Source organism: Capsicum annuum, chromosome 8 (genome assembly GCF_002878395.1).
Source record: "Capsicum annuum cultivar UCD-10X-F1 chromosome 8, UCD10Xv1.1, whole genome shotgun sequence".
In the NCBI taxonomy this organism is placed as follows: Eukaryota; Viridiplantae; Streptophyta; class Magnoliopsida; order Solanales; family Solanaceae; genus Capsicum; species Capsicum annuum.
Genome location: NC_061118.1, coordinates 99,243,946 through 99,316,034, shown reverse-complemented (window position 1 = coordinate 99,316,034; position 72,089 = coordinate 99,243,946).

Below are 72,089 nucleotides of genomic sequence, written 5' to 3'. Positions count from 1 at the left end.
AAAAACATCTTTGATATCATATTCAGCTACTTGATTAGCTTGTGTGAGCTTCATAAGTATTTTCAAAATTGAGTCAAGCTAAGGTTTATTTAGCTTCAATTAATATCAGTTCTCACTAAAATTGATATTAATTGAATAAGAATTAGGCTAGACATTACATAAGCTGGGCAATTTGAATTGACTTAGATTGCTATTTAACAAATGTAGGAAAGACGTAATAATAATAATAATAATAATAATAATAATAATAATAATAATAATAATACTAATACTAATAATAATAAATTAATAATAATAATAATAATAATAATAATAATAGACAATGTTTGTAAATTATGGGGAGGTATAATTGCGAAAATGATTTAATAAATATTAGCAAAATTATTTAAAATATTAGATAATGTAAAAAATAATAATATAAAAATAAATTGTATATTTTCAAATCATGATTGCAACATGTTAATATTTATTTGATATCAAAATAATGCGTATAAAATATCAACATTTAAAATTAATAATTTTGCTAAAATAACAGCCTACGGTCAAAATTGGGTGTCACCATAAGTAACCCAATTTATTCCGACAGATTGACGTTCGTGGAGAGTACAGTGTATCCAGACCTTACTGCTAAGGTAGATAGATTGTTTCCAATATACTCTCTATTCAAGAAAAATAGTCTGAAGCTGTTCAATTTCAAGAAAAATATTAGGCAAAATTGATTTAATATTAGCCACTGATCAAATATGATGAGTGATTGAGATTAGACTTGAGGTGATGAGTTAAATTGGGATTAGATATTGGGTTAAATAAATTGAATTGATGATTTCGATTGTGTCAAATTAAACTCAATTGACACACATCAAAGAATTCGAAATAAAAATTGCAAATATGATTTCTAAAAAAAAAATCATAAATTTTAAATGTCCGGTCATGACAAAGAAAGACTCACTACTTTAATCTTCAAAATCAAAATAAAAATTTGAAATAACTGAACCGAATTTATAGAAATTTAATCAAATCGAATTTAGTTTGGTTTGATTATGGCTGTCATTTTCGTCAATCCGAAAATCGAAAAAATAAAATCATATTAAACAAGAAAATCAAACAAACAGGATGTCCACCCCTAATGATATATGATATATGATTTGAATGATTATACGATTTTTCTTTTGTTTCAATTTATATGACATTCAGCTAATTTGATCTATCTTCAATATTTTAAAATTATAATTAGTATATACAATTTTTAATTGAATAATATCTTTTGTTTCAAATTCTAATTTCTTTTGAATTTTGTATATTTATATGATATATGATTTGAATGAGTATACAATATTTCTTTTGTTTCAATTTATATGACATTCAGTTAATTTGATATATCTTCAATATTTTAATATTATAATTAGTATATTCAAATTTTATCCGAAAAATATCATAAATTGTCATTCGTATCATGTCAATGATTATAAAAATATACATGTATATTAAAATATTTTCCAAAATTCGTATAGTTTGATCATTAAAAGCAAAAAAATATCACATAAATTAGAAGATTCATCGATTAATAGTTTTGCAACAAAGTGAAATAATTGATAGTATAATTAATTTGTAAATGAAATAAAGAGGCTTACAAAATAAATTGTTTTATTCACTTAATTTTTTTCCCCTAAAAATAATGTATATTTATTTTAATTAGTGTAGAAATTTGAAGCAAAATAACATACTTTCACTGTTCAATTTATACGATTTACGTTTATTAAGCATAAAGTTTAAGAAAAAAATAATACTTTAGAATATGACAAGTCGTGATATTTATGCGACTGTAAAATCTTGTCAATAAGATAAAATGAAAAATTTTAATTAAATTATTTATAAATCCATCATTTACTTAAGTCAGAGGAAAAAACATTTTCTCTTTGAGAGATTCAAAAGTGGAGAATACATAACATTCTATTGGTACATAAGGATCAAATGTAAAATAGCGATCATGCAATTTTTCACTAAAGAGAACTCGGATTAATCCCTAAGATCCTATCTGACTCCGTGCCCCTGCTTACACTATAAAAGAAATTTTATAAAATCAAGATTATTTTACCTCAGTTTTTTTATGAATTTTATATATATATATATATATATATATATATATATATATATATTTGTCCATATACCTGCGGATTTACCTAGAGATAAAATACTCACAGATATATTTCTCCAGGAAATATCGCAAGTAATAATTTCGCAGGTAAATCCTCAAGAATAAATTTCCAACAAAATTCGCAGCATACAATCCCCAAATAATTTTCCAGATAATAAAATCTATACATAAATTTCCACCAAAATATCTCTAAATAAATCCGTAGGATAAATTACCTAGGGATTTTTTTATGGATTTAAAAAATATATATATTTGTTCATATACCTGCGGATTTACCTAGAGATAAAATATTTGTTGATATATTTCCCCAGGTAATGTTGTAAATAATAATTTCGCAGATAAATCCCCAAGAATAAATCTCCAGCAAAATTCACAGCACAAAATCCCTAAATAATTTCGTAGGTAATACTATTCATTACATAAATTTCGACCAAAATATCTCTACGTAAATTCAAAGGATAAATTACCTAGGAGTTTTTCTATGGATTTAATGTATATATATATATATATATATATATATATATATTTGTGCATATACCTGCGAATTTACCTAGAGATAAAATACCCACCGATATATTTCCCCAGGAAATATCGCAAGTAATAATTTTGTAGGTAAAATCCTCAAGAATAAATTTCCAACAAAATTCCCAGCACACAATCCCCAAATAATTTCCCAGATAATAAAACCTATTACACAAATTTCCACCAAAATATCTCTAAGTAAATCCGTAGGATAAATTACCTGGGGATTTTTTTATGGATTTAAAAAACATATATATATTTGTTCATATACCTGCGGATTTACCTAGAGATAAAATATTTGTCGATATATTTCACTAGGTAATGTCGTAAATAATAATTTCGCAGATAAATCCCCAAGAATAAATCTCCATCAAAATTCACAGCACAAAATCCCTAAATAATTTCCTAGGTAATACTATTCATTACATAAATTTCGACCAAAATATCTCTACGTATATCCGTAGAATAAATTACCTAGGAATTTTTTTATGGATTTAATATATATATATATATATTTGTCCATATACCTGCGAATTTACCTAGAGATAAAATACCCACCGATATGTTTCCCCAGATGATGTCGCAAGTAATAATTTCGCAGGTAAATCTCCAAGAATAAATCCCCAGCAAAATTCGCAGCACAAAATCCCCAAATAATTTCTCATGTAATAAAATCCATTACATAAATTTTCACTAAAATATCTCTAAGTAAATCCGTAGGATAGATTACCTAGGGATTTTTCTATGGATTTAAAATATATATATATTTATTCATATACCTGCGGATCTACCTAGTGATAAAATATTTGTCGATATATGTCCCCAGGTAATGTCGCAAGTAATAATTTTATAGGTAAATCCCCAAGAATAAATTCCCAGCAAAATTCGCAGCACAAAATCCCCAAATAATTTTCCAGGTAATAAAATCCATTACATAAATTTTCACCAAAATATCTCTAAGCAAATCCGTAGGATAAATTTACCTGGGGATTTTTCTATGGATTTAAATAATATATATATTTATTCATATACCTGCGGATTTAACTAGAGATAAAATATCTGCTGATATATTTCCCTAGGTAAAGTTCGCAAGTAATAATTTCACAGGTAAATCCCCAAGAATAAATTTTCAGCAAAATTCATAGCACAAAATTCCCAAATAATTTCTCAGGTAATAAAATCCATTACATAAATTTCCACCAAAATATCTCTAAGTAAATTCGTAAAATAAATTACCTGGGAATTTTTCTACGGATTTAATATATATATATATATAAATTTGCTCATATACCCGCGGATTTACCTAGAGATAAAATACCATCTGATATATTTTCTCAGGTAATGTCGCAAGTATGAAATTTAAGCAACATGACGCCAAATTTACCTGCGGAATTTGTTGCAAATATATAGTTCGCAGATAATATATTTAAATATTGACAAATTTAATAATTTCGTAGGTAAATCTGCATGTATTTCCTGCGATATTATTCCCTAGGTAAAATCCCCAGGTAATAAGCAGTTTTTTAGTAGTGGTATAAATAATTGATATCATTATCATTATTATAACCATCCTCCAGACTTCTATCGGGTATAAATAATAGATATCATCTTCACTATGCAAACTTGAACCGGTATTTGGATAGTTCATAGAATACATAATATCCAGACTTGAATCTGTAATTGGATAGTTCATAGCATAAGTGATATCCGTACTTGAACCGGTACTTATATCATCATTATCATGGACAATAGCATAATCATTAGAGTATGCCATAGCATATCCATTAACATAGCATATTAATATGATCAATAATCATAATCAAAATCGTGAGCTCTAGCATAATCAATAGCATGATTGTCGATAAGGTAAATAAGCTTGATGGTTAGCTTAATCAATAGCATAATTTCTAATATAATCAATAAGCGTGCTCTTTAGCATAATCCATATCATATTCGCCAGTATAGTCAATAAACATGATTTCAAACATAATCTATGTACTATCAAGCATCAGTAATAACTTATTAATAGTTTAATTAATGGCTTACCATTAGCATAAGAAATAACTTATCATTTGCATAGTCGATAGCTTACCAATAGCTTGATTAATAGCTAACCCATGGCATAATCTATAATTTATTCATAACATAATCAATAACTTAATCGTCAATATAGTCATTAAGCATGACCTCTAGAATAAATAATAGCGTAAATGTTAATATCAATATACATGATCACTATCATAGTTAATATCTCATTTTTTGTCTTAATCAATAGCCTAATTAATGTTTTAGTCAATATTTTAATCAAGGGCTTATTCAATAGTATATTTGATAGCCTAATCAATAGCCAATTCAATTGCATATAAAATAGATCATCAATAACATAAGCTTAATCAATAACTCATTTATGACATATTCGTTAAGCATTACTTCCTACGTCATCCATTATAACCACCAAGTACCAAGGAATCTAAACGTCACCGAAATAACCATGTTCTTAAATGTACACAAGCATATCAAAGTGTCTTTAATAACTATCACAAGTCTTGGCCTAAGGTGGGTCGAAGAATCCACTCTAAATTTCCAAAATTATTTACCAAGAAATGTCTACCACGGACTAGGCTAAGGTATCTAAATCCACTACTAGATGTCGAAAAATCCACAACTAACCCTAGGATAGCAATTTCTCCCTATGGAGAGCAACTAAGACAAATCCACCTAAGGTGATGAAAACTAATGCAAGTTTTTCCTATAATCAAGTGACTACGAAAATCTCCTCATTATTTTAGTAACTAAAGGAATTCCAATCTAGACCTAAGGTAGTGTTTAACTAGGCTAATTATTTCCAAAAATGATATCCAACATAGCGTAAACGGTCCAACTGACCCAACGATTGCAATTTATCACACCAACACCTAAAAGTCATCCCAAATCTAGCACAATATCATGAACATACTATGAATTAGATCAATATAACAAGGGGTAAAACCTAGCCTACTTGGATGAAACATACTATGAATTAGCTCAATATAACAAAGGGTATAACCTAGCCTACCTGCATGCCGAAGAAAGCTCACAAGATTCGCTAAATCACTTCTTTTCCCTTTTGAAAAGCTTCCGCAAGATGTCAAGAAATTAAAATCACATTCTACTCATCAATACGAGAATAATTATACCCTTATTGCACTATTTTGCTTTAAATTTAAAAATCACCAAAAAATCCCATATGGGTCCCTTTTATGAAAAATCATATTTTCGAAACCAACCTAATATTCCTTCATGCTCAAGGAGTTATTACCCTTAAAAATGGGTGAAATCCAGCTAATTAGGGGCTAAAATCAAGCCTCTAAGATTTTGAGATTTTTGAACAAGAAATGGAAAAATTCTGCTATGAAAAAGGTGAAATCTTACCACAAATCAAAGGAGAATCACGAAAATAGATGTTATCCAAGATCCTAAATCACTCACAAGACTCTATTTCAATTTATTTCACTATTTTTAACTCTCGTAGAATGCATGAAGGAATGGAAAAAAGGGGGCTAAAATAGGGCATGTTGCTATCACGACCTGATCACATTGATCGCCACATATGGTATGAGGGGTAGATACTGCATTCATAATATTTTCCCACCACGATCATTGCTCTGGTCAACCACCAGATGAGTCGTATCTATGACTAAAAGTGTCGCAATCGTGGTACTTAATGATGCTGCTAGATCGCTATTACAATCCATGGGTTGCACCCGAACCAAGAGTCCTCCTACCCTAAAATGATATTTCAAAGCTGCTAAATAGTTAGAATATGCATTCAAGGCTATTTGACTGAAGTTTTCACCTGCTGGCTATTTGGAACCAATGAAGACTTGAAAATAGGGAATTGGCTCTAAAAGCCAAATAGACTGCCCGGTAACCGAACTTTCAGTTCTAGCAAAGCTATAGAGAAGCTCTAACAGTAAAAATAAGCAAAAATATGGAAAACAACCTGAAGGGTTCATTACAACATCCACTACTAAAGGAACTTTCATCCACGAAAGTTAAGGATTAGAATATACTTGAAATCTTGAATAGGTGAGGATACACGGTACATATCTCGCTCTCAATCTCCCAAGTAGCCTCCTCTACTAGGCAGTTCCTCACTGAACCTTAACTACAAGAATCTCCCTAGTGCGTAACCGTCCTACATCACTAGCTAAAATAAGTACAGGATCCTCCACGAAAGTCAAACGCTCATACAAATGGACTGAGTACCATCTAAGCACATGAGATGGATTAAAAGTATATTATCGCAACATAGAAACATGGAATACCAAATGGACAAAAAAATTTGGAGGTAAAGCTAACTCATAAGCCATCTCACCAACTGTGTAAAGAATCTCGAAAGGTCCAGTATATCTAAGTCTTAGTTTGCCCTTCCTCCCAAATCTCATCACACCCTTCATGGGCGATACTAAAAGGAATACTCAATCACAAACTCTAAATGTCAAGTCACGAAGCCTACGGTTTGCATAGGTCTTCAGCCTACTATGAGCTTCTCTCAACCTATCCTTAATCACCCTGAATCTATCTAAAAACTCTTGAAGCAAATTAGTTCCATGAGGTCAAACCTCAGAAGTCTGAAACCATTTAATCAGAGAACGACATCTCCTACTATACAAATCCTCAAAATCCACATCTTAATACATGAATGATAATTGTTATTATAAGAAAACTCTGCCAAGGCTAAGTTATCCTTCCACTAGATCCAAAATCCATAACATAGGCTAAGCATATTCTCAAGCACCTGAATTGTCCACTTGGACTGACCATCGGTCTGAGGATGGAATATTGTACTAAGATCCACCTGAGTACCCAAATCCTCCAGAAAATCTCTCCAAAATATAGAAGTAACAAAACCTCAGTCCAAAATGATAGATATGAGCACACCATGCAAACAAACTATCTCACGTACATAGGTACGAGTTAATCTCTTGGAACTGAAAAACATTTGAATAAGAAGGAAATGTACGAACTTGGTCAACCAGTATTCAATGAACCAAATGCCATCTAAATCATGAGAAGTACGAGGCAAACCACTAACAAAATCCATGTTAATTTTCTCCTATTTCCACTCGGGAATGCACAACCTTTGAGTTAATCTACCTGGCCCCTGATGCCCAACTTTTACCTGTTGACAACATAAGCAAGGAGCTATAAAATCTGCCATATCTGCCTTTATGACACTCCACAAATAATGCTGTCTAAAATATCTATACATCTTAGTTATGCCAAAATGAATAAAATATCTAGAGCTATGAGCCTCATGTAGAATCAATTCGGTCAAGTCATCAATCCTCAAAACATAAATTTGACTATCAAATATCAAAACTCCCTCAGAATCTATGGTGATCCTCTAAGACTCACCTCTCAACACCTGATCATGAAGGAATCAAAGCTTACTATCCTCAAACTGGTCATCCCAAATATTCTCCAAAAGTAAAGACCTCATCTCAACCTATCAAGAATCCTCTTAGGGTCTAAAATATCAAGACAAACTATCAAGTTGGCTAAGGACTGAATGTCCCATGCCAAGGGCCTCTGAGAAACTAAAATACAAGCCAAGATTCCCATAATTTCTTCCTTTTGACTTAAGGTATCTGCTACAATATTCACCTTACCCGAATGATATAAGATAAAACTATCATAGTCCTTAATAAACTCCATCCATCTATGTTGTATACATAAAATCTCTCTACGTCATAAGATGCTGAAAACTGTGATGATCGGTAAAAATCTCACAAAGTACACCATAAAGATAATGCCTACAAATCTTAAGCATGAAAACTATAGTCGCTAACTCTAAATCATGAGTGGGTAGTTGTGCCCATAAACCTTAGTATATCTCAAAGCATAAGAAATAACATGACCTTACTGCATCAACACACAACCAAGGCTAACACCAGAAGTATCGCAATACATGGTGAATCCCTCACCCTCTACAGGAAGAGGTAGAATAAAAGATAAAGTAAGGAAATCCTTGATCTTTACAAAGCTTAACTCACACTCCTTGGACCATCAGAAAGGAACCTCCTTCTGTGTCAATCTAGCAAAATCCTCGATGAAGCATCTATAAAAACTAGCCAAATCAATAAAGCTACAAAGATCAGTCGGAGATGTAGGTCTAGCCAAATCATAATTCTCCTCAATCTTAGATGGGTCTACCATAATAGAATCTTTAGACACCATATGTCCAAGAAATGTCAATAACTCAAGCCAAAAATTGCACTTAGAAAATATGGAAAAGCACATGATCTCTCAAAGTTAGGAGCATAATTCTCAAATATTGTGCATGCTCCTCTTTACTCCTCGAATACACAAGGATGTCGTTGATGAATACAATCACAAAGGAATCCAAATAAGGTCTGAACACTTAATTCATCAGATTCATAAATCCAACTGGGGCATTAGTTAAGCCAAATGGAATCACCAAGAACTCATAATGGCTATAACGGGGCCTAAAAGATGTCTTCGAGATATCCTCAGCCTGAATCCTCAACTGATGGTAACCAGATCTCAAATCAACCTTAGAAATAACTATTGCTCCTTGAAGCTGGTCAAGCAAATCATTAATATGAGGATTAGGATAGCAGTTCTTCACCGTCACCTTATTAAGCTACCTATAATCAATACACATACATATGGAGACATGTTTATTCTTCACAAATAACACAAGACCTCCCCAAGGAGACACATTCGATATAATAAAACTCTTTGGAAAAGATCCTAAAGCTGAGAATTCAGCTCCTTAAGCTTGACAGAAGCCATATAGTAAGGTGCCATACAAATAAGTCGAGTGCCAAACTTGAGATCAACAACAAACATAATCTCACAGATAAGGGGAAGACCAGGTAGGTCGATAGGGAACACATTAAGAAACTCACAAACTATAGGAACAAAGTCAAGCGATAGACTCTCCATACTAGTATTATAAATATAAGCAAGATAAGATTTGCAATCCCTTGAAATTAGCCTTCTTGCATGATCATAAGAAATAATACCTATTGGCTTACGTCTAACCGCTCCCTGCCACACTACTGGGGGTATACTAGGCATGGCTAAGATAACGATCTTGGCAAAACTATCCATTACCATATGATAGTGGGGTAACCAATCCATGCTCAGAATCATATCAAAATCCATAATATCCAGAATAATAAGATCAGCATGAGTATCAATATTTCTAACAGTCATAACACAGGATCTAAAAATTTGATCCACTACTAAAGAATTACCCATGGGAGTAGATACACGTAATAACACATATAATAAATCCCAAGATAACTCTAATAAAGAAGCATAATAAGCAGATACATAAGAATAAGTAGATCCAATATTAAATAAAACAAGGGCCGACTGACGGCACACCAAAATCATACCTGTAATAACATCATCCAAAGACTCAGCCTTGATCTTAGCAAGTATTGTATATAAATGACCATGCCCTCCACCTAAAAGGGCTTTTAACTAACCTATTGTCCTGACTTCCTGATAACCTCCTCTAGTACCCTAGAAACCACCCTTATGACCCTAAGAACCTCCTTTAGATGAGGGATGAGCTACTCTAATAGGGAGAATATTCTATGATGAAGCAACAATCACACCACAACAAAGGCAATCTCATGAACAGTGGCCATGAGCTCCAAAACTATAACATGTACTAGATGTTGAACTAGAATTAACAAATTTGACTGACTTAGATTAACTACCACGTCTAGAATGAACAGAAGATGGACTTCTCAAAGACTAACCACTTCCCTGACCAGGGCGATCACTAGCACTAGACTGATTTCTATCAGTAATCTGAAGAGCTTCCTGAATAGGTCGACTAGGCTAATCTGAGACTGATAGGATGGGCATGGAGGATATCTACTATAAAAAATGACTACCTCTGAATTAGGAACTACTACGGCTCCCACTAAAACTCCCTTGATGTTTAGGCCTCTTATTACTGGCCTCACCAGCCTCATGATGTATCTCTTTTATTACCTGAGCGTGATAAAAAACCTCAGCAAAAGACCTACCCATAACAACTAAACTTTGAGTAGATATATGAAAGAATGTCTCAACCCTCTAACAAAGAACAAACTTTCTTATACTCAGTTCCCAGAATAGTAGTAGCATGCTTAGCCAACTACTGAAAATGAGCCTCATACTCTATAAATGTCATAGAGACCTTATCTAATATAAAAAACAGATCTCTTAAATGATCCCTAAATCAGATAGGCATGTACTTCTCCAAGAACATCTCAGAGAACTGAGTCCATGTCAAAGGATAAGATCCAGCTGATCTAGAATCCATATAACCACTTCACCAATGTCGAGTAGCCAAGTCCAACTAAAGTATGGTGTAATCCATACCACGAGTATCAATAAGGCCTAAATTATGGAGCATATCCTCATAAGCAGTCAAAATCTCATATGCATCCTCGCCCGGAGCACTAAAAAATCTAGGTGAAGCCAATCTCAAGATTCTACCTAATATCATTTGCTCCTTAGCAGATATAGAAAGCTAGGAAACCACTGGCTAAGAAACATCGGTGAAGAAAGGACCTTAATTCTGGGAGCCACAGCTATAGGCTGCGTCTCTACCTCAATACCATTCTGATGATGCGCCACCAACTAACCCCAAAAACTTAACTAACATATCTCTAAGCGTTAAAGAAGAAATAAACCCTTGTGGATCCTAGGCTGGAACTTGGGCCACTATTAGCTGGGGCAAAAGAATCTTTAGCACAGGAGCGGGAATAGGGTCTTATAAAGGCCCCCTCTCCTGAACCCTAGTTAGGGACACATCATTAAGGTGTCCACAATCTATGGGTCATCCATGAGTATGAGTAGGATCCCAAGGCTCAATCTTGGGACCCTTATCTTGTGTAGTAGTAGCACATGTCCTATCCATTTATGGATGAGTGAAATCAAAGAAATGTTCTATAAACCAACTCAGACTCTTAGAATGAAATAAGTGAAAGAAGTGAAGAACTCCTAAGAATGTCCCACAGCCTCTTGAATATAGGAAACAAATGTCATCATTCTGATCTGTAAGACTCTACTAGACGCTTTCTCTTGTACTAACAATACAGGTTAGCCTAGGCTCTGATACAAATTTGTCATAACCTAAATTATGAGTCATGATGACACCTACTCGATAACGCTAGTAGGTAAACAAAACAATAACCCAGAGTTAAACACAATAGGTTAACTTGGTGAAAAGTTCTAAATATAGGCAAAAATCAACAATACAACTTATAATAAGCATAATATTTGAAATAGGTAAAGATAGTCAATGTAGATACCATCCCACGACCTAGTAGATCCAGTACAAGAGAATCTAGTAATAATAACATAACCCAAGTATCTAGAATAGTCAATAATATCTGTCTCAAAACAAAAGATAGAACATAGAAAGATAGAAGGAAATAGTTGACTCCTACTCTAAGAGCTTACCCTATCTCCAGATATCAACATAACATGAACGTCGATTAACGATGGCAACTAGTACTCAAATTTGCACAAAAATGGTATAGAAATATAGTATAAGTACCAAAACCATGGGTACTCAGTAGGCATCATCAGCTAAGTGAGCTAAATCGTGATATAAGAATGATAAAATGCGAGATAACTTAATTAAGTCAAGGTATAGACAAGCCTGAAGTAACTCTAACCTAGTTGTACATAATTAAGTAAATAAACCAGAATAATAGCATAACATAACATAAATCATCAACACATGAAATTATGATAATAAAATTGGCTCTCCTATGCCAATTAGTTTGGAAAAGTAAACAACCTATCACAAACCTCCAAAAGCCTAGAAGTTACAAACAAGATAGAATAAGCCATCACCATTATTTTATCAACTCTTATAACACAATTGAAATTCATCCATCATGCCACACTATAACCATCATTTGTCCATATTCATCACTTGTCAAATAATCAAAACTTATCAACTAACCATCATGTAACAACCAATCCTCATGTACTGTAATACCCCACAAGATCCTAGACTAGTTTCTAGCTTCGTCACATGTTTAGAAGTTTCAAAGTCATTATTTCACACTAAGTACAAGTGATATGTCTATTTTAACACCCCAAGATTTTGAGAATTTTATTTTTGGCCTTTTCGAGTTCCAAATAGTTATTTATAAGTTAAAATATGTTTAGAATGTTAAAAAGGTCATCCAAGAGGGTTTTAAAATTATTGAAAGAGGTTTGGCGTATTTTTAGACCACGGAGGCAGTATGCCATTATGATTATGATGTACCACAAATACTAGCCCTCTGTGATACGCAACATGTCACAGAGGTTAGTCTCCATGATACATCGTGTGTCATAAAGGCTAGCCTCCGTGATAACCTCTGTGCCACGTTGTAGTATAAATTCTATAGTTTTCATTAAAGAGGTAAGGGGAATTTTGGTGTTTTTCCCTCTATTTTAAAAACCTAATTCACTACCAAGAGCCCCAAATTAAAGTAATTTACTCCTTCCTCATTCAGTTAACACCGTTCATCCCTCTCCCACTTTCAAGAACAAAAACAAAGTCCTTTTCAAGAATTCAACCATCCAAGGTCTCAATTCTAAGTTTTCTTTTAGAATTCAAGAAAACAAAGGTATGTGGGGTATTCATCAATGGTTTCCTTTCACCCATTAAGTCCCAAAATCCCTTATTTTTAAAGCATAAACCCTTTTTTCTCTTTTTATGATATTTCAATGTCAAGTATGAAGTTACTCAATTTTCTCTTATTAGTTTTGAAAAAAAGTCATGATAATATGCTTTACATGTGAATTATGTCCTTACATTATCTATAATTTTAGTCACCCATATCATGTTCAATTGAAACTATGTTAATCTATAAATTTATGAATTGAATCATTTGAGCATGGTGTCCTCATTAGTTTAACATATTCCCAAACTCATAATTATGGATTTCATCAACATAATGATACATTCAATGTTTTGGGTCTCTGAATCGTGAATTTCCTTATAGTGCCTTAAATGATGTTCTTATATTTAAAGTATTATTCATAGTCAGAGGATTATGAACACCCAATACCAATATATTGATGGATATTCCTGATTTCTCACAACAAGTCAGTCAGATCATGATTTTATCACCATATTTAGATTATCATATTCATGCTGAGCAGTTACCAGTTGTGATTCCTGTTAAATTTAATAAATACTAGTGTCAGTTTAGTTGGGAGTAAGATGTAGCACTGAGAAAATTTAGAGATGAAAGATTTCCTATTAGTCGAGGGTGAGACCTTTAGTAGCAGTCCCTAAGTTCTAGAACTATATATCCAACGTAAGTATTGTTCGGTCTTCTTGCAAATTGAGGGTTGATACTCTCGTAGAGGAACCTGTTAGTCGAGGGTGACACCCTAGTCTTTTAGGATATCAGCTTTGTTGGATCCACATAAATAACCATGTGTTGGTACCCTTAGAAAGGTACAAACACCATTCCAACTAGGGTAACAGGTTAGACCTCGATCAAGTCAAATTGAGGTATGTCAGTTACATGATATCTCCCATAGTTTTAGTTCAATATTCAGGCTATATCATTTTAGGTTTGCATGACAGTGTTTAGTTTACAAACTTTTCATTCAATCAGTCTTACAAATTACTTCAATAGATGCTTCACTTAGTATTTTATTTATTTTACATGTCCATATATTCATGCTTGGTATTTACATGCACTTCAGTTAGTTCTTATATCATGTACCAGTACATTCTAAGTACTGATATCATACTTTCTTTTGTGCTATATTGATTTCATAATATAGGTTCAGAGGCTTAGTACCTCAATCACCCTTAGTCAGTTCAGTTCCATTCAGCAACAGTTGTGGCGAGTCTTCATCCTTCAAGGATAAGTTATTAGTAGTTATTTTTAGTACTGCTCTTATTTCAATTAGTCGGAGATAGTTGGGGGCTTGTCCTATCAACTCCCCATGTTTTAGAGGCTTTCAAATAGTCAGACTTGTTTTAAATTTTTATCAGAAGTTCATACATGTTAAGTATAATTTTAGTACTATTTTTATTAGAGTTTTTATCAATTTAACTTTTGTATATGATAGATATTATTATTTTATTCAATACTTGCAGAAAATATAAGACCATGGGTTAGCTTGGGGTCACTAGTGACCTTAAACATCATGTTACAACTAAGGGGTAGTATTGAGTCGTGACAAACTTGGTATCAGATCCTAGGGCTATAAAGTTTCCTATGGTGTCTAAAAGTCATGTTGAGTAGAGTCTTATTCATGAGTGTGAAGTGTGCTACACTTATGGGCAAGAGGCTATGAGATATTTTAGGAAAGTTTCCCTTCTTTTAGTATTCATGTCACATGAAAGACCATGAGCTCTTTTGAATTGCCTTTCTAACTATTTATCTATTTATAGAAATATGCCTCCCAAAAGAAATAACAGGTGAAGGAATGGGTATCAGCTTAAACCACCTGTTCAGTATGACTCTCACGAACATGTTTCTCATGTTGAATTCAGAACTGCTTTTACTATTTTGGCCAACCTATGGCTTTTGAGAATAACCAATAGGCTATTTCTTTATCCAATCCAGTAGTAAGCACGACAGCTAAAATCTAAGACTTTACTCTGATAAATACTCTAAAATTTTCTAGATCTAAGTCTGAGGAGGATTCACAAGAGTTTTTGGATAGTGTGCAGAAAGTGACGGACATCATGGGTGTTACTTCTACTAAGAGTACTGACTTAGCTGCTTAATAATTGTAAGGAGTGGATCATATTTGGTTAAAGTTATGAAAGGAGGACAGAGGTGTTGAGGTAGGACCTATAGAGTGGGAGGAGTTTCCTACTTCCTTCTTAGATGAGTTCTTCCCACTCGAATTGAGGGAGGCCAAAGTGCAAGAGTTGATAAATCTAAATAAGGGTAACATGAGTGTGAAGGAGTGATCACTTAAGTTTACCCAGTTAGCGAGGTATACTCTGACAATTGTGGCTGATTCTAGGGATAGAATAAGTAAGTTTGTGTTTGGTGTGTTAGATGGTATAGTCAAGGAGTGTAGAACAACTTTGTTGATTAAGGAGATGAAATTTCATAGGTTGATAGTTCATGATCATAAAATTGAAGAGGAGAAGCTCAAGAAAAAAATAGAGAATAAGAGGGCAAAAATTGGTAGCTTCAACTTCTCATAGAAAAGGACTGATGGTGGGAATTCTTCTTAATTTTGCTAGAAATTTTCAACTCCAGCCCCATCTTCAGCTAGTGTGACAGTGCCTAAGTTCAGAAAGGACAATCAGGATAAAGCACCAGGCTCTAAATATAAGGGTAGCATGAATAGTGGTCTCACCAATCTACTTTGCAAAAGATATAGTAAGAATTATCAGGGAGAGTACAAGGCAGATAGTGATATGTGTTTTGGATTTGTCTAGCCAGGATAGAGGATGAGGGATTGCTCAAGGGGATACCCAGAAGGAAAAGGATTTTCATTAACCAGGTTAGTCCAACTTTTCATCGACCCCATCAAGTCACCCTACTTAGTAGGGCGCCATCTCTAGTGCCACCAATGGACCACGTAAAAATTGACTTTATGCTCTACTTACTCAATATGATTAGGAAAGTTCCCCTGATATGGTTATGGGTATGTTACAAGTCTTCCAACTTCATGTTTATGCATTGTTGGACCCTGGAGATTCATTTTATTTTGTGACTCCTTATATAGATATAGAATTCAATGTCAGTCCCGACATATTGGCAGAGCTCTTTTAGTGTCAACCTTAGTGCATGTTCTATTATAGCCAGACTGGTATACAAAAATCACTCGGTCATAGTGTCTCAAAAAGTCACTTTAGTTGACCTTGTGGAGTTAGAGATGACTGATTTTATGCCATTATCAACATGGATTATCTCTACTCATGCTATGCCTCAGTTGACTATAGAAATAGAATAGTCCAATTCTAGTTTACTAATGAACCTGTTATTGAATGGAGAGGTCGTACTTCAATGCCTATAGGTCAATTTGTGTCCTATCTTAAGGCAAGAAAGATTATATCCAAGGTATGTATTTACCATATCGTCTAAGTCAAGGACTCAAATTCTAAAACTCCGAGTCTTGAGTCAGTTCCTGTAGTAAATGAGTTTCCAGGAGTGTTCCCTGAAGATATTTCCAAAGTTCCTCCCAGAAGTGAAATTAACTTTAGAATAGATCCCCTCAAAGATAACTAACCTATCTCGATTCAACCTTACAGAATGGCTCTAGATGAGCTTACGAAATTGAAGGAACAATTGAAAGACCTTTTAGATAAGGGTTTTATCAGACCCAGTATTCTCTATAGGGTGCTCCAGTTCTCTTTGTGTACAAGAAAAATAGTTTCTTCAGAATGTGTATCGACTACCTCCTGTTGAACAAAGTCACAATCAAGAATAAGTATTCTCTCGCCAGGATTGATGACTAGTTCAACCAACTTTAGGGTGCAAGTTATTTCTCTAAGACAGACCTCAGATCCAAATATCATTAGCTTAAAGTCATAGAATGTTATATCCCAATGACAGCCTTTAGAACTCGTTATGGTCATTTTAACTTCCTATTTATGTCTTTTGGACTAACTAATTCTCTATAACTTTTATGGACTTAATGAATAGGGTGTTCAAGCAGTACATGAACATGCTCGTCACAGTCTTCATAGATGACATCCTTTTCTATTCTCGTAGCAAAGGTGTTCATGCAGACTATTTTAGGATTGTATTTCAAACCTTTAAAGATCATCATTTATTTACTAAATTTGGCAAGTGTGAATTCTAGTTGAGATCAGTAACTTTCCTTAGTCACATCATTTTTGGTGATGGTACTTGAGTTGATCCTTAAAAAACTGAAGTCTGTCCTAGACCCATTTCTCTATCAGATATCAAGAGTTTATCCCCAGTATTGACTCTACTAGAGGGTTCAGATTGGTTTGTAGTTTATTATGATGCTTATTAAGTTGGTCTTGGTTATGTGCTGATGCAGCAGGGTAAGGTCATAGCCTATGGCTCTAGACATCTTAAACCTTTTGAGAAGAATTACCCAACCCATGACATTTAGTTACCAACAGTTGTCTTTGCTTTACAAATTTAGAGGCATTACCTTTATGGGATTAATGTTGATGTGTTCATGAATCATAAGAAATTACAGTATGTGTTCAATCAGAAGGATCGAAATCTTTGTTAGATAAGGTGGTTTGAATTATTGAAAAAACTATAATATGGGTGTGTTGTATCATCATGATAAGTCTAATATAGTGGATGATGCCCTTAGTAGATTGTCTATGAGAAGTGTTGCGCATGTTGAGGAGGATAAGAAGGAGTTAGTTCATTAGGTTCATCAACTTTCTAGATCAGGTGTTCAGTTAGTTGATTTGGCTGAAGGTACAATATGGGTTCAGAATGGTTTGAAGTCTTTATTGGCGGCCGAAGTAAAAGAAAAGAAAGACAAGGATCCTATTTTGGTAAAGTTGAAGGCAGTAGTTGAGGATTAAAAGGTTAAGTTTTTCTACTAAGGGGGAGATGGTGTACTTTCTTATCAAGGAAGGTTATATGTTTTGAGTGTGGATGGTTTTAGACTGCAAATATTAGTACAGGGACGTGGTGTGCAATATTCTATTCACCCAGGAGCCATTAAGATGTACCGTGATTTGCAAAAAATCTATTGGTGGAATGGTATGAAGAAAGATATTGCAAAATTATGGCTAAGTGTTTGAATTCTCAGTAGGTTAACGTTGAGCACCGAAGGTATAATCCTATTCTTAAAGAGTTTAACATCCCCACTTCAAAGTGGTAAGTGGTGAACATGTATTTTTGTTATAGGGTTACCTCGTATGCACCATCAGCAAGATTTAATTTGGTTCAGTGTAGATAGAATGACTAAGTCAGCCCATTTATTACCAGTTTATACATCATATTCAGCCGAGGATTATACAAGACTCTATCTTAGGGAGTTGGTAAAGTTGCATGGGGTTTGGTTGATCATCATTTTTTATAGAGGTACCTAGTGTACCTCTCACTTTTGGAAGGCTTTTCAGAAGGGTATTGGTACCCAAGTCTATCTTAGTATAACTTTTTATCCTCAGAAAGATGGATAGGCAGATAAAATAATTTAGAAATTAGAGGATATATTGAGGGATTGTGTTATCAACTTTAAGGGTAGTTGGGATGACCACTTACCTCTAATTAAGTTTTCCTACAATAATAACTATCACCCCAGTATTTAGAGGGCTCTTTTTGAGGATATCTATGCATGGAGGTGGAGATCTCCTATTTGTTGGTTTGAAGTAGTTAAGGCTGCTTTAATAGGGCCAAACTCAGTGTATGAGGCTATAGAGAAAGTTTAGTTGATTTGATAAAGGCTGAAGATAGCCCAAAAATGATAGAAATCCTATGCTGATATGAGAAAGAGAGATATTGCATTTGATGTTGGTGACTTGGTTTATTTGAAAATTTTACCCATAAAAGGGGTGAAGATGTTTGGTAAGAAAGGGAAGCTCAATCCCCACTATGTTGGCCTATATAGGATTTTGAGCCGTTTTGTGAAGGTATCCTATGAGTTAGAGTTGCCTGCAAACTTTGCATCAGTGCATTCGATGTTTCATGTCTCTTTGCTAAAGAAATATATTGGTGGCCTAGATTATGTCGTTCCTTTATAGAGTGTAGGCATGCAATATAGAATTTCCTATTAAGAAGTCCCAGTTGAGATCCTTGACCACTAGATTCGTAAGTTCAGGAATGATGAAGTTCTCTTGGTTAAGGTTCTATGGAGAAATCAGTCCATTGAGGGAGCTACTTGGGAAAAATAAGCCGATATGCGAGCCAAGTATCCCCATCATTTCTCTATGAATTTAGATTTAGCTTGAGGTAATGGTTTTCCTTAAACTGATTCTCTTGTTTATATCTTAGCTATCTAACCATCCTCATGTCATAACATGCATTTATGAATTCATTTCAGTCCATGCATTATGTTCCAAATTCATTTACTTAATCATGATTCAACTTTTAAGTATTTAGTACATGATCTCTATCTTCTTAGTATGTTAGTTTAGATAGTTTCATTCGATGATGAATAATCCGAATAGGGAGATCTTGTAATACCTCATAAGATTCTAGACTAATTTCCAACTATTCATCATATGCGTAGAAGTCTCAAAGTCATTATTCACACTAAGTACAAGTGACATGGCCATTTTAACTCCCTAAGATTTTGAGCATTTTTCTTTGGCCTTCCCGAGTTCCTAATGTTGATTTATGTGTTAAAATATGTTTAGGAATATTAAAAGGGTCATCTGAAAGAATTTTGGAGTTTTTGGAAGAGGTTCAGGGTGTTTTTAGACCATGGAGGCAGTATGCCTCTGCAATTTTGACGTTCCATAGAGATAGGCCCTCTGTGATTCCCAGTGTGTCATAGAGGTTAGTATCTGCGATGCACAATGTGTCATGAAGGATAGCCTCTAAGATAAACCTTTGTTCCATGATGTAGTGTAAATCCTTCAGCTTTTATTAAAGGGGTAAGGGGTATTTTGTCCTTTTTCCTCTTCTTTAAACACCTAATTCACGACCAAGAGCCCCAAATAAAAATAATTTACCTCTTCCTAGTCAGTTAACATCTTTTATCCCTCTCCTACCCTCAAGAACAAAAAGAAAGGTTCTTTTTTAAGAATTCAACCATCTAAGGTCTCAATTCCAGGTTTTCTTCAAGAATTCACAAAAATGCAGGTATGTGGGGTATTCATCATGGTTTACTTTCACACATTGAATCCCAAAATCCCTTTTCAAGCATAAAACCCTATTCCCTCTTTTCATGAAATTTCAATGTCAGGTATGAAATTACTCAATTTCTTATAAATAGTTTTGAATGCAAGTCATGATAATATGTTTCCTTGTAAATTGTGTCCTTACATGCTCTATAATTTCAATCACCCATATCATGTTCAATTGACACCATGTTAATCTATCAATTTATGGATTGAATCATGTGAGCCTGTTGTCTTCATAAGTTTAACATATTCCTACACTCATAATTATGGATTTCATCAACTTAATGAAATATTCTATTTTTTGGACCTCTAAATCATGAATTTCCTTATAGTGTTTTAAATGATGTTATTGTATTTAAAGTATTATTTAGTGCTTGAGGGTTATGAACACCCGATACCTATATGTTTATGCATGTTCCCAATTTCTAGCAACAAGTTAGTCATATTATGATTTTATCACCATATTCAAATTTTCATATTCATGTTGAGAAATTATCAATTGTGAGTTTTGTTAAATTTAATCAGTACTAGTGTCAGTTTAGTTGGGAGTAGGACTTAACATCGAGCGAATTTAGGGATAAAGTCTTTCCCACCAGTTGAGAGTGTCACTTTTTGTAGCAGTCCCTAAGTTCCAAAACTTCATAGCCAGCATAGATATTGAGAGGTCTTCCTACAACTTGAGGGTTAATACTCTCTTAAGGGAACCTGCCAGTCAAAGGTAACACCCTAGTCCTTCGAGACATCAGCTTTATTGGATCCAAATCATCATCCACATGTTGGTACCCCTGGAAAGGTACCATTACCCTTCAACCTAGGGTTATCGGTTAGACCCCGATCAACTCAAATTTGGGCATGTCAGTTACATGATAGCTCTCATAGATTTAGTTCATTATTCAGGTTATATTAGTTTAGCTTTGCATGACCAAGTGTTGAGTTTACCAGCTATTCAGTCAGTCAGTTTTACAAATTACTTCAATACATGTTTTACTTGGTCTTGTATTCATTTTACTTGTTTATGTACTAATGCTCAGTTTTTAAAACACCCTAGGTTTGGATTCATTGAAAATTTCCTGGATTTCTAAATTTTGCACATCATACGACTTATGGGTGCCAGTCGTATGATGGGTTACAGTTGGTAGGTTCTTGGTCATATGCTAACCAGTGTTGGTTGGTGGGTTGGATTGGTTTTTGGAATGGGTACGAGTCGTATGGTTTGTGCCGGGTTGTATGGTTTGGGTTTTTCCTTCACTTAATCTGATACTTAGCAACTTAACTTGGATCTGAGTACGAGTGGCTCACCATGACCCGTAAGAGAGGATAGAAGTCGTACTATTGACTCGTAGGGTAGACAATGTTCAAACTTTATTTGGTTGTATTCTACTAGAGATACAATTTAGGGGCACTAATCCTATGGTTGGGTATGACTAGGGTTGGGTAAGTTATATATTGTACAATATTGGGTCCAAGAGGGAGACCTAGGGTACGAGTGGTAGGTACCACTCATATGGAAGGGTACAACTGGTATGGAAATTTAAGCAGTTTAAGTTGAGGTTAATCTGGAAATTTCCCCACTTAACCTCTTAAGGGCCCGACTTATATCTCTATTGGGACATTATTTACCCTATTATTCTAATCTTAAACACTTAGAAATTCTCTAATTCTCTCTAAAGCTCTTGGGTAAAGAAAGGCTAGGGTTTCATCTAGAGGATCATGTAGGGCTTGTACGGGTAATTTCTCTCCATCATCTTCTTAATCTAAGGCATGTGCTCCTCCATCATTGTTAGTTCCAACCAATGTCATATTTTATACAATGTTTTCATGGCATGATTATTGTATGGTTTTGGGGTTCTCAAACATATGTTGGGTTTTAGTATTAAATGCTTGGTTATGGTTTTCCCATGTTTTAATTATTTTTTACATGTTTTAATGATGTTTTGGACCATTGGTTTCATGGGAATGGAAAATTGGTAATTGGACTTGGTTTTGAAAACACTATGCTCCCAATATGTTTGATAAAATGTCTGATAATGCTTTTACTATACTATTGGACTTTAATGAAACTATTGCATGGTATAGTTTTGTAATGGAACCCTAAAAGGTATAAATGGTTTAAATGGTAAGGTTTGGTGGTCATGGTTATGGTAAATTAAACTTCCTTGTGGGGTATAAGGGAATCCCCTAAGTAAACATGTTTATGAACAACTTGTGGCGTGCATGAGTTTCCCCCAAGAAAACATAATAATGGAACACTTGTGGGGTGCACAGGATTCCCTTAAGTTAACTTGATAATGTAGTCTATGGGTACATAGGAATCCCTTTACATATAATGGTTGGCTAAGGACATTGCTTGCAAGCTATAGTCGGTATGACGATACCATTACTTAAAGCCTTGGTTAATAATAATGGAATAGTGGTTTCGTTGTATGGTAATGGTTTTAATTAGGCAATAATGGTGGGGTGTGATATCTAACTGTGAAGGTAGAGTTCGATGGACGAACACTGAAAACATATGTTTTCCGACATGAGGGTTGGTCATAGTGACCACATATGATACTATGAGGTCCATGGAAATACTCTAAGTACATTGTACATATGTATCATGGAGAGAAAAGGGTACTTGGGAATCACCTACTCATATGGTATCTCCGGTTTGTGCGGCTACACGCATTGGGGCCCATTCAGGGGGTTACACTTAACCAATATAGCCCGTGGGTGGTTCTAGGATGGTTAATGTCATTACCCAAACCAGAGCCTAGACGTAATGGGAAATCCCAAGTCCAACAAGGACCAGGAACCGCCCCGTTACCCAAACCAACCACCAAACGCATACCTTTAGTCGGCTAAATTCTGAACATATAAAAAGATAGTGTATCCAACCATGTGGTGAATCTAGGATAAGTCCATAACCGAGACCAACCCAATCGAGTCCAACCACTCAATAACCAACCAAACCAATGCTGAAACCATAAACCAATACCATGATAATAAATCAATGTATACAAATATAACATAACCAATTCATACCATACCCAAGTCCATAGTTGTACATACAAAGCCTCTAGACCAACCAAAGAGTACCTTATCAGGACACACCCCTGACATAGCCTTAAACCAAGTCTACCAAAGAAAAAATACATAAGTAATCCATGACATGAAATAGATGCCTTCAGAACTATGGAAGATCACCACTTCAATACAATGGCTGATCCCGAATCAGATCACTTAGCAAGAGGAATATAATGGCTAGATCCTACATAGCATAGGAATACAGCCTCCAGTAGACGGGTTAGTGGGTGCACACTAGCATGTACTCAGGATAAGGATAAAATAATGACAACCAATGAAAACCAAGTAAAACCAACCAATTCACATAACCATACTACACACACACGTATATATAACTATGCTGGAAAAGGGAATCGGGTTTTAAAACCATTTACTGGGTTGTGTAGCTTTGCCATACTAAGACACCCACGAGCAATATGGATTCAGCTCCCCCTGCTGAAAGGGCCTCAATGCGTGAAACCGCACGACCAGGGAAGTATCCCATTGGGATGACTAGTACATCCCCCAATATGAGGTGTGACATCATGCACACGGTCTACCAAGACCAACCTTATACCAACAAACATGAGTTTCTAGTTTCGATCTGCCCTGGACCTCTACCGTCCATGGCTTAGCTACACCCCCCCTTTAATGCCTAACTAAAACCGTTTCCAAGCAATCCATTTACCATTGATTAACCAAGGCCATTTAGTAGTGGTATCGTCATATCAACCATACTTTCAAGTACTATCCATATCCAACCATATGTAGGTATAGGGGACCTTAGGTGCCTTTTCCAATTACCACATTAAATCCACTTAGGGTAATCCGTACCCCACAAGCATAAAAATTTGGCCATTTACCTTTCTAAACCATTTAAACCAATTCCCTTAATGTATTCACTTGAGGGATTTCTATGTATCTCGCAAGGTTTTAAAAATAGATCAATCATGGACACCAAAATGTTTACCTTTTAAACCATGCCAAACATTTAAAGCTATTATATCATTTAAACTATTTATACCATACAAAACCATCCGAAACCATTTAAAGTTCCATTACTTACCAAACCATGCAAGATTTCTAATAAAAGTTCAACAATAGAAAAGAAGGGAGTAACGAGATGCTTTATATTTTCTAATAAAGATCTGTGTGTTTGATATGAGAAGTCAGATATAGCTTGTCTCTTTTGTCATCATTTCCTAAACGACCCCAATGTGGTGATGACTCCATTTGAGCTCTGCTTCGCACATTTGCTCCTTCTCCATCGTTGTTGGCCTCCTTTGCTCTCGTAGTTGGCCTCCAAGTAATGACATTTCACTGTAGTGTACATGTATAAATATTCAGAGAGGTGGGAGTATGTCTGTTCTTAACATTTAACTAATCAGAAGAAATAAACTAAAATTATGAAGTAAATAAGATTTTTATTAAAGTAAACACACAAGATAGAAAAGAGTTTTTCAGCTCCTTTCTTTTCACTCGATAACGTATTTTAGAATAAAATTGTATTCATCTCATCCTTCTAATATTTATGACTAATTCACCCTCGAACTTTCGTCTAAGCCAAATAAAGTCCGTTGATGTAATTATCTCAAAACAAAGTAAACATGATTAACCAACATAGTCCTTTTGTTATCCTAATTTGTGATCAACATAATGGATCATTACTGAGAACTATATAAACAATTATGGTCAATAATAAGATAAAACAACAATCATGAACACAATTATGAGATCTATACCAAGAAAAAATACAAAGGACACATTACGCATGATATCTCAATGACTTGAAATATTTATTCACATCGAAATTAATTTTTTTTCCATGCAACAATTTTTTTGGATTCTAATAATTAAATGAAAGATCTAAAAACAGTAAACAAAAGAGATTACATATCTATGTCAAGATGTATTTTTTAAAAAAAAAAAAACTAAAGCTGCACATAATAATAAAAAACACATAGGTAAAAACAAAATAAAAAAAAGACAAGAGTGCACCATATTGTTTGAACCTATCAATTCCAAAACGTGAAAGCAAAAATAGTAGGACAATGAAATGCATCTAAAGAATGAACCTTTATCCATTACCACAAACAAAAATAGGCACGTGAACAGGGATGAATGGATAATAAACAACATGCACGTAGAAATATTTAAATAAAAGGAAATATTAATCAACTGGGAGACAATGTGAACAAAATTTATTATGAATGAGGTCAAAGTAATAACCGAGATTGAACAAAAGATTGGACCTTTTGAAGAGCTGAAATCATCGGCGAACAAACCTCGGTCGCAAAACTTACATCCTTGACTCTTTGTTGTTTATATACCATGGCTGAAATGGAGGAGATCTATTAATGGTGAAGAAGTCAAGTGCACAACATATGCTCCATGGTGTGGCCTAGTAGTCAGTTGTTGTATTACCCTGTAAGATTCTAGACATGTTTCTAGCTCTTAGTTACATGTTTAAAGGGGTCCAAGTCATTATTTTACACTAAGTACAAAAGACTTAACCATTTTAAGACTCCAAGAATTTGAGGCATTGATTTATGAGTTAAAATATGCTTAGGAAAGTTAAAAGGATCATCCGAGGGAGTTCTAAAATTTTTGAAAGAGGTTCAGAGTGTTTTTAACCACAGAGGCAGAATGTCTCCGTGATTTAAACATGTCATAGAGGCTTGACTCTGCGATACACGACGTGCCACGAAGGTTAGACTCTGCGATACATACCGTGTCATGGAAGTTAGTCTCTATAATAACCTCCATGTCATGGAGACGTTTTCCTGCAATTTTAATTAAAGTCCAAGGGGGTATTTTGGTCTTTCCCCCTCTTCCCAAACACCCAAATTGATGACTTAAAGATCAAAAGGGGCATTATTTGCTCCATTCACCATCAGTTAATATATGTAAAACCCTTACTCCATTCCTAAGAACGCAAATTCAAGTTTTCTTTCCAAGGATTCAAGCATTCAAGGTCTACATTCCAAGCTTCTTTTTCAAGAACTCAAGCAATTAAGGTTTGTGGGTATTCATCAATGGGTTCCTTCCACCCATTGAGTCCCAAAATCCTTTTTTGTTAAAGTATTAATTCTTTATCCCCTTTTCATGAAATTTAAATTTTACGTATGAATTTACTCAATGATTTTCTTAGTAGCTTTAAATTCAAGCCATACCAAGATGTTTTTTCATGTGAATTATGTTATTACATGCTTTGAATTTCAGTCACCCATGTCATATTCAGTTGACAACATGTTAATTTATCAAATTATGAATTAAACCATATGATCATGGTGTCCTCCCCTGTTTAAAACATTCCCATATTCAAATTCATGAATTTATCAGTTTAGTGAGATATATAGTGTTTAGGGTGTACAAATAATGAAATTCCTTATAGTGTTGTAAATGATGTTATGGTATTTAGAGTATCATTCAGTGCTAGCGTGTTATGAACACCCGATATCTATATGTTTACACATATTTTAGAATTACAAGTAATAAATTAGTCAGATCATGATTTTATTATCACAATCAGTTTATGATGATCATGTTGAGCATTATCAATTGTGATGTCCACTTGACTTTAAATCAGTACTAGAGTCAATTCAGTTGGGAGAAGTATATAGCACTAAGAGAACCTAGAGATAAAGGCTCACCAGCCAGTAGAGGATTGAGACCTTTAGTAGCAATCTCTAAGTTCCAAAACTACATAGCCAGCATAGGTTATTATATGTCACCCGCTAGTAGAGGAATAACACTCTCTTAGGGGTCACCCTCTAGTAAAGGATTGACACCTTAGTCCTTCGGGACACCAGTTTAGTAGATCCATACTGCTAGTGTTAATACTCATGGCAAGGTATTGACACCCTTCTAATTGGGTTACAGGTTGGACCCCAATTAGCTCAGATTAGGGTATGTCGATTATATGATAGCTCCCATAATTTTAGTTCAGTTCTCAGGTTGTATCAGTATAAGTTTGCATGACCAAGTACTCAGGTTATCAGCTATTCAATCAGTCAAATTACAGATTATTTCAATGCATGCTTTACTTCTTCATGCATTTATTTTACATGTCCATACATTCATGTTCAACATCTATATGCATTTTGGTTATTCGCTATTGCAGGTACCAGTACATTCAAAGTACTGAATACATACTCTCTTTTGCGCTATATTGATTTCACTATATAAGTTTATACGCTCAGTTCCTTGATTGCCCTTAGTCAGCTCAGTGCCCATCAGTAGCATTTGTGGTGAGTTCTCATCCATCGAGGACAAGTTATGTTTAGTTATTTTTAGTATTTCTTTCATTTCAGTCAGACAGAGTTATTTGGGAGGTTTTTCCATCAATTCCGCATGTCTTAAAAGTGTTTCATACTAGCTCTTTAGATATTCAGATATTCAGACAGTCAGACTTGTTTAACAATTTTATCAGTAGTTTCAAACGTGCTAAGTATTGTTTTAGTATTTTATCTTGATCGAGTTTTTATTAATTTATCTTTCATAAAGAATGTTTGTGTCACTATTATATTCAGTGTTCACAGTAGGTACTAGATCATGGGTTAACTTTAGATCACTTATGTCTTTAAGCACGTGTTATGACTAAGAATTAGCCTCGGATCGTGATAAAACATGGTATCAAAACCTACGGCTTAAAATCATCCTAAGGTTTCTAAAAGCCATGTTGAATAGAGTCTTGTGCATGGGTTTGAACAGTGGCATACTTACGGACAAGAGGCTATGAGATATTTTAGAAAAGTTTCCCTTTTGTAAGTATTCATATCATGCGAAAGGGCATGAGCTCTATTAAATTCCCTTTTCTAACTCATCATTCATCCATTTATAGAAAATGACTCGCAGAAGAAACAACGGAAGAAGGAATAAGGATCAACCTGCACCACCACCTGTTCAGGAAGATCACCTAAACAAACATGTTTCCCACGGGGAGGTCAGGGCTGCTTTCACAGATTTGGCCCATTCTGTAGCTATCAGAATAACCAGTATGTGGTTGCCCTAGAAAATTGAGTGGTGGGTGTAGTTGTAGCTAGAATTTGAGACTTCACTCGAATGAATTTGCTAGTATTTTCTGGATCCAAATGTGAGAAGGATCTATAGGAGTTTCTGGACTGTGTGCAAAAGATGACCGACATTATGGGTGTCACCTCTAGTGAGAGTGATGAACTAGCTGCTTATCAGTTATAAAGAGTACCTCATACATAGTTTAAGCAGTGAAAGGAGGACAGAGGTATTGAGGCAAGGCTTGTAGAATGGGAGGAGTTTGCTGCGGGGTTCTTTCTCCGATTCTTCCCACTTGAGTTGAGGAAGGCTAAAGTGTAGGATTTTATTAATTTGAAACAGGGTAGTATGAGTATGAGAGAATACTCACTCAAGTTTACTTAGTTGGTGGGGTATTGATACGACCCGCCCTGGGGCCTTGTTGTAATGAGTGTCCCAAGTCTGACCAGGACTGGAGATCACCCCGTTACCCAATCCAACCTCTAACCACTTGCCTTGACTTGGCTGAATTTCAAGTATGTAACAAGATAGTGTAATAGCTCACATAAGGACTCTAGGATAAAATCACAATCATGACCAACCCAACCGACTCCAACTATCCCATACCAATAATCTAACCATACCAAACCATACCACAACAAGGGCCATAAACCAGGCATAACCAAGGATGTTCCAAAATATAATATAATTAGTCCCAAAATGAAATAGAATGGAACAACCACAATCTCGTCCAATGATGTCGACTGTTCAACTTATTCCTAAGCCAAGGCCGAAACCAATATTGATCCCATACATTCCAACCCATAGAAGTACCATAAAGCCTCTAACCAAAAGAGTAATGAAATCTGGTTGGCATATGGCCCCAACCATAGCAAAAACCAATATCCAAAATAAAATTAAAGTGTCTAGAAATATCCATAACATAAAATAGAGCCTTTTGAAAGGATGAAAGCTTACCACTTCAGTCCAAATAATGATACCCGAGTCAATCACTATGTAGATGGAGTAGAACGATCGATTCCTGCATAGCATGGGTATACAACTTCCAATAAATGGGGTTAGCAAGTGGCCGCTAGCATGATCTCAAGGTAAGGACAAAATAGTGCCATTTATAAAACCAAGTAAAAACATCAATATGCACACAACCATACATACATATATATATATATATATATATATATATATATATAACCATGCCGGTGGTTTATCGTGCCTTTAAAACCTTTATCTGGGCTATGTAGCTTTGCTGTCCTAAACCACCCATGGGCTATATGGGTTCAGCTCCACCTGCTGAAAGGGCCCCAGTGAGTGTAGCCGCATGACCAGGGAAGAAAACCTTAGGATGACTAGTAAATCCCCTAAAATACATTGTGACATCATACGCATAGTCACCAAGACCAATCTCATATCGGCAAATATGAGTTTCCAATTTTGGTCCCCCCCGGGACCTCCACCTTCCATAGTACGACTCGTACTCTGGCTTATGACTCACGGGTAGCCACTCGTACTCAAATCCAACCCAAGTAACCAAGTCTAAGATTAATTTAAGGAACCAAATTATCTATAACCACCAATACGACTCGTAGCCCTAAGTCGTATCCTTCTAGTAAGCAAAATCCATCCCACCAACCAACACTGGTCAGTATACGATTGGACCTTACCATCTGTACCCCAATATATGACTCGTACCCTTAATTTATCTTGGGTCCAGAGACCTAAATTCTAGGAAATTTTCTAAGGGTCAAAACCCAGGTTATTATAGTCTCCCCTACTAGGAACATTCATCCCCGAATGACGAACAAGTTAGGGGTAACCACACACATGAGTCATTTGCATCATCAAATATATTCCCAATGTTTAACAAAGTTTGGATACAAAGAGGCAAAGATATTAATCTTTCCTTAAAAAACTTAGAAAATAAAGATGTGCTGAAGACAGATACCTTTCACACGAATCCTCAGAGCAGAAAACAAATATGGATATTTGGACTTCATGTCCTCCTTCGCTTCCCATGTAGCTACTTCCACCTTATGGTTCCGCCAAAGAACCTTAACCAAAGTCACATCCTTGATCTAGAACCAACAAACCTGCCTATCTAAGATCTCAACTAGGACCTCTTCATAATACAAAAAATTTGTGAGACCCAATTATTCCAAAGGAGTAACCAAAGAAGGATTACCAATGCACTTCCTCATCATGGAAACATGAAAGACAGGATAACCAAGATCAAGCCAGAAGGCAACTCCAGCTCATAAGGAACATTACCAACTCTCCATAAAATCTCATAAGGACCCACATACTGTGGACTGATCTTCCTTTCTTATCAAACCACATTACTCCCTTCATGGGGTATACCTTGAGTAAAACCTTATCCCTACCTCAAATTCCAAGTCTATATGCCTAACATCTGCATAGGACTTTTGGCGACTTTGGGCCGCCTTAAGCCTATCCCTAATCTTCTTTACCTTCTTCATAGCCTGGTAAACCAAACCAGGACCAAACATGTCCACCTCACTAAGCTCAAACCAACTAATAGGAGATCTTCACCTCCTACCATACAATGCCTCAAAAGGGGCCATACCAATACTAAAATGACTACTATTATTGTAAGCAAACTCCACCAAAGGTAGATGCTCAACCCAATTTCCACCATAATCAATCACACAGGCTCGAAGTATATCCTCCAATGTATAAATAGTTCTCTCCACTTGCCTATCCATCTGTAGATGGAAAGTAGTACTCAAACTCACCTTGGTCCTCAAACTTCTCTGAAAAATAGCCAGAAGTGAGAGTCAAACTACGTGCCACAATAAAAAATGATTGAAATAGGAACCCCATATAGCTTCACAATCTCCCGATGCTACAACTTAGCATAATCTTTCACCAAAAAGGTAGCCTGCACTGGCAAAAAGTTTGCAGACTTAGTCATTCTATCCACGATGACCCAAATTGTATCATATTAATGATGATATCGAGGAATACCGGTATCAAAGTCCATATTGATCATTTCCGACTTTCATTTGGGAAAATAAATTTATTTATACAATCCTCCTCATGTGCTCAACCTTAACCTATTGACACACCATACACTTGGCTACAAAATTAGTTGCATCCCTCTCCATGCCATTCCAACAATAAATCTCCTTGAGATCATAATACATCTTAGTCAAGTTGAGATGGAAAATATAGTGTGACTCATACAGCTCAGCCAAAATCCCTTGTCTCAACCTGTCGACATTAGGAATACACAACCTCCTTTGGCACCGTAAAGTACCACCACCACAGATCTTAAACACCACCATCTTTTGCCTACCAACGTCACTCTTGATTTTTATGAAGATAGGATCTAGAACTTGCTTCACCTTAATCTCTGCATCTAGAGATGATCGAACCACTTCTTGAACCATCATACCATCATCCTTGGAGTCTAAGAGTCAAACTCCAAGATTAGCCAAGCAGTTAATATCCTTTACCAATTCCTACTTTCTTTCCTCCACATGAATCAAACACCCCATGGATAACCTGCTAAGAGCATCAGAAACCATATTAGCCTTACTTGGGTGGTAGTGAAAACTCATATCATAATCCTTAACAAGCTCAAGCCATCTTCTCTGCCTGAGATTAAGCTTTTTTTGGGTGAACACATACTGTAGACTCTTATGATTAGAAAAGATATCAATGTGAACATAGTAAAAATAATGCCTCCATTTTTACAAAGCAAGCACAACTGCCAAAAGCTCTAAATCATCGGCAGGATAATTCCTCTCATGTACCTTGAACTTCCTGGAAGCATAGGCAATCACCTTCCCATGCTTCATCAACACAAAACTAAAATCTACCCGAGATGTATCTCAATAAACCACAAACCCATCATTTCCTTCTAGCAAAGTCAAAATTGAGGCCGAAGTTAACTTATCCTTCAACTTTCTCAAAAATTTCTTTACAAGTATTTGACCAAGAAAACTTGACCTTCTTTAGAGTTAACTTAGTCAAAGGACCAGCAATTGACAAAAAGCTTTCCATAAACCACCTATAATACCTAGCTAAACCCAAGAAACTCTGAATGTCAGATGTAGTTATGGGTCCAGGCCACTTCTTTACCATAACAACCTTCTGCGGATCCACTACGATCCCTTCACTAGAAATAATATGACCCAGAAAAGTTACAATATTCAACTAAAATATACATTTGGAGAACTTGGCATATAACTGTTGTTCCTATAAGGTCTGCAACACCACACAGGTTATTAGTATAATCCATCTCCCTCTTTGAATAAACCAAAATGTCATCTATGAACGTAATAACAAAAAAATCCAAATATAGATGAAAAACCCTATTCATTAGATCCATAAACATTTTTAGAGCATTAGTCAACCTAAATAACATTACCAAAAACTCAAAGTGCCCATACCGAGTACGAAAAGTCATCTTAGAGATATCCACCTCACTAATGTTTAGCTGATGGTACCCAGACCAAAGATCTATCTTAGAAAAGAACTTGGCACCTTGCAACTAGTCAAACAGACCATCTATCCTTAGAAGAGAATACTTTTTGTTGATCGTCACCTTGTTCAACTGCCTGTAGTCAATGCACATATGAAGGGGACCATCCTTCATGTGCACAAACAACACCGATGCACCCTAATAAGATATAGTAGGAAAAATAAACCCCTTATCCAGATGATTCTTAAGTTAATCCTTGATTTCTCTTAACTTAGCCGGAGCCATTCTATACGAAGGAATAGAAATTGGACAAGTGTCCAAAATTAGATCAATACCAAACTCTATTTCCCTATTTGGAGGAACTCTAATAAGATTATCTATAAAAACCTCTGGAAACTCATTAACCATAGGAACTAACTGGATAGAAGGACCTTACGAGTTAGAATCTCTAACTCAGATCATGTGATAAAGACAACCTTTGGAGATTAACCTTTGAGCTCAAAGATAAGAAATAAACCTCCCCCTAGGAGTTAAAGAAACACACTCCCACTTTATGATCGATTAACCAAGGAACCTAAAGATAACCTTACATGTCTGACAATCAAAGGATTTGTAACAAGAGTGCAACCAATCCATACCTAGAATGACATCAAAATCCATCATATCCAACTCAAATAGATCCATTAAGGTTCGTTTGCCACCAATAGATACCAAACACCCCCTACAGACTGTCTTAGCAATAACTGAGTATCCTACTAGGGTAGAAATAGAAAAAAAATCCAAAATAACTTCTAGATTGAAACCAAAAGATACAACCACATAAGGAGTCACATAAGAGAGAGTGGACCCCAAATCAACAAAACAATGTATGTCATGAGAGAAAATCTATAATGTATTAGTAATAACATCAGGTGATGCCTCAGATTCTGGTTGAGGTGCCAAAGCATACAACCTATTATGACCAATACTAGAACCAGAAACTATAATAGAAGTAGATGCAACACCACCAAGTGTAGGAGTAGAAAATAAAGCCACAGGAATCTTATTCTCCCCCGTAGCAACCTTATTAATCAGATAATTCCTGAGCTAATGGACTATCTGGCCACACTTGAAGCATTTGTCCTTTTCTTAATCATAAAAACCCCAATGAGCACGACCACAGAACTGACAAACAGGGCATGAAGAACCTGATTGACCTCTACTTACCTAAGATTGGGAACCTTGCAACCAAAAATTTTCACCATATGATAACGTCTGTCGCTCGACTAGTAAAGAACACTAGCAAAGAGTAGGAACCAGAACACTCCTAGTTCTTTTTTTGCCATTTTCCATATCCTGACCACCCTGAGAATGAGCTTTCTATGTTTAGAAAACATATTCCTCCTACCCTACCTATCTCCAAACTCCATTGGTGTCCTCTTCTCATCCTCTACTTATTGCATATGAATAATCAACCTACAGAGGACCATATTTTTAATTAGCAAGGCAGTATTACTCTTCAAAATCAAATCTCAATTCAACCTAAAAGTTAACTTCCTCATCCTTGCTCACATGTCAGCCGCTAAATCAAGAGCATACCTTGAAAATAGATGAAACTTTAAGGTATATTCCTTGACCGACATTCTCCTTTGCCTGAGTTTCACAAACTTCTCCATCTTTGGTTCGCTTAACTCTTAGGGAAAGAAACAATCTAATAAGGCCTTAGAAAAAGTATCCCACAAGAATGATTCTTCCACATCACCCCTATCCCTATCCCACTCTTCATACTACTGATATGCAATATTTTTAAGTTGATAAGCTACAATGTTTACCCCCTCCAAATTGGTAGTCTGCATCTCCCAAAATATCTTTTCTATTTCATCCAAGAAGACCTGTAGATCATCCTCCACCTTCACTCTAGAAAAAGTGGAAAGAATCATCTTCATAAATTAGCTAAACCTTGTAGCCTCAGCAGCCAAAGTACCAGTCTCACCTCGCTCAGCCTAACAACAACAATCTAAGAAATAACATGAATAGACTGACAGAATTTTGCATTAGTCACCTCACCTTGAGAAGGACTAGTAGCAACCAGTGTAAATCTATAACTATTAGGGATAAGAATGTGATATCAAAGATGAACCCAAAAAGTAGGATGCATCCCTTCAGTATTACCCCCTGATAGGATAGAATAATTTTCATGTGTTCCAGATCTATGAGGCATGATATGAAAGACGAACAAACAAAGATTAGAGAAGATTCCAACACTTACACTCTAAGCTTAAAAATAGAAACCAAGAAAGTGAAACATTCCTAAATGTCTTGTAGCCTTTCCTTTATAAGTGTGGCATGCTACACACCCTAAAAGAGACTCTACTCAACATGGTTTTATGGTCTCCCAATTGACCATGAACCTAGGCTCTGATACCAACTTGACGTGACCTGCCTTGGGACCTTATCATAATGGGTATCCCAAGTCCGACCGAGGTTAGAGACCACCCCCATTACACAACCCAACCTCCAGCCGCCTACCCTAAGTTGGCTGAATTTTGAGCATGTAATAAGATAGTGTAATAGCCCATATAAAGACTCTGGGATAAGATCACAATTGTGAACAACCTAATAGAGTCCAATCCTCCCATACCAATAATCCAACCATACCAAACCTTACCACAACAAGGGCCATAAACTAGGACATAACCAAGGATGTTTAAAAATATAATATAATTAGTCCCATAGTGAAATAAGATAGAACAACCAATAATCACATCCAATGATGTCAGCCTTTTATCTTATTCTAATGCCAAGGCGGACACCAATACCGATCCAGCCCATTCTAACCCATAAAAGTACCACAAAGCCTCTAACCAAAAGAGTAACAAAATCTAGTTGGGATATGTCCCTAACCAGAGCAAAAACTAATATCCAAAATAAAATTAAAGTCTCTAGAAATATACATAATATGAAATAAATCCTTCCAAAAGGATGGAAGCTTACTACTTCAGTCCAAATATTGATCCCAAATTCAATCACTATGTAGAAGGAGTAGAACGGTTGGTTCTTGCATAGCATGGGTATACAACCACAAGTAGACGGGGTTAGTGAGTGACCGCTAGCATGATCTTAGGTTAAGGATAAAATATGTAAGAACATTCATGTACACACAACCATACATATATATAACTATGTCGGGAAAAAGAACCAGGATTATTATGCCTTTAAAACCTTTACCTGGGTTGTGTATCTTTGTCTTCCTAAACTACCCATGGGCTATATAGGTTCAGATCTCCCTAGTAAAAGGGTCGCAGTAAGTGTAGCCACATGACCCAGGAAGAAAATCTTGGGATGACTAGTACATCCCCCAAAATATAGTGTGACATAATGCACACGGTCACCGACACCAACCTCATATAAACCAATATGAGTTTCCTGTTTTGGTTCCCCTGCAACTCTACCTTATATGGCTTAGCTACACCTCCCTCCATTATACCCAATTAAAACTAATCTCTAAATAACCATACCATTATCAAGTTATTAAATAAGGACATTAATATTGGTATTATCATACCAATCCTTACTTGTAAGTATTATCCACAGCCAACCATATATAGGTTTAAGGGGACTTCTAAGTGCTCTTATATTTACCATATTAAACAACTTGGGGGATTCAATATACCCCTCAATCATAACCATTATCCATTTACCATTCTAAGCTATTCAAACCATGCATAATTCCTTTATCAAGTTTTAATATAAGCAAGAGTTCCATTAAAAGTAATCAATGCAATAAACATATCTCTGTATTTATTTTGTCAAATACATTTGGGGCATAATATGACCAAAACCAATTCTAATTATCATTAAGTCATTCCCACGCAATCCAAATATTAAAAACAACCATTAATGCATATAAAATCATGCTTAAAACCATGGGAAACCATAACCAACTATTTAATATCAAAACCCCCAAATCATATTTGAAAACCAAAATCTTACAATCAATGAAATCATGAAAAATTCATAAAAACCATGCCATTAGATATAATTAACAATGAGAGAAGAGAACAAGACTTAAACCAAGATTATGATGGAAAGAAATCACATAGACAAGCCCCAAATTTATCCTTTAGTTGAAACCCTAGCTTCCCTTGCCCAAAAGCTCTTGAGAGATTGATAGAGTGCTTTAGAATAGTTTCTAAGGGTTAATGAATGGAATAATAAGGTAAATAATCTTCCAATTAGGTTAGAAGTCACGGGACCTTATTAGGATAAGTGGAGAAATGTCTAGAATACCCCAACTTAAGTTGTATTAAAATCCCATCACAGAGGTATAACTAACATACATGAGTCGTACCCTCCAGTGCGATTAGCATTATATAATTATATCCTGGACTCAACCCTTGGATCCAACACTATTTATCATATGAATCATCCAACCAAGTTGTATTTATAGCATTTGATTTGTACCCTTCATCACTACCCCTAGCAAATTTAAGCTTCAAAAAGATTTAGACACTATCCACCATACAAGTCCATGGTACGACTCATACCCTATCTTACGACTCAAGATGAGTAACTCATACTTAGATCCAACCTAAGTAACTAAGTCTTAGATTAAGTTAAGGAACCAAACAATCCATAACAACTAATACGAATCATACCCCTAAGTTGAATCTATTTTTGTAACAAAAATCCATCCCACCAACCAACACTAGTTAGTATACGACTGGACCTTACCATCCGTACCCTAATATATAGCTCATACCCTCAAGTTGTATTAGGTACAGAGACCACAATTCTAGGAAATTGTTATAGGTCAAAACCTAAGGTGTTATCTATATACTCCGACTATGGTGGTTGATTCTAGGTCCAGGATGAGAAGTTTATATTGGAAGTTTCTGAGGAAGTGGTAAAGGAGAGAAGGATAAATATGTTGATAAAGGAGATGGATCTCTTTAGGTTGATGGTCTATGTTCAGTAGACTAAGAAAGAAAAACATAAAAAAAAGGAAAGGAAAAATATGAGGGCCCAAATTGATAGTTTTAACTTTTCTCAGCAAAGGTCAGAAGGGGGGGGTAATCGTTCTCAGTTCCTCCAAAATTTTTTAGCTCTAGACCTATCCTCAGCCAATACACTGGTGCCTATGTTCAACAGGACAGTAGGGATAGGCCACCAGGCTCTAAGAGCAAGGGTAGCATAAATAGTAGTCGTACCAACCCATTTTGCAAATAATATGGTAAGAATCTTTAGGGAAAGTGTAGGGAATGTAGTTATGGTGTTTTAAATATTGAAATCTAGGCCACAAGATTAGGGATTGCTTAGTGGTTGCCCAGAAGGAAAAGGATCTTCGTCAGTAGGGTCAGTCTAACTTTTTATCTACTCTAATAGGTCACTCGATTCTATATGATGTCACCTCCAACGCCCCTAGTGGGCATCGTTAAAACTAAATTTATACTCTTCAGACTCAAAATGATCAGGATTTTTCTCCTGATATGGCTACAGATATATTATAAGTCTTCCATCTTCATGTTTATGCAATGTTAGACCCTAAAGCTTCACTTTTTTTTATGACTTCTCATATAGTAGTAGACTTAGGTCTCATTCCTAATATCTTCATAGAACCTTTCTCAATGTTTACCCCAGTGGATAGTTCTATTATAACCAGATGAGTACACAGAAATTGCCCAGTTACAGTGTCTTAGAAAGTTACTTCAGTTAATATTGTGAAGCTAGAGATGACTAATTTTGATGTTATTCTTAGAAATGATTATCTCCACTCGTGCTATGCTTTAGTTGATTATAGAAATAGGATTTTACAGTTCCAGTTTCCTAATGAGTCCATTATTGAATGGTAGGGTAGTACTTTAGTGTCTAAGGGTCAGTTTGTTTCCTATCTTAAGGTAAGGAAGATGATATCCAATGGATGTATTTATCAGCTTGTCAGAATTAAGAACTCAAATTTTTAAACACTAAGTCTTGAGTCAGTTCTAGAAGTGTTCCGCAAAGATTTTCCCAAAGTTCCTCCCAAAAGAAAAATTTACTTCGAAATATATCTCCACCTAGGTACCCAGCCTATCTTAATTCCACCTTATAGAATAGCTCCAAATGAGATTATGTAATTGAAGGAATAGTTGAAAGATCTCTTAGATAAGGGTTTCAGCAGGCCTAATACTTTCCTGTGGAGTGCTCCAGTTTTCTTCGTGCACAAGAAATATGGTTCCCTCAAAATATGTATTGACTATTGTTAGTTGAACAAAGTCACAATTATATCAAGTATCCTCTTCCCATGATTGATGACTTGTTCGACCAACTTCAGGGTGCAAGCTATTTCTCTAAGATAAACCTTATATCTGGCTATCATCAGCTTAGAGTTAAAGAATGTGATATTTTGAAAATAGCTTTAAAAACTCGGTATGGTCACTTTAAATTTCTAGTTATGTCCTTTGGACTAATAAATTCCCCTACAACTTTTATGGACTTGATGAATAGGGTGTTAAGCAGTACTTGGATATGTTCTACATAGTCTTTATAGATGACATCCTCATCTATTCTCCTAGTGAAGGTGATCATGTAAAATATTTGAGGATTGTATTCCAGACCCTTAAGAATCACTAGTTATATTCTAAGTTCAATAATTGCAAATTTCGATTGAGATCAATAGCTTTCCTTGGTCAACTCATTTTCGTTAATGGAATTCTAGTTGATCCTCAAAAAATTAAGGCAGTGAGAAACTGGCCTAGACCTATCTCTCTTTCAGATATTAGGAGTTCCTCGAGTTTAGCTAGTTACTACAGACTGTTTTTTGAAGGGTTGTATTCTATTACTTCTCCAATGTCTCGACTAACCCAAAATAAAGTTAAATTTCAGAGGTCAGATTCCTACGAGAAGAGTTTTCAGGAGTTGAAGACTTGACTCACTTCTACTCCAGTCTTGACTTTGCCAAATAGCACAGATAGGCTTATAGTTTATTGTGATGCCTCTAGAGTTGGTCTTGGTTGTGCGTTGACACAATTATGTAAGGTCATAGCCTATGCCTCTTCACAACTTAAACTCCATGAGAAGAATTAATTGACCCATGACTTTAAATTGGCATAAGTTGTCTTTGACTTACAGATTAGGAGTCATTACCTTCATAGGATTCATGTTGATGTGTTCATGGATAATGACAGTTTAAAGTATGTGTTCAATCAAAATTATCTAAATCTCCATCATAGAAGATGGTTGGAATTATTGAAGGACTATTATATGAGTGTTTTGTATCACCTGGGTAAGGATAATATAGTGGTTGATGCCCTTATTAGATTGTCTATAGGAAGTGTTGAGCATGTTGAGGATGATAACAAGGAGTTAGTCCGTGAGGTTCATTAGCTTGCCAGGTTAGGTATTCGGTTGGTTGATTCGGCCAAAGGTATAATATAGGTTCAGTGGTTTTGAATCTTTATTGATTGTTGAAGTGAAAGAAATGCAAGATAGGGATCCTATTTTGTTCAAGTTTAAGAAGGCAGTTAAGGATCAAAAGGTTGAGGTTTTCTCCAAAAGAGGAGATGGTGGGCCTTGTTGTCAAGGAAAGTTATGTGTGTCATGTGTTGATGGTGTGAGAAAGCGAATATTAGCATAAGCTCATGGTACATGGTATTTTATTCACCTAGGATCCACTAAAATGTATCATAATTTGCAGGAAATTTTTTGGTAGAGCGGTATAAAGAAAGATATTGCAGAGTTTGTGGCTAAGTGTTTGAATTCTCAAGAGGTTAAAATTGAGCACCAAAGTCCAAGAGGTATGCTTCAATATTTCATTATCCCCACTTAGAAGTGGGAGATGGTGAACATGGATTTTATGGTAGGGTTGCCTCTTACCCATCATCATAATGATTAGATTTGGGTCATTATAGAGAGAATGACCAAGTAAGCCCATTTATTTCCAGTTCATACTCCGTATATAGTTAAGGATTATGCTAGACTCTATTTCAGGGAGATGGTAAATTTCCATGGGGTCCATTGATCATTATTTCAGATGGAGGTACTCGATTTACCTCTCACTTTTGGAAGGATTTTTTGAAAGGTCTTGGTACCTACGTTCATCTCAGTATAACTTTTCATCCTCAGACATATGGTTACGTAGAGTGGACTATTCATTCTTTAGAGGATATGTTGAGGTCTTTTGTTATCAAGTTTAAGGGTAGTTGGGATGACCACTTACCTTTAATTGAGTTTTCCTACAACAACATCAATCACTCTAGTATTTAGATGGCTCTGCTTAAGGATCTCTATAGAAGGAGGTGTAGATATCTTATTTGTTGGTTTGAAGTAGGTTAGGTTGTGTTGATAGGGCCAGATTCAGTATATGAGGTGATGGAAAAAGTTTAGTTAATCGATGAAAGGCTAAAAACAATCCAAAGTTGTTAGAAATCTTATGCAAATGTGAGGAGAAGAGATCTTGAATTTGATGATGGTGATTTGGTTTATTTGAAAAAAATTTCGATAAAAGAGGTGAATAGATTTGGAAAGAAGGGGAATCACAATCCCCTCTAGGTTGGCCCATATAGAATTTTGAGTCATTTTGGGAAGACATCTTATGAGTTAGAGTTTCCTACAGATTTAACATCAGTGAATTCGTTGCTCCATATCTCTTTGCTAAAGAAATGTAATGGTGACTTGGATTTTTTTGTTCTTTTAGCGAGTGTGGATGTGGAAGATAGTCTTTCCTACAAAGAAGTCCTAGTTGAGATCCTTGACTTATAGATTCGTAGGTTAAGGAATAAAAAAGTACCCTTGGTTAAGGTTTTATGGAGAAATTAGTACGTTGAGGGAGGTACTTGGGAAGCAGAAGAAGATATGCGAGCTAAGTTGTAATGCCCTAAGTCTTCACCCTAGATGTCACACGGTGCTTACAACCCTAAAGAATCATAAGCTAACCCATGAGTGGTACCTGTTGTGGGCACTGAATAAAAATATTTAAAATATATATGCAGAAGTATAGCTGAATATGCCATAAGGTTATCAAAATACTGAAAGAATAACTGAATGTACTGATAATATCATCTGAAAAGAAAACTGAAAACTGATTGTTCTAGTCTGAAAGCCTCTAACTGAACTATCTGAATATGGAGTTGCTAGGACAAGCCCCCAACTAACTCCAACTAATAACATACTGAATCTACTGTAATACTGAAATAAATAATATCCTCGATGGATGAGGACTCACTACTGAATCTATTGCTACTAACTGAATTTGGCTAAGCGCAGTCAGGAACTTGAGCATTCGAACCTATGATATGATACATCATAGCGCAAGAAAAGAGTATGCGTCAATACATGGAATATACTTTATACTAAGTGGGGTAGGATGATATATATGGGTTCATATGCATGAGATGATAACTGACTGAATGAACAGCATGAAGTAACAGGATGAGAGTACATGCAAAACTGTAAACTACTGAACATGCTAAATATGCGATACTACACATACAACATCTGTCTGAATTAGACTGAAACTAAAATTTTGAGTTCTGGTAACTGAATATTGATAACTGAGGTTTAGATTTATACTGAATTACTGAATTATGATGGCTAAGTAACTGGTAACTGATAGCCATGGTTCTGTAGAACTATCTGAGTTCATTACTATATTATAAGACTCAATTCTAATTACTGAGTACTGAATACTAAAATTGTAACTGCGGGAGTGTTCATCTAACCAACATACAGTGTTCATCTAACCAACATACCCCGATATAGACTGATTTTGGGGTTCAACCTATGATCCCAGTTGGAAGGGTGTTAGCACCTTACCACGAGATTCTAACAATACTGTATCAACCTTAATCTGGTAGGAAGACTCATGAAGTATGCATATGGTTGTGTCAACCCTAGTCTGGCAAGAGGATGACTTATCCTACGCTGGATATGTAGTTCTATCATGCAGGAACTGTTACTAAGGGTCAAACCCTCAGCTGGCAGGAATGCCCCCATCCCTGGGTTCACTCGGTGCTGAATCCTACTCCCAACTGAATTGACACTAAACTAATCACTAGACTATATTAGGCTTGACTGAAACTAAACTGATTACTAGACTATATTAGGCTTGACTGAATTGTCACTGGTCATGTAGACTGACTGGACTGCACTGATTTCACTAAGTTTTGTTTGCTGACTCAGTATTACCATTCTTGACCTTTACTGGGACTAATCTATAACTACTGGGACTAAGTAAACAACTAAATTTTGGTAATAAATACCCCCAGGACTCGATAGCATCCTAGATAAACTCATATCATAACTTTAACAATGCTACAATAGGTTACTGTGCATGATTCACTCATGTGGACACTTTATCAAACACTTGCAAGGCATAGCTTGAGCGTGGGAGTAATTTTAAATATGTAGTAATAGCAGGAGTTCAATACTAAGACTACCAATGGATCACAAATACACATTTAATTCACTTAGGCATTTTATCAAACACGTAGGAAGCATAACCTTGTACTTGGGCATGAATAACATGCCAATGCATCATGAATGGAACAACCAATTCACAATTCAAGGGTTTTGACATGGGATTTACATCAATCATAAAACATGTTATTTTATATTCATGAAATATGTAATTAAATCTTAAATTGAAACCCATATAACAACATAAACATGAAAACAACTCAAATGGGTATATGTAAGTCATTAATCTATTAATTTGAGATTTTAAAAAGGGTTCTTGAACTCCAAGGATGAAATGAAACCCAAGGATGAACACCTAACATACCTTGTTTGTTGATTTCTTACAGATTGTTGGGGATTTCTTGGAACTTAATCTTGAACTTGATGAACTAGGGTTTTGTTTCTCGAGAGTATTTGAGAAGAATGAGCAAATTTTTCCCCTTAGGATGATTATTTTTGTGTTATGGTTGAGTTGGGTGAGGGGAAAAGGACCTAATTTTCCTTGGAAAGTTAAATTCATAATTGAAACCCGCTTTTGACCTTCACCGCGTAGCGTTGATAGTCTCATCGCTATACTCACCGCAATGTGGTGCAATCCCAATGAGTTACTAGTTTTGACAACTGCCGATTTAGCCTTCACCACAACACTGTAAGGCACCCATCGTGATTTCCATTGCGACGCGGTGGAATTGCGGTGGCTTACTGTAATTAGCAAACTGCTGATTTTCTACCCTCCACAATGCAATGGATTTCCATCGCCATAGTAACTACGATGCGATGAAATCGCGATGACTTGCTATTTTGAAAATCCAAACATGATCCAATCCTCATCCTAAAAATCCAAAACTTACCCAAGATGACCTATAGATAACCCAGATCATGAATCAATTCAAAAATCAACATTTCTAAGGTCAGAAAGATTGTAAATGATGTTATTGAAATATCGAGGACAAAAAAAAAGACTAAGTGTCAACATTTAGCTAAAATTTTCTAAGTCTGGGACCTCTTTTAGCATCCTATAATGGACTAAAATGACTAGAACTTCTTGGGGTCTTACACAAGTATCCTCATCTTTTCTCTACGAAGTTAGATCTAGATTGAGGTAATGGTTTTCCTTAAATTATTCTCTCATTTTCTATCTCGGCTATATAACCATCCTCATGTCATTACATCCATTCATGAATTCAACTCGGTCCATGTATCATGTTTTAGATTCAATTATTTAATCATGATTCAGATTTTAAGTATTCAGTGTACGATCTCAATTTTTATAGTATCTCAGCTTAAACCATTTCAATCGTGTACGATCTCAATTTGTATAGTATCTCAGCTTAAACCATTTCAATCGTGGATGAATGATCCCAAGAAGGAGATATTATAATACCCCGCAAGATTCTAGACAAGTTTCCATATCATCGTTACAGGTTTAAAGGGGTTAAAGTCATTATTTTACACTAAGTAGAAAATACTTAGCCATTTTAAGACCCCAAGAGTTTGAGGATTTTACTTTTGGCCTTCCCGAGTTTGAGTCATTGATTTATGAGTTAAATATGTTTAGGGATGTTAAAAGGGTCATCGAGGAGAGTTTTGGAATTTTTGGAAGAGGTTTGAAGTATATTTGGAACACGAAGGTAGAATGCCTCCACAATTTAAACATGTCACGGAGGCTGGACCACTGTGATACATGGCGTGTCACTGAGGTTATGATGTGCTAGCTTTGTGTTAGCACATTGAAGACTTTTAACTCGGAATAATTGTAAGTTCTTAAGCAACTATTGTCATTTTTTACTGTTTTTCATGTCATATTGCAGGTAAGTTGAGATGTATGAAAACATCTGATAATTACATCTGGAAGAGCAAATTTTGATTAAAGTAGATAGGAAGATTATAGTTGACGACCTGCCTGAATGATCATCAACTATCTCAGAAGCTATCACAGTTGGTCATCGGCTGAAAGCAGTGAGCAATAATTGAAGTAAATAGTTAATGAACTGGTCTGATGGTTCATCAACTACTTGATAAGCCATCACGCATGGGCGTCAAATGTAGACAGAGAACAAGAACTAGAGAAAATAGTTGACGGCCAGGTCTGACGTGTCATCAACTATGTGATAGGCCATAAGACATGGGCATCAGTTAGGAGGTAAAAAATCTGGAGTTTTAATTTCAAATAAAAAAATCTAAGCTAAATATTGGAAAATTTTAGGTTTCCATAGGCATCTTAAAACTTACACAAAATAGCAACTCTTTTATATTTTTTTTGGAGATTTTTCAAATTAAGTTTTTTTTTGGGGGGGGGAGGGGTTATTATTTTGGTTTTGGAATCCTTGTTTTGGATTTGACGAAAGAACAATCTTCGATTCTTATCGTTTGAAAGTTAATTCCTTCTGAATGTTGAATCTAGTATATGTTTTCTTTTTCTATATCATAAGGAACTAATTCCCTTATCCTGAGTTGTGGATCTATGAGCTTTGTCTAATGATTTCGTTGTCGATTAAGATTTGAAGGACTGTAGGAACGTCTTGATAAATATTCTATTATGCATGTTATCTATTAGTTGTAAACAATAGATTGTACCTTATGATTGGTTTGCTTGAATTGAGAATCAATTTAAAAGGAAGTGAATTATCAACGGGATTTGGAAACGCTAAAGTTTCGTCTAATGACTAGCGCTTTCAAAAGGGTTTTCAACTCGAGATGAAATCATGTTATATACAAAGATTCCCTAAGTTTGAGAAAATTAGGTAATCCAATATCTAAGTAGGTCGAAAGACATTTAGATAGATCTTTTATTGTGATAATCTGTTGTTCCTACATGTCACAAGAATCTTAGGTCATGACTAATGAAATTCAGGTGTCAATACTCATTGAACACAACTCAGATTTTTCCATATCATAATTTGAAACAATGAAATCTCTGTTGTGAGTTACTAAAATAAAGTGAGTAGTAAAGATTGTTGAATTACAAACAAACCCTGTTACACCCTGAAACCTTCGATCAATAAGTTATTAATAGTCATATAACTTGGTTAACACAGTATTCCTCGGCAACGGTGCCAAAATTTGATACACCTAATTTTATCAGAGGAAGTCCAAACTACGGTTACTACCACGGGGTCCACACAGCATGTATAGTCATTATTTGTTGAGTCTTCTCAGGTTGGTTCTTCTACAAGTGATCTTTCTATTCATGAAAGAGAATAGATCCTTGCCCCTGCTGCAGCAATGTCGGAGTATACACTGACGATGCAGAACTTAGAAAAAATAGTCAAGCAAGGAAAATGGTTTGAAGCTCAATTGAAGTTGTTTACGAGTCATTTTGATTTAGCTGTGGACAAAAGAATCCAAGAAGCCATTGTTCCCTTGTTAACTCTACATTCCCATATTGATGACATGGAGCATAGAGTTAATGAAAGGTTGAGAGAGATGTCAATTCCTGACCTTACAGTCATCCAGGAAGCCTTAGAAAAGGCAAAAGCTTATACTAGGGCATTGCAAAGCCAGTAGATTGTGATACCTTTATACCCTGTGGCTGAAGAATCTAAAGAGGAAGCCTCATTGATTGACTTCACTGGGAAACTAGTGCAGAAAACGAAGGAAAATACAGACAAAATAGATAAGGGCAAACAAAAAAAAAGTAAAAGCGATGAAGAAATGAAGGCTCAAAGAAGGGAAGAGAGCAAAGAAGATAGAAAAAAGTAGAAAGAAATTTTAAAAAATTCAAAAGCAGAAGGTAAACCATTTAAGGAAGCGCTGAGAGCTAGACCTGTGGGAGCCTCGGATAGTGGGCCCCCACTGAAAGTTGGAGAGACTTTTGGGGAGTTTTTTACTTTGCCCGTAATTACTATAGATGCATTTTCCCATCCAGATGCTTCTAATGAGACTACACCTGCTGATAATGCAGCAACACAGTCCGGGGTTTATCATTCACGCGCTTAAGGAGTAGTAGGTATCTCCTCACTTTTCTTATTTAGTTTCATATTATGCATGTTCTTATTTGTGGGGGTGGGGGTACTTGTAACCTAAAGGTTATATTGTCTGTGTTCTATACCCTTGAGAGTTACTTAGTGAACTGACATATTTTGGTTTGTTGTTTGGATTTTGTGTATTGTGTTTTCATGAAAGTAACAAGTAACTGAGTAGCAAGAGAAGTGTTTGATTTTGAGTCAATGATTGTAAAAATATTGTACCCATCAAATTTATTTTTTTTGTGTGTGTGGGGGGGGGGATTGATTGCTTGGCACATGAGAACTATTGCTAGTCTATGAAAGTATGCAACATCTCCTACTTGGTCTTGAGTTTTTTATTGAGATTTGGTGATATCCGTACTATTCCATGCTGTGAGAGAGTGAGGTCTTTGTTGTTAATATATTCTGATTGTGTGCATGCATCTAGAACTTGCCTAAAGCATTTTGTTAGGGTCACAAGTAGTTAACTGAGAAGTAATCACATGCCATCTTTCATTAGTGAACCATTCGGCCAAGAAAAGCAACCCTTAGGTACATAATTATATTTCCATTTGATCCCTTTTTGAGACAACATAATATCTTTTTTGTTTTGACAAGCACGTTTTAGCCAATTCCCTTTGGTCACGTTACACTTAACTTAGGCAAATCACCTAAGTTGAGGGTGGATATATTGGAAGATTTAATGATTGAAAGATGAAAAAGATGTTGTGAAGGTTGATATAAATATTGAAAAAAAAGAAAAATTATTGTGGCTACTTGGATTGCTAAAAGTGATATGAAAGTTAACCGGGAGTTGAATACGAAAAAGTAAGTGATTGTAGACAAGTTTTGTAAGTAAACCAAGAGAGGCTAAGTCATCAATCATAAATCGACCTCCCAGACACCCAAAATTTCATTACAAGCCAAGAAAGCCCAGTAGTGATCTCAATCTGACTATGGCATTGTAAGTGCAAAATTTGAATTTTTGTTCTGAGAGTGAGCGCTCTAATGTATGTTCCTGTGAATACAATGAAATATGTGATGTCGGGAATTTCTTTCTTTTGTGTAAGGGTTGTGAATAGTTACAGAACTTGCTAAACATTTGATTGAATACTTTAAGTTTCAGTAGTGTTTTGTGTGTGTGAACTTTGAAGATAGTATGGAATTTTGATGTGTTTGGCAGGGAAAGATCACATTTTCTTTCTTAGGGGTACAAAATGAAGGAAGTAAATGCTACTCGTTGCATTGTTTTTGTGATTGTATGCATAATATTGTATTAGTTACTTGAGGACAAGCAAGTATTTTAAGTTGAGGGTGTTGATGTGCTAGCTTTGTGTTAGCACATTTAAGTCTTTTAACTCAAAATAATTGTAAGTTCTTAAGAAACTATTGTCGTTTTTAATCATTTTTCATATGATATTGCTGGAATGTTCAGATACATGGAAACCTCTAATAATTACGTCTAGAAGAGAAAATTTTGATTGAAGTAGATAGGAAGATTATAGTTGACAACCTTCCTAATAGGTCATCAACTATCTGATAAGCTTTCACATTTGGTCATCAGCTGAAAGCAGTGAGCAATAATTGGAGCAAATAGTTGATGACTTGGTCTGATGGGTTATCAACTACGTAATAGGCCATCACGCATGGGCATCAACTATAGATAGAGAACAAGAACTAGAACAAATAGTTGACGACCTGGTCCGATGGGTCATCAACTACATGATAGGCCATAAAACATGGGAGTCAGTTAAGAGGTGGAAAATCTGGAGTTTTAATTTCAAATCAAAAAGGATCAGATCTATATATAGGAAAATTTTAGGTTTCCTTAGCCATCTTAAAAATTAGGCAAAACAACAACTCTTTTATATTTTTTTGGAGATTTTTCAAATTATGTTTTTTTTGGGGAAGGGGGGGTTATTATTTTGGTTTTGGAATCCTTGTTTTTGATTAGAAGAAAGAACAATCTTCTATTCTTATCATTTGTAAGTTAATTCCTTTTGACTATTGAATCTAGCATATGTTGTCTTCTTCTATATCATGAGGAACTAATTCCCTTATCTTGAGTTGTGGGATCGATGAGCTTTGTCTAATGATTTCATTAGTTGATTATGATTCGAAGGACTGTAGGAACATCTTGATAATTCTTCTCTTATACATTTTATCTGGTGGTTGCAAACAATAGATTGTACCTTATGATTGGTTTGCTTGAACTGAGAAATCAATTTAAAAGGAAGTAAATTATCAATGGGGATTTGAAAAAGTTAAAGTTCCATCTAATGACTAACTCTTTAACAAGGTTTTTCAAATCGAGATGAAATTATGTTATATACAAAGATTCCCTAAGTTTGAGAATATTAGGTGATCCAATATCTAAGTAGGTCGAAAGATATTTAGATACATCTTCTGTTGTGATAATTTGTTGTTCCTACATGTCATGAGAATCTTAGGTCACGACTAATGTAAATCAGGTGTCAATTCTCATAGTGAACATAACTCAGGTTTTTCCATATCGTAATTTGAAACATTGAAATCTCTGTTGTGAGTAACTAAAACAAATTGAGTAGTAAAGATTGTTGAATTACAACCCCCCCCCCCCCCCCCCCCCCCCCCCCCCCCCCCCCCCCCCCCCCCCCCCCGTTACACCTGAAAACCTTTAATAAATAGGTTATTAATAGTCATATAACTTGGTTAACACAGTATTCCCTGTGGGATTCGACCCCAACCTAGTTGGGTTCTATATTTGACGACGATCGCTTACACTTTCATAAAAAAGTTGTAATTTGGGCGTATTAGGTTAGCCTCCACAATAGATACCATGTCATGGAAGTTAGTATCCGTGATAACCTACATGCCACGGAGGTTGTGTTTACCTATAATTTTAATTAAAGTCCAAGGGGGCATTTTGGTCTTTCCCCCTCTTTCCAAACACCCAAATTGATGACTTAAAGCTTAAAAGGGGAATTATTTGTTCCATTTCCCACCAGTAATCCTACGTAAAACCCTTCCCCCATTCCCAGGAGTGTAAATTCTACTTTTCTTCCTAAGGATTCAAGTATTCAAGGTATAAATTCCAAGATTCTTCTTCAAGAACTCAAGCAATTAAGCTATGTAGGTATTCATCAATAGGTTCCTTCCACCCATTGTGTCCCAAAATCCCTTTTTGTTCAAGTATGAATTCTTTAGCCTCTTTTCATTATATTTAAATATTAAGTATGAATTTACTCAATTATTTTCTTAATAGTTTTGAATTCAAGCCATGCTAAAGGTTTCCCCATGTGAATTATGTTACTACATACTTTGAATTACAATCACGCATGACATATTCAGTAGGAACCATGTTAATTAATAAAATTATGAATTAAAACATGCAAGCATGGTGTCCTCCCAAGTTTAACACTTCCCCATATCATATTCATGAATTTCATTAGTTTAGTAAAATGTACAGTATTTAAGGTCTACGAATTATGAAATTCCTTACAATGTTTTAAATAATGTTATGGCGTTTAGAATATCATTCAGTGTTGTCGGGTTATGAACACCTGATACCTATATGTTTACACATATTTCAAAATTACAAGTATTAAGTTAGTTAGATCATGATTTTATTATCATACTTAGTTTGTTATGATCATGTTAAGCATTAGCAATTGTGATGTCCACTTGACTTTAAATCAGTACCAGTGTCACTTCAATTAGGAGTAGGATATAACACCAACCGAACCTAAGAATGAAGGCTCACCTACTAGTAGAGGACTGATACTTGTAGTAGCAGTCCCTATGTTCCAGAACTACATAGCCAGCGTAGGTTATTAGATGTCACCCGCTAGAAGAAGACTGACACTCTCTTAGGGGTCACCCTCTAGTAGAGGACTGACACCCTATTCCTTCGAGTCACCACTTTAAAGAGAATGTGACTTGTGATAAACATCGTGGTTGCCCGACCATTTATGAATATGAGTGTGTCAAGATGTGATGAAATTCATGGGTAAATACTTGATTATATATAGTCGTATAAATAGCAAAACTCACCTCTATAGGAGGTTTGAGAGAAATAAAGAATACTTTAATTTGGTATAAAAAGGTCATTGATGCTACAGTATGTTTTATCATGATCTACCAAAGGGTAAAATCAAGAAGTGATTATTGCCTATAAATATTTTTTCATGATCAAAATGATTATGGTGTGGTCGAATGAATTAGTCATTGATCGCATAAATATGGTACGCCAAAAATGAATTTGTCAAATGTTATAAAAATAAATTATTAAAGGAAAAAGTAAAGCAAGAAAGAGGTACTACATAAAATAGTTTTGACGATAGTGAAAATAATTTTATCCCTAAAAGATATTACTACCATACCAATGGTGTTTTGAAATGTGAGGTAATATACAAATATTTGATAACCTCGAAAAGTTAATATGTGTTACTAGTAGAAGTAATGAAATTATTCAGGTCATTGAAATTGTAATAAGTCTCCAAAGGAAAATTTTTAAGTTTCAAGGGAATTGAAAAAAATATTATTATTATTATATTGAGACAACAAATTATATAAAGATTTTGTATCTTTGTTTTACTACAACCGAAATGATTTATAAATATTTATGAAAAAGGCTGCCCATTTTCCTCCTATTTATTGACACAAATATATGGGAATGGTGATAGAATCACATGCTTTAGTAAATTAAAAGTTTACAGAAAATATATGCAAGTTGGCATGATCGGTTGACCATCCCAATTCAAATGTGATGCAAAAATAATTGAGAATCCATGCGGTTTTACATTGAAGAAATAAAAGATTCTTCAAGAATTTTCTTATATTTCTTGTTTTCATGATAAAATATTATAACAACTAAGATTATGATTGTATCCCCTAAATTTTTGAAATGTACAGCAAGGTGAATATGGGTCCGTCCACCTGCCATGTAAACTTTTTATTATGAAATGAGATTTATTTATTGCTGGTAACATGCGCTGCTATCAATTTGCAATATTATTTTTGCAAGGTTTTTACTCAAATTGTTAAATTGAGAGCATGGTTCCAGATTATAAAAGTTGATAATGCTGATTGGTTTAGTATATGTGTCTCCAATTATAGCTAAACGATTTTTACAAAACAAATCTCCCAAAAAGAAAATTTGGTATGAGATGAGTTTATTTAAATATAGCAACATTTGCGTGCATCAAGCCAACAAGGTTTCCCCAATATTGTTAGTTCAGGTTTAGGAACCAATTAAAATCCATTTAAAAACTTAAATGTGTAGTATCCACCACACATAAAGATGAATCCCCAAATAAAATTGGGGTGAATGTTAGATTTCCTAACATTAGGGAGAGATATGATTATAGCTGAAATATATGGAATAAATTATCCTGATCCTCATAAAAAAAATATAGCGAACTTAAAGTTCAATTGAGAATTCATGATTGGTAAAATATTGCAAGTTCATTGCCAGACTGACCCTATGTTATAATTCAGCTGTAAATGATCCAATGAAAAGTCCTTGAAGGGCAGAGTTTATGGCACGCCTAAAATATGATAGGACAATTACTTCCAAATATAAAACTCCTTAAATAAAGAGAGAAGTGAATAATCAAGATAATTTTGATAATGAGGCAAATTCTTTAAAAGAGCACCATGACATAACACTTTATAAAACCTTGACAAAGGTTCAAGTACCTGAAAATGATGAAATGACGAGATTTTGATGAGTTATGTCTTATTAAAATTGATATCAAATAACCATCGATGGTATTTTTTGTATAGTATAGCGCTTACCTTTATAAATGGTAATAAGGATGTTGAATTTAAATCTATCAAATAATGTGGACAGATAAAATACATAATTCAAGTATATTATGTTTCACTTGAAAAGTGATATTTTGAAATTAGTTTATAGACTAAGGTATAATGCCAATAGGATACAAATTAGTGATTGTGCAAAAAGTAAAATCATAAGATATAAAATACGATGTGTGCCTTAAGGCATAAAGGTTATTCGCAAAGTCCTGCATTATTGTTTGGAGATGTACTCTCCTATGGTAGACGCAATAAGGTTTCTTTAAATTTTACAATGTATGAAAATCTTGAATACGTATTATGAATGACTGTCAAATCTAGCTAGACCATAAATGTTATAGGAAAATCTTTAAAGGATTTAAAAGAGATTCGATCCATTGGATATCTCAATGATTGTGAGATTGCTTATCATAAAGAAAGATCAATTTTCATCTCATGAAAATGATTATAAAATATCATGTATTAGTCCAATTATTGCACTTATGTATCTTGTTATTTTATACATGAGATAATAGTTGTTATTAATATGCTGAAAAGATATAATTTTACTTTTATCTGAATATGAGTGAAATCAAATATTATTGACATGAATTTATTATTTATAATAAATATTGTTAAAGGCTTGTTGGTCATGCAAATACAAAAAAAATATTCGATCTACAGTCAATTTTAATATCATGCAAATAATGTTTCCACAACTAATTGGTTATTGCTACGAACAAGTTCAACATGAAAAAGGCTTGCAATGATAAGGTCACATATAAAGTGATATTCAAAAATTTATTTGATTGAGTTCATGGGCTTAACATATCCAAGAAAAAACAAAATAACACATCAGGACGATTTCAAGAATTCAGCATCTTCATGAATGTGATATGATCACAACGGCACAATCAATATCAACATTTGAAAGTAGACATATAAAATTGGAGGCATCGTCTTTGAGAAGTGAAATGATATTTGTATCAGGGAGGGTAAAATATTTCTGCACTCTTTTTTCCTTTTCTAGGTTTTGTCTCAATGGATTTTCCTGACAAGGTATTCAATGAGGTAGCAAACAATCGTGTATTATAAGATATGTGTACTCTTTTTTCTTCACTAGATATTTTTTTCACGGGATTTTTTTCTAGTAAGGTTTTAATGAGGCACATTATCTATGGACATTCAAGAGGGATTGTCATAAAATTAATAAGTGTGGATGTCCACTACACTTTCACTACTTATCTCCATTATTACCCTTCATTATGAAGATAACCTCCACCATTCATAGCCATTATTCTTATGAATTCACACATCCATAACCTGCTCCATTATGTTAATTATTAATGTTATGTTTATGACAATCTGTTCGGCTCGATAGGTGGCAGGCTCAGAACAAGAGGATAGGGGGCCAGCTTACGGGCCAGGCCTCTCTCTGACCTGATAACAAGTATCGCCTCCCCGCCCAGGTCTATCAGCGGGCCCTATTTTGCATGCCTCTATATGACACTATAAACAAAGGAATAAGGGTTCATATTGCATACACTTGTACATTTGATATTTGGTAGAATGAAAAACACTCATATCTTGTCTTCTCTCAATATTTTTTGTCTACTTTACTATTAATAATATTCACCTTTTGGCTTAGTTTAAAATACGTTATTAGTACGTAGCTCAACGGTTGAAGGTAAACTATGTCGGGTAAATTAAGAAGTTTCATTACTAGTACTAATTCTCATAGTACTATATTATTATTAATATTGTTTCTAGTGAAGTAAGTTTGGACACAATTTGATTATACATCTCTAGAAATTATATTTTAAATTCTATATTAATTGAGATTGGATACTCAGGCTCTATATTCATTTGTTTTATTGTAATTGCTAGAAGGTGATATATCTCTATTTTTTAGGAACGGACACATGCAAATTGTAAAAATCATAATTATTTTCTCCTTGTGCTTTTATGAAATTGGCATGGTGTAACACCCCTTATTTCTGACTAGAATGAAAATCCGTCATTCATATATGTAGATGTTTTAAAAATCTCATATCCTATGTAAATTTAGTGTATTAATAAATTATGTAGTATGGGAATCTATTTGAGCATGAATTTAGATCATAGAGGTCCCCTAACTCAAGGATAAGTTGAAAGTTTTCCTATAGTTCAAGTTTTAGTGAGGTTCAAAACTTAGGTCAACTTCAATTGACTATAACTCCCTTTATATATCGAATTAGAGGACCTACTATATATCAAATCAAATATCTTTGAATTATCTTTCTAAAGATGCCAATTTCTCCCAAATCTAATATTGGACCAAAGATTTATGCCCATTTTACTCCAGCATGTCAACCTGGAAAACTGACTAGCGATATTTTGTGATAAGTTATCACAAGTGTAATGACTTATCACAAATGTCATCAGCCTTAGGCAGAAATCCACCCTAGTGATGACATTTTGTGATAAGTTATCACAAGTATGACAACTTATCACAAATGTCGTCAACCTTAGGCAGAAATTCATCAATTCCAGCCCCCCAGTGACGATATTTGTGATGACTTATCACAAGTCTGATGGCTTATCACAAATGTCGTCAGCCTTAGATTTTCAGCAATTGGGAAGCGGTTTAGTAAGGGTATTTTGATATTTTTCTTCGCTTTCCATGACTTAAAACCCTCAAAGGATGTAACTTTCTCCTATTTTTCTTTAGTTAAACATCTCAAAAATTCTCTCATAGACTTTTAACAACAAGATTAGGGTTTTCTCTCAAGATCATCTCCTCAAGAACAAGAATAATCTCTCCCAAAGGGGTTAAATCCTAGTCAAAAAACAATCAAGGGCAAGCTTAAGGATTTCTTTAATAACTTTCAAGAAACATTAGATCTCTTTCAAGATTCAATCACTAAGGTATGCGTAGTGTTAATCTACGGATTCCTTTCATCCGCGGAGTTCAAGAACCCTATATTAAACTATGAATCATGAAGTTATGTTGTGGGTCGATTATGTTTGTGTGATTGATTGTTATGAAACTCCCAAGTTTGAATCTTTATGTGATTTTATGAAATTAGGATAACATGCAAATTGAAATATATGAATTTTAGGTGGGTTAAATCATTAATGTGATGAATATGCCTATGCCATAAGGTGTGCATGCAAGGTGTTTTATAAAATACCTAAGAGACTAGAAATCATGTATTATAGCTAAATAGAACTTAAATGACAAGTCCATGCTCTATTCCTTATGACTCTACATGAATTCCATGCTAATTATTGTGTATTATTGTTATGATATGGAATGCTCATGAAATTGAAGTTATGAAAGTATTGATTTTTGGGTTCCTTCCACCCAAGAAGTTCAAGAACCCTTTATAAAATTCTTAATTTTATATTTTCATGATATTTTATGATACATGTGAATTGAGGATGGAGTTCATGTTGATATTGAGTTTTAATTCATGTCTTGATTGTAAAAATGCAAACTTTGATCCTAGTATGTGTTGATTATGTGATATTTATGAAAAATTCTCTTCAAAAAGCATGTTAAATTATGTAATCATGTTAATTAGGGGTAATGGTGATACTTCTTTGATGATGTTGCGAATGATAGACTACTATTATGATGTTGATGTGATAGATTACTCTTGTGATGTGGATGTTGGTTATATATTCAAGAAGTCATGTTTGTCAGTTTCCTTCTATCGTGTTCTGGGGTACTTGTACCTGAAAAATATAACTATGTACTTAGAGCCGAGTCAGTCTCAGGATAATCTCAGTCGTGCTATGATCAATAGAACTCAGTCAGTTACAAAATTTAGAACTCTCAGACAGTTATAGAACTTAAGAAATCTCAGTAATCTAAGTATCGTTAACATTCCAGCTTTAGTTCAGTACTCAGCTCAGATTCTAGTAGCATTCAAGAAATTAACTCAGAACTTAGTATCATTCAGTCAGATAATAGATTCAGTATTATTCCATCAGATAACGGAACTAAGTGAACTAAGTTAGCTCAGTCAAGTAAAAAATTCAGTAACAAATTTAGTTCAGTTCAAGTACAAGTTCTAAGAATCAGTTCAGAGTCTTTCAATTGGGAGAAGAGCAAGCACCGAGTGAGTACATGGATGGCAGCTCTCTGTCAGAGAGAAAGAGCCGTTAGGAGCAATCCCTGAACTCCAGAACTGCATAGCCAGTGCAGGATGCAGGAGTAACTCGTTAGAAAAATGCATGTCACCCGTCAGAGAGGCTTGACTATTATACTGCCTTAGGCTTGACTTTCTATGAGGGTCACCGGTTAGATAGGCTTGACCAGAGAGGTCTTTACCAATGGCACAGTATTGACACCCTTCTAGCTGGGGTTACAGGTTGGACCCTACTAGTTCAGACTTGGGGCATGTCGGTTAAGTGAGAACTCCCATAGTTGCAGTTTTAGTATTAGTTTTCAGAGTAGAACTTAAAAATTAGGACTACCAGATTCAGACATTAATCTCAGTAAGAAACTCAGATAGTTCCACAGATTCATAGACCACCCGGTAGATAGGTTTGGTTTAACATAAAGTTATTCAGTATCAGTACTTACAAAGGTCACCCATCAGATAGGCTTGATCTTAGTCTCAGATTTAGTTGAGTATTCTCAATATCAGTTCCATAGATCACCCGTTAGTTAGGCCTGATCTCAAGCTTAGTCACTCTCAATCATTATTAGAATATTTAGACTGTCAGATACAGTCGCTTAGTATCAGTTATATCGGTTAGGCCAATCACCACAGTTATATCAGTTAGATCAGTTGTCATAGCTTACGTTATCAGTATTCAGTTTTAGGACTATTAGACACAGTCAATCAGACCAAATCTTCATAATTTGAACTTCCAGAAATAGTCATTCTTCTATTCAGTATCTTAGTATCAGTAAACTCATGTTGTCAGCATTCCGACTAAATAGTCAATATCACCATGAGTTTAGTTATAGTTACTTATGCATGTATGTATTCTTATATTCATATTCATCAGCATTGTTCATACATATAAACCCTTTGCATTTATCCTACTTCACTCTTATACTTAGTACATTCAGACGTACTGACGCATTCATAGTAGCAGTAGTATTGCAGATTTTAGCAGTCAGAGTTAGAAGTGAGTCCTCATCCTTCGAGAACATGATTATTTCTCTATCTTATCATTGATTAGTTTATTAGTCGAAGTTAGTTGGGGACATATCCCATCACCTCCTTATTAAGATCATTTAGATAGTAGAGGCTTTCAGACTAGACGCAGACTAGATTACAAACTAGATTCAGACTGTAGTATTTTGGTTTTGTTTTGGTATTGTGATACCACTTTATTCAGACATTGTTATTATTTAGCTTATGTTCAGTATTGAACTTTATGGCCTTTCAGTTCATGTTTCCGCATTTATATTCATATATTATGCAGTGTACAGGTACAGATATCAGTCATGCATTATCTTGTGGTCCCTCGAGGTCATGAGCACCGTATAGCATTCTGATTTAGAAAATCGAGGCGTTACACATGGCTAAATATATAGTTTTCAAAATATCAAATTCTCAGACTTAGTTGGGTTGCATGACTATTTTGGGTTATTTTTTTCATATTATCTATTGAAATCTAATTATTTTTAAGCTTTAACAGAATTTTAACTTAGCATGATTAAAAATGATAATTTGAATCAATATGCATATTTAGCTACTTTATTTTGAAAGAAGCATCATGTTTCTCACCCAGTTTAATTTGTGATTTTTTTTGTCTGTTGTTGCTATTAATTTTTAAATGCTCAAAGATTCTATTATGCTTTAGTCTATTTTGACATTGGTTGAGGCTAAGACATCGGTTTGAACTCTGGTGAACCATGATGATACGATAGTGGATTCAAGTTATTATGAATTATGAGCCGATATGACTATATATGGGTAAGACATTGGGTTCAAGTCCCAACATGATATATTGATGACTACAGTAAAATGATATGTTTTTGAGAAAATTCATGAATCCCACCACATTATATTAATTTGTTCCATTCCCTGATATGAATGTGGTAGTTGTGTATATAACTCTAAAAGATAACAAAAATTAACTATGATTGTACAAATGATATGTTTAAAAGATGACAAATAATTGTGGTTGTACAAATGAATGTAGGTTTAGTACATGACAAAGTAATCATAGTCATCATTGTGGTAATTATAAAAGAAATAACATTATGAGTTCTCAAAATAATATTCCATAAGTGAAGGTAATTTTTTTCCATCCATTTTGTATAAAAGGTCAATGGGCTCGTGGTTATCGTGCGACTTTATATGATAAATGTTATAAATCCTCCATCAAAAAAATATAACATGGTATTTCATTTAATCTTTCAAAATGATGTTGAGGTATGTATCATATTAACATGATACATATTAAGACATTGACCAGATACAATATATTAGTCCATTTCTTAAAGAGAATTTGACTTGTGATAAACATCGTGGATGCCCAACCATTCATGAATATGCATGTGTTAAGATATGATGAAATTCATTGAAAAGACATGCTTGTTTGTGGTTGGATAAACACCAAAACTCACCTCTTCGGGAGGTTTAAGAGAAATAAAGACTATTTTAATTTGGTGAAAGAAGATCATTGATGCTATAGTATGTTTTTATCATGATCTACCAAAGGATAAAATCAAGAAGTGATTCTTTCCAATAAAGGTTTTGGCCATGACCAAAATGGTTTTGGTGTGGTCGAATGAATTTTTCATTGATCACGTAAATATGGTAAGCCAAAAATGACTTTTCCAAATATTATAAGGTAAATTATTAAAGGCAGAAGCAAAGAAAGAAAAATATTTTAATACCCCATACTAATCTTAGCTCAATTCAGCTCTTAGTTGCATTCTTAAGGGGCTTAAGGCTTGAAATTTTCACTAAGTGTTGGGGGCTTAGCCATTTTTAAGACCCCTAAACTTTGAGGATTGTTATTCTGGTCTTTCTAACCCTGAGATATTAGTTTTTGAGTTAATGCATTTTTAGTGATGTAAAAAGTATGTATTAGGGGATTTTTTGGAAGAGGATTGGGTCATAGTTGGATTATGAATCCAGTAAGTCACCGCGATAGCACCGCATCACGGTGCTATTCCTATTGGCACATATACCGCATCACGATGAGGGTGTTTTTACCAGTTCTTGATTTATAATTTGAATGCATGTTCCATAATCTTTATCCTAGTATGTGAATTGCTTATGAGGTTAAAAATGTTCATAGAAATAACTTAGAAAATAGTTGAGCTAAGAGCCTTTAGTTCATCAAAAGTTTGGTGTTCAATCCTACAAGGGTCAACTTTGAATGTGTATAACTTTTGACATATATGGAATTTTCAGCTCACGACCCACCAAATTGTAGAAAATTGAATTAGCTTTCCAACAATACCAATTTCACCTTAATCTGATACCTGAGAGAAAAATTAATATATTTTTTGTCAGAATTAGTAAGTCACTATGATAAGACTGTATCGCGGTGACATAGTTTCATTCAGTATTATTGCTTTAAATGACTGAGGGTCAATTGGGTCTCAACCTAATCGTTCATAACATAATTTGGGGCATATTTTAGGTCATTATTAGCCTTCTTCTCCAAATCTCTCTCCAGAAAAAACCCTCTCTTTTCCCCAAGAACAAATATTCAATTCCTTTCTCCCCAAGAAATCAAGAATTCAAGTTACCAAATTCAAGAAACTTTAATAAAGCATCAAGATTTGTGTTTCTCTTCCAAAATTAAGGGTTTAAGGTATGTAGGAGTTCATCCATGGGTCCCCTTTCATCCATGGAGCCCAAGAACCCTTTTTGATTTTAAATTATGAGTTTTACATATTTCAAGTTGAATTATCTCTATGAATCTCTTGTTGATTTCAATTACGAGTTATGGTTTCATGTGTTTTCAAGTAGAATGAGTCATAATATGTTTGAGTATTGAAATTCCCATACCATGTTCAATTGATTTCATGATGAATCCCCAAGTTATAAATTTAGCCATGTTATCCTATTGTCTTCCCATGTTTAAGACATTCCCATGTTGAAGTTCATGATTCCCAAGTATTTGATGAAATGTATATGCTTTTGAATCTTTGAACCATGATTCAATCCCAAATATTTAAGATTTAATATTATACTTTATACTTATTCAGTGTTGGTGGGTTATTAATACCCGATACCTATGTGATTTACATAAATTCAGCTTTTAAAGTATTCTGATAGTTAATCGATAAATCTTATCAGTATACTCAGATATCCATATTAATGATGAGCATTATAAGTGTATGTGTTATTAATTACCCCAGAATACGTATGCACTGCTATTTTTAGAAAACCATGACCTCAGCTTATCAGTTATTAGTTAACAGTGCATACACAAGTTAGTATTTCAGTGTCATTCAGTTGGGAGTAGGATTTAGCACCGAGAAACCCCAGGGATGGGGCATTCCTTCCAATTTAGGGTTTGACCCTTAGTAGCAATCCCTGAGTTACAGAACTACGTAGCCAACGTAGGTTTGAGATGTCTTCCTTCCAGTTTAGGGTTGACACATATCTTATTAGAGCACCTGCCAGTGTAGAGTGACTCTTTAGTCCTTCAGGAAATTAGCCTTATGGATCAACATCGTCAACCAATGTTATTACTCATGGCACGGTACTAACACCCTTTCAACTAAGGTTACATGTTGGAACCTGATTGGCTCAGATTAAGGTATGTTGGTTACATGATACCTCCCATAGTCTTGTTAGTATTCAGTGTAATTTCAGTTTAGGTTTGCTTGACTAAGTGTACAGACTTTTAGATATTCAGTTTTATAGCTTTCAGTCTTTCAGACTTTAGATATTAGTAACATAACATATATACACTTAGTCTTGCATTCTTAGATATTACAATTTTCATCACATAGTTTCAAACCCAATATTTATATAGTACCCATATCTTACTGTTTTCCAGCTTCAACTCTACTAATTCTACAAAATATAAAGTTTTAAGACATTAAGTGTAGTGATTCATTGACTTATCATATTATGTTTGTTACTCATGTTTTAAGATATTTCGGCTTTCAGTTTATTTCAGTCTCTTGGTGAGTCTACTTGCACTTGGAATGCATGTTTTAACATTAAGTATGAAATAAGTTTTACATATTGCATTCACCCCCGCTTACTCAGTACATTCCAAAAGTACTGATTGACATATACACCTGTGTGGCTGCATTGTTTCATAATATAGGTACCAGTTGTAGTCCACACGTCATGATTAGACAGTTGCAGTTTCTAGCAAATAGGTGATGAGTTCTCTTATTTTGGGGACTTCAATTAGATGTTCTTTATGTACTTTACCTTATTATTCATTTGTATTGATTATTGGTAGTTAGAGTCATGTCTCAGCTATCTATAACTAGCATAATAGAGGCTTCATAGAAGTTAGTCAAAGTCAGTCATGTAATTTCAGTTCTCTCATCATTTTGTTCAGATTATGAATTGTATTAGTATTATAATATTTCCCAAATTTTTTCATGATTATATTTCCACATAGCAGAACCAGCTATTTAATATATTTTAAATTAGTGCTTAATAGTATGCCAGTTCATGGGTTATCTTGGGATCACTTGTGGTTCCAAGCATCGTGTTACAAGTAGGGAGTAGTCTCAGCTCATGACAAACTTGGTATCAGAGCACAGATTTCAAGTTTCCTAAGGTGTCTATGAAGCCGTGTCTAGTAGAGTCTTGTAGAATGGTATGGAGACATATGTACTTTTCTTTGAGAGGCTACATGGCATTTAAGAAATATTTCCCTTCTTTCATGTCTCAGATTGTCTAGTAAAAGTATTCTCTAAAAAACTTATGTAGATTCTTATGTTACTCTATTATAGACAACTCTACCTTAGTCTTCAGTAAACAGAGATAGCCATGTTTAAATCCTTACAGATAGACTCTTTTTAGACAGTCCTCACAGATATGTTATGGGACTGTATGCAGGCTCAAAAGTATCCCATCATTGCCCTTATGTTGTAAAATTTGAAAGTATTGATCTTTGTTCTTGAAAATGGTACACTAAGCTAATGTTAGATGTGCCTTTAGATCCCTTCCACGAATTCTCTGACGGCATATAACCTAGAGTTAGAAAGCATAAACCCCAAAGTTCAGCAGTAGTAAAGTGGGGATAGTGTTTGTCTGAATTTAGTAGACTTTGTATTCCTGGGGCTAGTTGTATGAAAAGTGAATCCGTAATACCCCATACTTTTTCCTGGCTAATTTCATTTGAAGAATGTCTAGAATTAGCTTCTAAATTGAATGATGGTTATTCCATGAGGAATTTCTAAAATTTTTACTTTTTTGTCATGTGGTAAATTCAATAAGCTTTCCATTGATATAAGATTTGCCCAACTACGATACCGGGTTAGAAGTTATGACTATTTCAAGTTTTTGTCCTAAAAAAGAGCCATATTAGTCAGTGGCGCATCACGCCACAAGAGGAAATGGCATTTGGCAAATTCTAGTAGGGGCCCCCGATTATGGCGCATCGCGCCAGGGTCCAAAGTCAAAATTGTCCTCTTCCAGTATCTTAGCATGATTTCCTCTACGTCGCGCCAAAGTTCAAGGTCGCAGAAGAAAGGGCAACGTGATGGCTCTGCATCATGCCATCGCTCAGTTTTCCAATTGTCAAATTCCAGTGACTTGGTGCTATAGCACCGCATCGCGCCAGGGTTTAAATTCAGGAAATTTTTATTGAAATTACAAGACGCATCCAAGGTTAAAAGGGTAAATTTCTCACCCCTATTTAAGCCCTTTAACACGTGATTCATCTACTTTTCACCTAAAATATACTCTCTTCTCTTAAAAACTTCTCAAGAACAACCTAGGGCTTTTCATATAAGATTCAGAATTAAGAATTTCCTCCTTCAATCTTCACGAAATCATGAACTAAGGTATGCATAGTGTTTATTCAAGGACTCCTTTCGTCCATAAAGCCCAAGAATCTCTTTTCTAAGTTTAAGTTTATGGATTTTTCTATGAATTTCATGTTGGGTTTGTTTTGTTATGTTTAGAATGATCAATTGAATTCAAATCTATGTTGGGTGATCAATTTTATGTTGAATTGATTTGTATAGATAGATATATATTCATGTGAACCTATGAATAAACCCTAGATGATGAAATTAGAGATGAATCATGATGATTAATTATTGTATAATGTTGTCTACATGTGCTATGCCTACCATGTGTTTGATTAAATTCCTAGTTGAAGGAACAATTCTCAACTAGTATGATACCATGAAATCCCAATGTATGTACAAGTTATGCCTATCACATGTTTTGGTGAAATGCTTCTATAAATGTGCTATGGATTATGATGTTATTTATGCGTTCAAGTAAGTTATGCTTGGTCGGTTTTCCTTCAATTGAGTCGTGGGGGTACTTGTACCCAAAATATTAGTTATGTGCCTAGAGTCATGTCATGTTTCCACGATACTCTCAGTTAAGCTATGAATCCTTAGAATTCAAACAGTCTTATGACTCAGGAAATCTCCATGATCTCATAAACTCAGTCAATTGTCAGATATCAGTAATACTCCATCAATCAACAGAATTCAGTAACTCAGTCTATGTTCAGTTCAATAAATTATGTTCAGTGTCTATTCAGATAGGAGTAGAAATTAGCACTGAGTAAATCCAAGGATGGGAACTCACCTGTTATATGAGGGTGTGATTCTTAGAAGAAATCGTTGCATTCCCAAACTATGTAGCCAGCATAGGTTGATATATCATAGCCTTCTATATGAGAGTAGATGAGGTGACTTAACCTGTTATAGGAGGGTTCCTACCATTTTCACTAGATTTACCTGTTATATAAGGGTTACTCACATGTTGTCCTTACCAGTGGTATAGAATTGATACCCTTCCAATTAGGGCATAGATTTGGCCCCTATTTGGCTATAATGTATCATTTGTGGAATGTCGGTCAGATGACTACCTCCCACAGTCTCAGTATCAGTCTCAATAAAAGAACTCAGATAGTTCTTCAGAATTTAAAACTGTCAGATACAGTCAACTCAGATAGGGTACGGAACTTAGATAGTTTCATCAGATTTAGGACTGCCAGATACAGTCACTCATGTTATTAGTTACATTCAGATTCAGTAATCAGGTTATCACAGTATTAGTGTTAGTTGTTATATTCCATGCATGTATTCTTACCCTCAAGATAGTGAGTCAGTTATTATTATTGTTCATGCATATGAACCCCATGCATTCAGCCTACCTCACATGCATACCAGTACATTTAAAGTATTGACGTATTTGGACTATGGTGAGGTTCAGAGACACGAGCTCCAGATCAGCTATAGATTCCAGTTTCAGCAGTCAAAGTTTGAAGTGAGTCCTCATTATTCGAGGACATGATTATTCCCTATTATCTTATTGATTAGTTTATGAGTTGGAGTTAGTTGGGGACATGTCCTATCAACTCCTTACTCAGACAGTTCAATCAATTTGAGGCTTTCTACACTAACATATTTTAGACTTTAGTATGTTCAATTTTGTTTTGGGTATTCTATTACCCCACACATATGTTATATCATTCGGATCATGTTCAGTATTAAACCTTATGGCCTTGCAGTTCATGTTTCTGTATTATAAAGTATTTTATGCAGTACACAAGTACAAATATCAGTCATGGGTTAGCTTATGGTCCTTTGGGGTCATGATCATCGTGTAGCATTTTGGGTACTAGATTCGGGGTGTTACAAATTTGGTATCAGAGCCTAAGGTTCAATAGAGTCCTAGGAAGTCTGAAAGCTACATCTAGTAAAGTCTTGTACATGGGTGTATTCCACGCCACATTTAAGTGCAAGAGGCTATAAGATATTTTAGGAATAGTTTCCCTTCTTTCAGTATTCATCTCGTGCTAGTAAGCATAATCTCAAGTCAATCTCTCAGTCTAATCTATTTCTCCCTTTCTTCTATAGAACATACCTCCTAAAAGAAGAAACAGAAATCAATCAACCCCTCATCTTGAAGATCCTTTAGGTGATCATGTTTCTTATGCGCAGTTCAGGGCTGTATTCAATACTCTTGCTCAGTTAGTTGCCGCTCAAAATAAATGGCCAGGAGTCATTCCGGCCAACCCACTGGCCAATTCAGCTACAGCTAGGAGTCAGTACTTCAGCCAAATGAATCCTCCATTCTTTCTCAGGTCTAAGACAGATAAGGACCCTCAGGAATTCCTAGATCTAGTGCAGAAGGTTATAGACATAATGGGGGTTACATCTAGTGAGAGTGCTGAGCTAGTTGCATCAGTTGTAGGATGTTGCTCATACTTGGTTCAAGCAGTGGAAGTCAGAAAGGGCAGACGATGTAGGTTCAGTTGAGTGGGAGGAGTTTGCTTTAGCGTTCCTTGATAGATTCTTTCCCCTAGAGCTTAGAGAAGCTAAGATGCTAAAATTCATCAACCTTAGGTAGGGCAATATGAAAGTGAAAGAGTATTCTCTTAAGTTTACTTAATTAGCCAGATATGCCCCTCATGTAGTTGTAGATAGCAGGGTAAGGATGAGTAAGTTCATTTCAGGGGTGAATAATAGCATAGTTAATGAGTGTAGATACGCTATGCCGAATAGTGACATGACTTTAGCCAGGCTCATGACTCATTCTCAGTAGGTACAGGAGCAGAAAATTAAGATGAGGGAGAAGCAGAATAAGAGAACGAAGACATATAGCTTCAACTTTGCTCAGCGTAAGTCAGAAGGAGGAAACCATTCTAAGTTCCAGCTCCTTCTTCAGCAAGTTCTCTAGTTCCTAAGTTCAGAGAGGGTAACAAAGATAGAGCTCCAGGCTCTAAGTCCCAGGATAGTGTTAGCAGTGCCGTACCTATCCTCTTTTCCAGACCTGTGGCAAGCACCTTCAGGGTATTTGCAGAGCTGGCCGTGGTAATTATTTCAGATGTGGCAAACCAGGCTACAAAGTTAGAGATTGTCTTTAGCTAGGTCCTCAGGGTCAACAGAATTACTCCTCAGCTCAGTTCGATCGCCTGAATTAGTAGGGTACCACCACCAGTGCTACTAGTGGGCAATGCCTAAATCGTCTCTATGATTTTTAGTCCTGATAGGATTAGGAAAATTCTCTTGATGTAGTTACTGGTACATTACAGATCTTTCATATGCATGTTTACGCTTTGCTAGATCCAGGAGCTTCTTTTCCTTTTGCTACTCCTTACATAGTAGGCAATTTTGGAATCAGTCCTGAAATCCTACCAGAGCCCTTTTTAATCTCTACCCCACTAGGTAAAACCATCATAGCTCGGTGGGTATACAGGAACTGCTCGGTTATGATATTTCAGAAAGTCAGTTTAGTAGACTTAGTCAAATTAGAGATGACTGATTTTGATGTCATTCTCGGCATGAATTGGCTTTATTTCTGCTATGCCATAGTCGACTGCAGAAGTAGAATAGGCTAGTTTTAGTTTCTAAATGAACCTATCCTAGAGTGGAAGGGTAGTGTATCCGCTTTCAGAGGTCAGCTTGTTTCCTACCTTCTGGCAAGGATATTGATAACTAAAGGATATGTCTATCATCTTGTTCGAGTTAAGGACAGTAGTTCCGAAACTCCAGCTTTGAGTTAGTTCTAGTTGTAGGTGAATATTCAGATGTCTTTCCCAAAGATCTTTCAGGAATTCCTCTCGAAAGAAAAATAGACTTTGGTATTGATCTTCTTTTGGATACTCAACCTATCTCTATTCTGCCATACAGAATGGCACCAGTAGAACTCAAAGAACTAAAACAACAATTAAAGGATCACTTAGATAAGGGATTTATCTGGCCCAGCATTTCCCTATAGGGTGCTGCAGTGTAATTCATGTGCAAGAAAGATGGTTCTCTTATGATGTGTGTAGACTACCATCAACTCAATAAGGTTACGGTCAAGAACAAGTATCCTCTTCCCAAAATCAATGACTTGTTTGACAAAGTTCAGGGTGCTAGTTATTTCTTTAAGATAGACCTCAGATTCGGCTATCATCAGCTCAAAGTCAAATAATGTGACATTCCAAAAATATCTTTCCATACCCGGTATGGTCACTTCGAATTCCTAGTCATATCATTTGGTCTTACCAATGCCCCAGCTGCTTTCATGGACTTGATAAACTGTGTGTTCAAATAGTACTTGGACATGTTCATCATAGTCTTCATAGATGGTATCCTGGTTTATTCCCGCGGTGAGCGTGATTATGTAGACCATTTTAGAACAGTACTTCAGACTCTCAGAAATCATCAGTTTTTTTCCAAATTTAGTAAGTGTGAATTTTGGCTAAGGTCAGTAGCATTCTTTGGTCACATTATTTCTGGTGATGGCATTAAAGTTGATTCTCAAAAGACCAAAGCAGTAAGAAAATATCCCAAACCTATCTCTCCATTAGATATCAAGAGTTTCTTAGGTTTGGCTGGCTATTACCGATGGTTTGTTGAGGGATTTTCTTCTATTGCAATGCCTATGTCTAGATTAACTCAAAAGAAAGTTAAGTTTCAATGGTCAGATCCTTGCGAGAAGAGTTTTCAGGAGTTGAAGACACAACTCACCTCAGCTCCAGTCTTAGCTCTCCCAGATGGTTCAGATGGGTTTGTAGTGTATTGTGATGCATCCAGAGTAGGTTTGGGTTGTGTCCTCATGCAGCATGGTAAGGTCATAGCCTATGCCTCCAGACAGCTTAAGCCCTATGAGAGGAATTATCCTACTCATGATCTTGAGTTAGCAGTCGTAGTCTTTACCTTAAAGATTTGGAGGCATTATGTATACGGTGTTCGTGTAGATGTGTTCACAGATCATAAGAGACTTCTGCATGTCTATTCTCAGAAAGATCTCAATCATCATCAGAGAAGGTGATTAGAGCTCTTGAAAGATTATGACATGAGTGTCCTCTATCATCCGCGCAAGGCCAATATAGTGGTCGACGCTCTCAGTAGACTATCCATAGGTAGTGTTTCTCATGTTAAGAATGGTAAAAAGAATTTATCTCAGGAAGTCCATTAGCTTGCTAGACTAGGGGTTCACGTAGTCGATACAGATGAGGTGATATATGGGTTCAGAGTAATTTAGAATCATATCTAGTTTTTGAGGTAAAAGAAAAGCAAGATAGAGATCCCAGCCTTGTCAAGTTGAAAGAGTCAGTTCAAGATTAGAAAATAGAGGTTTTCTCCCAAGGAGGGAGATAGTGTTCTTCGTTGTCAAGGTCATCTCTGTGTTCCAGGTGTAGATGACTTAAAGCAGAAAATTCTTGCAGAAATGCATGGTTCATGCTACTCTATTCATCCAAGGGCCACAAAGATGTACCGTGACTTGCGGGAAATATATTGGTGGAGTGGGATGAAGAAAGATGTTGCAGAGTTTGTGGTTAAGTACTCTACATGTCATCAGGTTAATATAGAGCATCAGAAGCCTAGTGGGTCCATGTAGGAGTTCAGTATTCCTACTTAGAAGTGGGAACTAGTGAACATGGACTTCGTTATAGGTTTGCCTCAAACTCGTCATCAGCATTCAGTCTGGGTCATTGTAGACAGAATAACCAAATCAGCTTATTTTTTTCCAGCTCATACCTCTATTCAGTCAAGGATTACACCAAACTCTACATTGGGGAGTTGGTAAGATTTTATAGTGTTTCACTATCTATTATCTCAGGCAGAGGTACCTAGTTCACCTCTCATTTCTGGAAAGCATTCCAAAAGGGTCTTGGTACCCAGGTTCATCTTAGTACAGCCTTTCATCCTCAGACAGATGGTCAAGAAGAAAGGACCATTCAAATGTTAGAAGATATGCTAAGGGCGTGTGCAATAATTTTCAAGGGAAGTTGGGATGACCACTTACCTTTGATTGAGTTTGCATACAACAATAGTTATTATTCAAGTATTTAGATGGCTCCATTCGAAGCTCTTTAAGGTAGGAGATGTAGACCTCCAATTGGTTGGTTCAAAGTTAGTGAGGCCTGAGTTATAGGGCCTGACTTAGAATTCGCTGCCTTAGAAAAAGTTTAGTTGATTAGAGAAAGACTCTAGGCTGCTCAGAACTGATAGAAGTTTTATGCAGATATTCGTAGAAAAGATCTCGAGTTCGAGATTGGGGACTATGTTATCTGAAGATCTCTCCCATGAAGGGAGTAAAGAGATTTGGCAAGAAGGGAAAGCTCAATCCCCAATATGTTGGTCCCCTCAAAATTCTCAGTCACTTTGGCAAGGTAGCCTATGACCTCTAGTTAAGGTTCTTTGGAAAAATTAGTCCATCGAGGGAGATACTTGGGAAGCAGAGGCAGACATGCGTACCAAGTATCCTCACCTCTTCTTCGCCAACTCAAATCAAGCTCAAGGTAACAGTTCTCCTTAAGCTTACTCAGTTTTATGTTCAGTATTCATCACAAACTTGGTATGCAGTTTCATGCTCATGTTCCCATTAGGAACTTGGTATCAAGTACCATTGCATATTCAGTCATGCACTCACGTATCAATTCAGTTATGTAATTTTGCATCGTACATGTATTCTCATTGTGAGAAACTTAGTTCTTCATAACACTCAGTCATGCATTCATGAATCAGTTACATATGCATCTGATATGCATGTTCAGTATTATATGTTCATCTTGCCAGTCATTTTAGTCATGAGATCATGTTCTAGTTACTCATGTTCAGTATGTACGTAATTTGTCTTTTCTCCCCTCTCAATCAGTCTCATTCGAGGATGAATGTTCTTAAGGGAGAGATATTATAATACCCTGTACTTTTTTCTAGCTAATTACATCTCAAGAATGTCTAGAATTATATTCTAAATTGAACAATGGTTATTCCGTGAGGAATTTCCAAGATTTTCACTTTCTGTCATGTGGGAAACTCAATAAGCTTTCCATCGATATAAGATTCGCCCAAATTAGATAACCGAGTTAGAAATAATGACTATTTCAAGTTCCCATCATAAAACAGCACCATATAAGTCAGTGGCATGCCAAGCCACAAGATTAAATGGCATTTGGCGAATTCCAGTAGGGGTTCGTGATTATGGCACATCGCACTAGGGCCCAAATTCAAAATTGTCCTTTTCCAGTGTCTTAGCGCGATTTCCTCCGCATCGTGCCAAAGTTCCAGGCTATAAAAAAGGGGAAATGCGATGGCTCCGCATCGCACTATCCCTGGTATTTCCAATTGTCAAATTCCAGTGACACGGTGTGATAGCACCGCATCATGCCAAGGGTTCAATTCAGGAAATTTTTATGAAAATTACAAGACGCATCCAGGGTTAAAAAGGTCAATTTCCCACCCCTATTTAAGCCTTTTAACACGTGATTCAGCCACTTTTCACCCAAAATACTCTCTTTTCGCTCAAAAACCTCTCAAGAACAACTTAGGGCTTTTCATAGAAGATTTAGAATCAAGAATTTCCTTCTTCAATCTTTATGAAATCACGAACTAAGGTATGCATAGTGTTCATTTATGGACTCTTTTCATCCATGAAGCTCAAGAATCTCTTTTCAAAGTTTAAGTTTATGGATTTCTTCATGAATTTCATGATGGGTTTGTTTTTTTTATGTTGATAATGATCAATTGAATTCAAAATCCAAGTTGGGTGATCAATTTTATGTGTAATTGATTTGTATAGATGTATATTCATGTGAACCTATGAATAAACCCTAGATGATGAAATTAGAGAAGAATCATGATGATTAATTGTTGTATAATGTTTTCTACATGTGCTATGCCTACGATGTGTTTTATTAAATGCCGAGATGAAGAAAAAATGCCTAACTAGTATGATATCATGAAATCCCCATGTATGCACAAGTTATGCCTATCACATGTTTTGATGAAATGCTTTTATAAATGTATTATGGATTATGATGTTAGTTATGTGTTCAAGTAAGTTATGCTTGTTCTGTTTTCCTTCCATCGAGTCTTGAGGGTACTTATACCCAAAATATTAGCTCTGT